This window comes from Symphalangus syndactylus, chromosome 6 (assembly GCF_028878055.3).
Source record: "Symphalangus syndactylus isolate Jambi chromosome 6, NHGRI_mSymSyn1-v2.1_pri, whole genome shotgun sequence".
NCBI classification, from domain to species: Eukaryota; Metazoa; Chordata; class Mammalia; order Primates; family Hylobatidae; genus Symphalangus; species Symphalangus syndactylus.
Genome location: NC_072428.2, coordinates 138,420,236 through 138,492,324, shown reverse-complemented (window position 1 = coordinate 138,492,324; position 72,089 = coordinate 138,420,236). Strand labels below are relative to the sequence as shown.

General features: G+C 43.2%; 1 protein-coding gene and 1 pseudogene across 1 annotated transcript; both read right to left on the bottom strand.

The window, feature by feature from the left end:
• Positions 1–22,775: 22,775 nt before the first annotated feature.
• Positions 22,776–23,221, bottom strand: LOC129485169 (huntingtin-interacting protein K-like; annotated as a pseudogene).
• A 21,492-nt stretch (positions 23,222–44,713) lies between these two features.
• Positions 44,714–68,078, bottom strand: C6H7orf33 (chromosome 6 C7orf33 homolog). The gene is given in 4 exon segments (XM_055284420.1): positions 44,714–44,788; positions 45,817–45,984; positions 45,987–46,073; positions 67,875–68,078. Coding segments are annotated over 4 exon segments (534 nt in total).
• Between the last annotated feature and the right edge of the window lie 4,011 nt (positions 68,079–72,089).

Below are 72,089 nucleotides of genomic sequence, written 5' to 3'. Positions count from 1 at the left end.
ATTAAATGATAATTGTCTCCATTTTCTTACCAGGAAAATGACCTTGCCTCTAAAGGTAAGCAAAATGGTTGCCAACAGTTTGAGTGCGACTTCCACATTCAACTTGGAAATTCACTTGGAATTAAGATCCAACCTTAGGCTCTGTCCTAAGAAACAGGTGATATGTCTTCCAACAGCCAACATAAGGCATTGGCACAGTCAGGCCATGTAATTTGAAGTTGTTCTTTTTATAATTCTGTGAATTTATCAAGTTTGGTCAGCTTTCCTACTGTGGATAATGGTACTTAGGGACTGAGGAAGACAAGTGTTACTGTAAAGTCTTATTTATAGTGAAATTTCATATATTGGCCCTGATTAATATAAAATTTGAGTTAATTCGGACAGGGCCTAACTTACATCTTACCATTATACTATGTTTGCAAAAAGTATTTAAAAATTAAATTTGCATTGTCAATAAGATTTCAGGCCGGGCGTGGTGGTTCACACCTGTATCCCAGCACTTTGGGAGGCTGAGGCGGGCAGATCACCTGAGGTCAGGAATTCGAGACCAGCCTGGCTAACATGGCAAAACCCCGTCTCTACTAAAAATACAAAAATTAGCTGGCGTGTAATCCCAGCTACTCAGGAGGCTGATGCAGGAGATTCGCTTGAGCCTGGGAGGTGGAGGTTGCAGTGAGCCGAGATTGAGCTGGTGCACTCCAGCCTGGGCAACAGAGTGAGAATCTGACTCAAAAAAAAAAAAAAAAGATTTCAAAATGATTAAGCCATTTTTAGGCACCCTCAAGGATTTGCAAATATCATTTAAATGTAACTTACTATCGCGCCATTGTCTTTTCATAAAATAAGTTCTGTTAGTAGGTAGTAATGTGTTACCCTACATCCAGTCTTTCATGTCAATACACTTTTTCATTGAATACATTCTATGTGCTTAATACTATGTTCAGTATTGTTGGAGATAAAAATAAATACCAAGGAGCCCATAATGCGTTTCGCAGGATAAAACTTTCACCCATAGATATTTTTAATAACAGTATACAGTAATCCCTTGGTATCTGCAGTGGATGGGTTACAAGATCCCCATAGATACGAAAATCCATGGATGCTCAAGTCTTTTATATAAAATGCTGTGATGTTTGCATTTAACCTGTGCATATCCTCCCATATACTTTAAATTACTTCTAGATTACTTATAATACCTAATACAATGTAAATGTCATGTAAATAGTTTTTATACTGTGCTTTTAAATTTGTTATTTTTTATTGTTTTATTATTATTACCATTTATTTTTTTCAAATATTTTTGACCTGAGGTTAGTTGAATCTGCTGGTACCAAACCCACAGATAACGGAGGGCTGACTGTATAACCATAGGGTAACACATGTCATGATTCAGTATTACAGAAATTCAAGGCCGGGCGTGGTGGCTCACACCTGTAATCCCAGCACTTTGGGAGGCCAAGGCAGGTGGATCACCTGAGGTCAGGAGTTCGAGTCCAGTCTGGCTAACATGGAGAGACTCCATCTCCACTAAAAATACAAAAAATTAGCCAGGCATGGTGGTGGGCTCCTGTAATCCCAGCTACTAGAGAGGCTGAGGCAGGAGAATCACTTGAACCCAGGAGGCAGAGGTTGCAGTGAGCCGAGATCGCACCACTGCACTCCAGCCTGGGTGACAGAGCCAGACTTCGTCTAAAAAAAAAAAAAAAAAAAATTTACAGAAATTCAGAGGGGTAGGGATAAGGAATTCTGGGTTATTGAAGACAGGTTTGACAGAGGATGTTTGTCCTATGGATAGAAAGGCAACTTTGGTTATTTCCAAAAAATGACAGTCCAGACTTCCATCAGTTTACCAAGAACTTTCTGCATTTAATGTAAATGATTAATATTGGCGTTTTTGGAGGCTGTGAGAGCAGTCTACTGAGAAGCTCTTTTTTCCAGCTGTCCCCCACGCTCACCCCCATCTCTGTAACTGTTCAGGGTCTCAGGTATGGTTGCTGGGGCTGTCCTGTACCAAACCACCAACCCTTAGGGCTGAGGTTGCAGAAGTACTTACTCAAGAGCTGTTCCCTCTTGATACTGTGAGGGATAAACACACACAAGGTCTTCGTGTCTCCCTAATTCTCAAAGATTTTCTCTTGAAAGACATTTTGGGCAAGACAAAATTTTCTTTTGCATATCCTCACACTACAATAGTATTAATTTTCAACTTTCACGAATCATACCTCTCACTTATAAGAGACATCCATTCTCTTTGCCTACTCAGCATCGATTTTCCCTTTTTCTAACAACAGAAACCTTCTCCTTTTGGAGCATTCGCCAGTAGTATGATAGATCTGCTCACACCAGCTCATAAAAGCCAATTGTTAAGATTTCAGGAATTTGACCCTACATAGTCATTATTTAACATTAAATTCTAAAAGCTTCTCCTTTTTTTTTTTTGAGACAAGGTCTCACTCTGTTGCTCAGACTGGAGTGCAGTGGTGTAATCATAGCTCGCTGCAGCTTCCGCCTCGTGGGCTCAAGTAATCCTCCTGCCTCAGCCTCCTGAGTAGCTAGGACCACCGCTGGGCACCATCACACCCAGCTAGGTTTTAAATTTTTTTGTAGAGACGGGGTGTTGTTTTGTTGCCCTGGCTGGTCTCCAACTCCTGGCCTCAAGTGATCATCCTGCCTAGGCCTCTCAAAGTGTTGGGATTACAGGCATTAGCCATCGCGCCTGGCTCATAAACCTGTGATTTAATAAATTATATTAAAAACAAAGGTAATACATACTGAAAAGTCATCACTTCCTGATTATTTTGCTACATTTTATTATTATGGACAATCTTGAGGCCATCCATTTAGCTATATGGCAGAAATGTTATCTAATGGCTACTCCTGCATGCCTCTTCCCAATCCCATGCTCAGGGAACCCCTTGGTGGTGTGAAATCTGCCATGGTGACAGTATTTACACCATGAAAATTAACATACATTACAGATGAGGACCTCACCCCCAACCCTGAAGCTGGTTGTTAAACATTTACCAGCATGCCACTGGGCATTCCCCACTGTACCCATTTCAGTTGGTGTTCAAGTATTCTCACCACATGCCCCGACTCCACAAATGGGAACATGAACCCTTTGAGGTTGCTAAGTGAGTAGGATGTAAGTTTGTAGCTGATGATAGACTTTTTTTTCTTTTTTCTTTTTTTTTCTGAGGCGCAGTCTCACTCTGTGGCCCAGGCTGGAGTGGAGTGCAGTGAGGCGTGATCTCGACTCATTGCAACCTCTGCCTCCCGGGTTCAAGCAATTCTCCTGCCTCAGCCTCTTGGGTAGCTGGGATTACAGGCGTGCGCCACCATGCCCGGCTAATTTCTTTCTTTTTTTTTTTTTTTTGAGACGGAGTTTTTGCTCTTTTTGCCCAGGCTGGAGTGCAATGGTGTGATCTTGGCTCACTGCAACCTCCACCTCCCAGGTTCAAGCGATTCTCCTGCCTCAGCTTCCGGAGTAACTGGGATTACAGGCATGCGCCACCACGTCCGGCTAATTTTCATATTTTTAGTAGAGACAGGGTTTCACTAAGCTGGCCAGGCTGGTTTCTAACTCCCGGCCTCAGGTGATGCGCCCGCCTGGGCCTCCCAAAGTGCTGGGATTACAGGCATGAAGCACCATGCCTGGCGGAGTGGTGATAGTCTTTTTGTCACCACAAGCAGAGAGACTCCTTGAGAAGGAAACTAACACAGAGGAAGTATGTGGAAAGATGGAAACATCTTCTTAATGGCATCATTTAACACCTGGACCTAACCTTGTCTGAAGCTATTGTATCCTTAGACCTTCCGGTTATATGAATCAATCATTTGCACCCTATTTTTGGTCTGGGCCAATTTGAACTAAGTTACTACCATTTGAAACTAAGCAATTTTTCACAATAAAAACTTTTTTTTTTTGAGTTGGAGTCTCGCTCTGTTGCTCAGCCTGGAGTGCAGTGGCATGATCTCGGCTGACTGCAACCCCTGCCTCCTGGGTTCAAGCAATTCTCTTGCCTCAGCCTCCCGAGTAGCTGGGACTACAAACGCACACCACCATGCCCAGCTAAGTTTTGTATTTTTAGTAGAGATGGGGTTTCGACATGTTGGCCAGGCTGGTCTCGAACTCCTGACCTCAGGTGATCCACCCGCTTTGGTCTCCCAAAGTGCTGGGATTACAGGCATGAGCCACCGCGCCTGACCAATAAAAACGATTTTTAAAGATCGCTTTAGGGTTATCACTGAGCACTCGATTACAGTAAGAGAATAGCAAAGCTATGTTTGATAATGGGTGGATGCCTGGGGTGATTGTAATCTAAGAGATTTTCCTGGCAAAGCCAAATTCATGTATTAGCAAAATTACTGAATTTTTAGGTCTTTCTGATTACCTTTGGATAGCACGACCTTTGAACATTTAATCTGTTTATTGATAACCATGCTTAGACTGTGGCTATCCTAACTCGCCCAACATGCTATGAGAGGAGGAAGTCCATGTTTTCTGGGAAACATTCCCTGTGGTTCCAAAACCCATTACACACCTAGTCAAACTCAGTGTCACATTTCCTCAAAAAGTGAAAAAGCTCGACACTAAAAGAATACGCCTTAGGCTGGGCGTGATGGCTCACGCTTGTAATCCCGGCACTTTGGGAGGCCGAGGCAGGCAGATCACCTGAGGTCAGGAGTCTGAGACCAGCCTGGCCAACATGGTGAAACCCCATCTCTACTAAAAATACAAAAAAATAGCCAGACGTAGTGGCGGGTGCCTGTAATCCTAGCTACTCGGGAGGCTGAGGCAGGAGAATCGCTTGAACCTGGGAGGTGGAGGTTGCAGTGAGCCGAGATGGTGCCATTGCACTCCAGCCTGGGCAACAACAGTGAAACTCTGTCTCAAAAAATAAAAAAAAAAGAATACACCTTGGCCAGGTGGGGTGGCTCATGCCTGTAATCCCAGCACTTTGGGAGGCTGAGGCAGGCAGATTACTTGAGATCAGGAGTTCAAGACCAGCCTGGCCAACATGGCAAAACCCTGTGTCTACTAAAAATACAAAAATTTGCCAGGTGTGGTGGCACGTGCCTGTAATCCCAGCTACTTGAGAGGCTGAGGCCGGAGAATCACTTGAGTCCGCGAAGTGGAGGTTGTGGTGAGCTGAGAGCACACCAGTGTACTCCAGCCTGGGTGACAGAGTGAGAAATATGCCCAATTCATGGAAAGAGTCCTGGATTATAAATAAAAAGTTTGTTTTCTAATCTAGATCTTTCTATAACTTTGGGCAAACCCCTCACCTTTCTGAGCCTCAGTTTTATTTTCCAGAGAGTGAGGAGCTGAGGCTAAATGATTTCAAGGGTATCTTCCACCATTCTAAATTCTATGATTCTACTCTAAACATTTATATGACTATTTATTCTCAAATCCTCTAACATTTTCTCATCAAGTAAAAGCAAAATATTTCATCAAATTGTCACATTTCCAGAAAGGCCCATATTTTCACCTTTTTAATGTAATAGAGATCAGGTGACAGGGGTGAGTGACACCTGACTTTGCACTGGAGGAAGACAGAGAAGAATGAGTCCCAGAGTGATGGTTGCTGTGGGGGAAGGCAGCCTTTGTGGGGTCCATGCTTTGGCTTCCTGCTCTTGCATCACCAGCCTGTGATCACAGGTGTTAATTAAATTAATAAAAAGGCATTTTGTTAAGACATGTGCCCCACACCTGCTGTGTCACCAGGCACAGGTTTCTTGCCTGTTGTTATGGAACAGTTTTTACCAATCAACAATGAAGGCAAAAAGACAATAACAGCAAGAAGGAAAAGTCAACCTATAGCCAACATGACCCTGATTCTTCCCTGACAAACGCCTATTAATTTGTCATGACACATTAGGAAAGCACACATTTTGAATTTGATATTCCCAATTACGTAGGGCATGACAACGTTGTTTAATAGTTATTATACTTAACAGAAATAACATGCTGTCCTCACCCAATTAAGGATGAGGATGATAAACTGAGAAATTATAGCATGTAGAAACAAAACTTTGGATGCAAATGAGGAGCACACTCATCTCTCTATAATGATACTTTTACTGAATGGTCTGGAGGTCACTTATTTGGAATTATTTTGAATAGCTTTGGTAATGTCTGTTTGACTTGAATGCAGATGCCATGTGTTTTTGTTTGAGGAAGATACATAAAAATATATTTTTAGCTTATGCTACATTTTAAAGAGTTTCACTCTTGTCTCCCAGGCTGGAGTGCAATAGCACAATCTCAGCTCACTGCAACTTTCGCCTTTCATGTTCAAGTGATTCTCCAGGCTCAGCCTCCTGAGTAGCTGGGATTACAGGCTCCTGCCACCATGCCCAGCTAATTTTTGTATTTTTAGTAGAGACAGGGTTTCACCACATTGGCCAGGCTGGTCCTGAACTCCTGACCTCAGGTTATCCGCCCGCCTCAGCTTCCCAAAGTGCTGGGATTACAGGCATGAGCCACTGTGCCTGGCCCACAATTTCCACTTGTAAGTCCTGTCTTCTAGGCAGCCATGCACCGTGCTTAAAGTTGTGTGTTCTATTATTATAGAACAAGAGCTGGCAATCGTTTTCCTGTAAAAGGCTAGTTAGTAAATATTTTAGGCTTTGTGAGGCACGTGGCCTCTGTCTCAACTATTTAACCCTGCTGTAACCATATGATGGCAGCCACAGACACTACACAGATGAATGCTAGTGGCTGTGTGACTGTATGAGTGCGTTTTCACGTGGCTGATAAAGACATACCCAAGACTGGGTAATTTATAAAGACAAAGAGGTTTAATGGACTCCCAGTTCCACATGGCTGGGGAGGCCGCACAATCATGGTGGAGTGTGAAAGGCATGTCTTACAAGATGGCAGATGAGAGAATGAGAGCCAAGTGAAAGGGGGTTCCCCTTATAAAACCATCAGCTCTCATGAGACTTATCCACTACTGTGAGAACAGTGTGGGGGAAAACGCCCCCATGATTCAATTATCTCCCACCGGGTCCCTCCCACAACACATGGGAATTATGGGAGTTACAATTCAAGACGAGATTTGGGTGGGGACAAAGCCAAACCGTATCGGTGTCCATAAAACTTTATTTACAAAAGCAGGTGGTGGGCTGGATTTGGCCCAGAGGCTGACCTCTGTTGTAGAAAATGGGTAATAATAGAAAACAGAAAATAGAGATCTCTAGTAGCTTCTGCTATGCTAGATAGTAGAAATATTAGTACTATTAACTCTGGTAAGTCCTTCCCTCCCCTCTTCCCTTTAGTACAGTTGGTGGCAAGCAAGATTGCCAACAATTTATAAAAATCAGCGAGAGGGCAGAGGAGGACAAATTCGTTTAAGGCTCTCTTTGAAAGACTAGCTAGTGAATTTCAGTTATGCCTTTTGTTTATCATTCTGACTCTTACTTTGCTTAGGCAAAAACTTCTGTCATATTTCTGACCTTAGTAAGATAATGGCTATTTTCTGGACAACCACTGAGAAGTGCAAATTTCCATGGAGTAAGCAAGCTGACTGAAGGAAATGCAGAGGAGATGCTGAGAAAATTCCCTGAGGGAATAATTATGGTTTTCCCCTCTTTTGGAAGAGTGGGATAGGGCTGTGATTCTTCTTAGTGGACAGGGGAGAAGAGGTGTAGGATTGTGATAACCTACCTTGTTTTAACCTGAGTGACTCTGTCCTAGCAGAGAGAGCCGGACAGATTCCATTTTAGTTTCTTTACTTGCAGCCCCCCGTATCCCCCTTAAGGGAATAACGAGTGCAAGCTGACTCCAAGCACATCCAGGAATGCACCTGCTGATAAGATATTGAGGCAGGCAGTACCAGCAGCTCCTGGGAATGTGCTCGGTGGAAGGTACCTAAAGCCCCTGCATTTATCTCTTAGTGATAATTTAAGCCCCTGCATCTGGAACTGTTTATTTTTTGTAACTGCTTCTATAACCAATTAATTTTTTTTAACTTTTTACCTATTCTGCTTCTGTAAAGTTGCTTCAGTTAAACCCCCCTCCCCTATTTAGACCATAGTATAAAAGAGAATCTAGCCCCTTCTTCAGGGCTGAGAGAATTTTGAGTGCTAGCTGTCTCTCGGTCACCGGCTAATAAAGGCCTCCATAATTTGTCTCCAAGTGTGGTGTTTCTCTATAACTTGCTTGGTTACAACAGGATCACACTAGAGAGCTCCTACTTGAGCAAAATAAACCCAAAAGAAGGTTGATAAACGTTCATTGTGGAAATTTTACCTTTCATCAATTTTATTTAACTTATTTTAATGAATCCAATGATAACATGTGACTTAAGTCACATATAGATATACAGGCCGGTCGCAGTAGCTTGCCCCTTGTAATCCCAGCACTCTGGGAGGCTGAGGTGGGCAGATCACCTGAGGTCAGGAGTTTGAGACCAGCCTGGCCAACACAGTGAAAACTGCCTCTACTAAAAATACAAAAATTAGCTGAGTATGGTGGCATGCACCTGTAGTCCCAGCTACTTGGGAGGCTGAGGCAGGAAAATCACTTGAACCTGGGAGGCGGAGGTTGCAGTGAGCCAAGATCACACAGTATTGCACTCCAGCCTGGGTGACAGAACGAGACTCTATCTCAAAAAAAAATTATATATATATATATACACACACACACACACGCACACAGAATTAAGAGTCTTCCATGATCCATCCCTCCCAGTTTCTCCCAGAATGTCCTAACAATGAAACTCTGTGCCAGGAAAAAGGGATTGTTAATAGTGACTTCTGTTGCTTCCAGAACTCTTAAAGTGAGATAAGCTGCTCTGCAAACTCCCTTCCTGGTTCCTTTTTCTTTTTCTTTTTTTTTTTTTTGAGACTGAGTCTCGCTGTGCTGCCCAGGCTGCAGTGCAGTGGTGTGATCTTGGCTCACTGCAACCTCTGCCTCCTGGGTTCAACCAGTTCCCTGCCTCAGCCTCCTGAGTAGCTGAGATTACAGGTGCCCGCCACCACACGTGGCTAATTTTTGTATTTTTAGTAGAGATGGGGTTTCACCATCTTGGTCAGGCTGGTCTTGAACTCCTGACCTGATGATGCACCCGCCTCGGCCTCCCAAAGTGCTGGGATTAGAAGCGTGAGCCACCGTGCCCAGCCTCCTTTTTCTTAAGATCCACTTAAGATCTAGTTAGTAGGATATTAACTTGCAAGATCTTCCCTTTCCATAGTACTGACTACTGGTAAATCTACTTTTAGATTCTCCCAAACTTCTACTTTTGTATTCAGTAGAAAAGATACTTTAATTAAACTGGTCAAACATTTTTACTACATGGATTCAAGACTGGAACAATGGTGGCTTTAGATTTCCACATTTATTAAAGGTGACTCAGAAAGTTAGCATGCAACAGTCAAGCTAAAGGAAGCTGAGAAATAATTTAGTCCAAATTCCTTAGTTGACAGAGAGGAATTGAGGTACAGGGAAGGAACGTGATGTGCTTTGGATTAATTAGCATGCCTAATTAATAATAAAATGTGGTAGAAACTCAGGTCTTCTAGTTAGCAGAAACACTTGAAAGCTCCACTCTCCCTCCTGAAGAGCTGGACTCAGCGGGAGAGCAGCCCTTACAGGGAACAGGGGGTGGAGGGATGGCCGCCTGCTGACAGTCGGGCATCAGCGAGTGGGAGGAGAAGATGTCTGGCTTCTCCATTCCTTCTTTTTTTCTCTTTCTGTTTTTGTTAATTTATTTAAAAATTACATTTGTTCAAGTCAAATTACCACTTGATACTCATTGTTGGATTTCCTTAGGTCATCCTGCTGCTCTCAGTTTCCCAGGGGTTTGTGTGTCTGCCTTGTGCTATTCACTTTCCCACGGCCTTGTTGGTTGCTTCCACAGAGGCAAATGTAAGTGCTTTTCCTTGCTTTAGAATATGTGCTGTGTGCTGGAATCACTGTATCTACTATTTTCGTAGGTGGCATGGACATTCTATCGACACCGAATCCAAGTACTCCCTGGAGCACTTTCTATGCTTAGCAGAGCTATTTTTTTTTTTTTTTTTTTTGAGACAGGGTCTCGCTCTGTTGCCCAGGCCGGAGTGCAGTGGCATGATCTTGGCACACTGCAGCCTCCACCTCCAGACTCAGGCGACCCTCCCACCTCAGTTTCCGGAGTAACTGGCACCACAGGTGAACACCACCACACATGGCCAATTTTTTAATTTTTTGTTGAGACAGCGTCTTGCCACGTTGCCCAGGTTGATCTTGAACTCAAGCAATCTGCCCACCTTGGCCCCTCAAATTGCTGGGATTACAAGTGTGAGCCACACTGTTGTTACATTATCTACTAAGGTGGCTGTCAAATCCCTGTGGAGAGTGCCTATTTTACTGATAGACTGTTCTGCTTTCATCTCACACGTCACTTTCCCAAGAATAGCAGAGACAAGAGACATCTTTTCCAAAACTGTCAAAATGACGAAGCCTTGGCCATGGCCTTCCCCACCTCCTGCAGATTCTGTGTCACACATGTCATGGTGGACAGTTTGCCAGCTTTCGGGCATGGCGAAAGAACGATCTTTGGAAGAGCAGGGAAGCCCAGAAGTTCACAGAACAGAAAGCTCTCAAATTCTTCTCGCAACAGTGGTAAGTAAGAAAGACCTTAGCTTCTTCTGAAAAGGCCGCATGTCCCCTGGGACAAGGATGAAGTGCAGCATTGCAGGGAGACCCGTCCAGCCTAGGTGGAGAGCACACAGTGACAGAGCAAGACTCCATCTCAAAAAAAAAAAAAAAAAAAGAAGTGCAAGATGCACCTCAGCAGGAATTCTGGGCTGTTTAAAGCATGCTGAGGTGTCTCCAGGTTTTTCAGGTGGTGTTAAGGAATTAGCCCCAAATCTAGAGGGCATTTAATTTACTTTGGCTTAATATGAGAGTTTTTGGGAAGAAAGGAAAAGTTATCACATTTAGGCCAAACAAAAAGGTTACTAACATTTCCTTTGGAGAAATGTTGGAGTTATTAAACATTAAAAATTCAAACAAATGTGTGTGGTGGTGTAGTTTTGTAAGGGGCATAAATGCTTAGTACATCTATTAATTTCCAGGGTCATCTTCATAAGTGGATAAAATTTTTGTAGATGCATATGAACATACGGGTTTATATACACACACATATTTGTATTATGTATGTATAATATACACAGGTAATACACACAAACATCTATATATAAATAATATGAATATATTAATATATGCATTGTGTTTGTATATGTATGTGTGTATATGTATACATACATACAGTACATATATAAATATGTATTTGTTATTTATAAATGTATATATAATGCATGTATACATACATATGTATACTCTATAATACACATATATAAAATATATATCATATACCAACATAAAATATATGTATATTATAAAATATATGTGTATAGTATACATATTATACATATGTAGATAATATATGTGTATTTTATGTATGTATGACACATAGTATACATATGTATATAAAATACATGTATTTTACATATATATTACATAGTATACATGTATATAAAATACATGTGTTTTACGTACATACATTACATAGTATACATATGTATATAAAATACATGTTTATTTCATATATGTATATTACATGGTATACATATGTATATATACATGCATTATATGCACATAATATGGAATATATGTGTATATATTTATACATTTATACATGTATATATGTGTATATATTTATACATTTATACATGTATGTATGTGTATATATTTATACATGTATACATGTATATATGTGTATATACACACATACATGTGTTCATATGCATCTATTAAAATTTTACTCATTTATGAAGATGACCCTGGAAATTGATAAGCATGTTGAAACTGAGTCTTTATATATACAGATATACCTATACATGCACACATATACCTATAAACATACATACACACACACATACACTAATAGATTACATTGACATTGCTGCAAATCCTTCTTTCCCCATATATGATTATATTGCAAGATCCCTCTCTCTACATTTGTATATCTGTGTATATTGTGTACTTTTCTCTTTTGAATTATTTTTTTTCTTTGCCATCAGGAAATGTGGCAGGCAGGAAAGTGAAAAAAGAGAAGAAGAGAGAACAGGATTGGGTGACCAAAATATGCCCAAACATTAATATGAAAAGAATAAATGCTTAATCATAATAATTAGGTACATATGCCCTTTTTGAATCTCATCTGTTTTAGCTCAAGGAAAGAAATTTTTAAAATAACATTTTTGAATGAAGGAAAGTCTTTTTCTTACTTTCTAGAACCAACAAAGGCAACCTTATGTTGCAAGTCATTATAGCAAAAGCATTAGGAAGGGAGGACCATTTAAAGTGAGATCTGTCATTAAGTTCCTAACTACTTGCTTGAATCTCATAAATAATTCTAAGTAGAAAGGGTTGTCAAATGTGATTAAGGTCATTATTTCATGTTAAAGTAGCCCGCGGGCTTTCTGATATAAAAATCTTTCTATAGAGAGATGAACTAAGGTTTCTTCAAGGTTAAGGGTCTCTGGAGCCCATTCCATGGAGATATATTACAGTAGAGATGATCAAGTGCAGAGAAGTCACCTGAGAAGATTGTACAAGGTTTCTCAAGGTGAGTGGTCTCTGAACAAGAACAGACTATATTATTTTAAGAAGATTTGCTGAGTGTTCAATTTCCAATATGAATTATAATATATATTTTTTCAACCTAAAAACCTCACATCTGTGTTGGGAAAATAATAGCCTAGGCATCATTTAGTTTATTTAACAAATATTAACTGAGAGGGTACTCAGTGTGCTAGGCACACTTCTAGGCTCTTGGGATGCAATGGGGACCAAATGAAGTCCCTGCTCCCAAATAGCTCAGACTCTAGTGTGAGACCGGCAATAAAAGCAATTATAAAAGATAGCAGAGCTCATTATCTGCAGTGAGAAACAGACAAATAGACAATGATAAAGCCCAATGGTAAATGTTATGGACCGGGAGAGGATGGGGCATTCTCCAAGTTGGGAGGCTAAATCTGTGTTAGTCAGGGTTCCCTAGAGGGACAGAACTAATAGGACATATGAATGTATGAAAGGGAGTTTCTTAAGGAGAATTGACTCACACGATCACAAGGTGAAGTCCCACAATAAGTCATTTGCAAGCTGAGGAGCAAGGAAGCCAGTGGTGGCTCAGTCTCAGTCCCAAAACCTCAAAACTAGGGAAGTGGACAGTGCAGCCTTCAATCTGTGGCCAAAAGCCTGAGAGCTCCTGGCAAACCACTGGTGTGAGCTCAAGAGTCCAAAAGCCGAATACTCTGGAGTCTGATGTTCAAGGGCAGGAAGCGTTCAGCACGGAAGAAAGATGAAGGCCGGAAGAGTCAGCAAGTCAGCTTCTTCCACCTCCTTTCCACCTGCTTTTTCTAACCGCACTGGCAGCTGATTGGATAGTGCCCACCCAGATTGAGGATGGGTCTGCCCCTCCCAGTGGGAGAGGCAACACCCAGAAACACCCAGAGACACTCAGAAACAATACTTTGCATCCTTCAATCCAGTCAAGTTGACACTTAATATTAACCTTCACAAAAGCCTATCTTCCTCAGACAAGTGATGTTTAGCTGAGACCTGAAGGATAAGCAGGGGCTGGCACAGCCCAGATAGGTGAGGGATTGAGGTGAGGTAAAGAAAGGGTGTTCGCAGCAGAGTGGCCAACATTACAAAAACTCAGAGGTGAGAAAGCCCAGGTGAGAAGGGGCAAGTTGTGTCTTAGGAAATTGTTGTGTGGTTGGAAAAGGAATTGAGAAGAAATGGCAGAAGATCGGCTTGAAAAGGCATGCAGAGGCCTGGTCATGCTGAATCTTGTAAGTCGTCATCAGAAATCTGAAATTTGTTTTAAGGGCAGTGGGCAGCCACTGTTAAGTTTCTTTTTTTTTTTTTTTTTTTTTTTTTTTAATTATACTTTAGGGTTTTAGGGTACATGTGCACAATGTGCAGGTTTGTTACATATGTATCCATGTGCCATGTTGATTTCCTGCACCCATTAACTCGTCATTTAGCATTAGGTGTATCTCCTAATGCTGTCCCTCCCCCCTCTCCCCACCCCACAACAGTCCCCGGAGCATGATGTTCCCCTTCCTGTGTCCATGAGTTCTCATTGTTCAATTCCCACCTATGAGTGAGAACATGCGGTGTTTGGTTTTTTGTCCTTGCGATAGTTTACTGAGAATGATGTTTTCCAGTTTCATCCATGTCCCTACAAAGGACACGAACTCATCATTTTTTTACGGCTGCATAGTATTCCATGGTGTATATGTGCCACATTTTCTTAATCCAGTCTATCGTTGTTGGACATTTGGGTTGGTTCCAACTCTTTGCTATTGTGAATAGTGCCGCAATAAACATACGTGTGCATGTGTCTTTATAGCAGCATGATTTATAGTCCTTTGGGTATATACCCAGTAATGGGATGGCTGGGTCAAATGGTATTTCTAGTTCTAGATCCCTGAGGAATCGCCACACTGACTTCCACAATGGTTGAACTAGTTTACAGTCCCACCAACAGTGTAAAAGTGTTCCTATTTCTCCACATCCTCTCCAGCACCTGTTGTTTCCTGATTTTTTAATGATGGCCATTCTAACTGGTGTGAGATGGTATCTCACTGTGGTTTTGATTTGCACAAAATCGACAAATGGGATCTCACTAAACTAAAGAGCTTCTGCACAGCAAAAGAAACTATCATCAGAGTGAACAGGCAACCTACACAATGGGAGAAAATTTTTGCAACCTACTCATCTGACAAAGGGCTAATATCCAGAATCTACAATGAACTCAAACAAATTTACAAGAAAAAAACAAACAACCCCATCAAAAAGTGGGCAGAGGACATGAACAGACACTTCTCAAAAGAAGACATTTATGCAGCCAAAAAACACATGAAGAAATGTTCCTCATCACTGTTAAGTTTCTAGTAGGGAAGTGACATGAACAAATTTTGCTTAATGAAATCCTTTTGAAGGTAGTGTGAACACCAGATTGGAAGGGCAGCAGGGTCGTGGACAGAAAGCCCATCAGCAGACTGCATCGGTCAGCCGGGAAACAGATGAGGGGGTGGCTGCTACTAGTGGGTGGCAGTGAGGACTATAAGGAGAGGTAACAGCGACCATGTGCCAAGTACTCTTCTAAGTGCTTTCTTTCTTTTTTCTTTTTCTTTTTTTTTTGAGACAGAGTTTTGCTCTTGTTGCCCAGGCTGGAGTGCAATGGCACGATCTCGGCTCACTGCAAACCCCTTCTCCTGGATTCAAGAGATTCTCCTGTCTCAGCTTCCTGAGTAGCTGGGATTACAGGTGCCCACCACCATGCCTGGCTAATTTTTGTATTTTTAGTGGAGACGGGGTTTCACCATGTTGGCCAGGTTGGTCTTGAACTCCTGACCTCAGGTGATCCACTGGCCTTGACCTCCCAAAGCGCTGGGATTACAGGCATGAGACACTATGCCTGACCTTCTTCTAAGTGCTTTCTATGCATGAGCTCAGTTAATCCTCATAGCATCCACACGAAGAAGGCTCTATTATCACAACGTACATCTTATAAATGGAGAAAATATAGAGAGGCTAAGTTGCTTGCATCTCCAAGTAAGTAGATCTGGGATTTGTTTGTTTATCTGTTTGTTTTTGAGCAGGGTCTCACTCTGTTGCCCAGGCTGGAGTGCAGTGGCACGAACCTGGCTCACTGCAGCCTCAACCTCTTGGGCTCAAATGATCCTCCTACCTCAGCCTCTTGAGTAGCTGGGACTACAGGTATGTGCTACCATGCCAAGCTCATTTAGGTCTCGCTATGTTTCCCAGGCTGGTCTTGACCTTCTGGGCTCAAGCGATCCTCCCACCTCGGCCTCCCAAAGTGTTGGGATTATAGGCGTGAGCCACTGTGCCTGGCCAGATCTGGGATTTGAAGCCCCGTTGTCTAACTGCAAGTTTAACCATTACCCCACAGTTTTCTCTCCAGGGGTAGGCTGATTTGAGGAACATTTAGAGTTGACTTGAGAGCATCCAGTGATCGACTACATCTGGGAGCCATGAGGGGAGAAGGCATTCAGGAGGATGACTGGGTGGGTGATGTTGCCTTTGGGAGGAAAAAAAGGAGGATTTTGGTTTTCTTTTTGGTGGGGGGACATGGAGATAAGGAGTCTAGTTTTAGGCATTGTTGAATTGGGGATGCCACGTGAAGATGTCCAGTAGAGTTACAGATGTAGAAGTCCCAGGTCAGGACTGGCAGGTATGGATTTGAGAGACCTCAATATGAGTGTAACTGAAGCCAAGAAGTGGATGAAATTGCCTAGGGACAGTATTTGGGGTGATCAGAGAAGATACCAACGCCAAGGGACACCATTAAGGAATGGATATAAGAAAATTAGCTTGAAAAAGAGGCTGACAGTGTGGCTGGAGAAGTTTGAGAAAATCAGAGGAATGTGTAGTCACAGAAATCAATAAGAGAACGTTTTCAAGAAGAGGACGCCTGCTACCAGCTCTTGGGAGGCTGAGGCAGGAGGATTGTTTCAGCTCAAGAGATAGAGACTGCAATGAGCTGTGTTCATGCCACTGTACTCCAGCCTGGGCAACAGAGTGAGACTCTGTCTCTAAATACATAAATAGAATAAGAAGGGGACTGTTGAACAGGGTCAAATGCTGTCAGCAAGGTGAGGACTGACACGCTCACCATAAACAACGATGTCCCAGGTGAGAGCAACTCTAGCTGACCAGAAGCACCCGCCAGACTGTGGTGGGAAATGCAGATGATGAGAGTGGATAACTCAAGACGGGAGAAGTGAGGCGGCTATGGGAAGAGAACAGCAGGGAACACAGGGCTGCGGAAGTGTGTTTGATTTTTAAAATAGGAACCATCTGTATGCATCGGCTCAAGTCTGAAGATAAGCAAGTGCTTCAGAAGCGAAAGGTGGAGCAGAGAGAGGGGCAATGCAAGGCAAGGGGTTTTGGGCAGGGACGGAATTCAGAGCGCGAGTGAAGTCCTGCCCTCAGACTGCGAGGGGAAGCGTGCTCCTTGTGAGTGTGGATGCAGATATACATGTAGCCTTGGTGGTGGGGATCTGAGCGTTTTCCCATCAGAGGACTTCATCTTAGTAGGATTGAGTGAAAAGGGGAGATGGAGTGGGACCAGGAGTTTGAGGAGAGTAGACAAACTTGTGAAATAACTAGAATGGAAACTCGGAGGGCGTGGACAGAGAAAGACTGATAGATTGCTGGCAGCATCGAGGGCCCAGTCAAGTCTGGCAGTTATGAATTTCTAGTGGAACCAACCTGTGAGGTTGTCTGATATTCTCAAGCAGAGCCCAGCAGCCCGGGTGTACAAAAAGATCAGAGACCTTGGTTCGATCTGAGTTGAGGTGTTGCCAGGTGGCTGGGGAGGATGGACAATGAAAACAATGAAGCGAGAATGAGCTGAGGGTCTGCAAGAGACTGGGTGAAGGGTAGGACATGGCCTCTCAGCCAGATGGGGTAAATGGGGAGTGAGGAGGATACTTGCCCCACCTCTCTCACTGATTCTGTTACTTTGGGTAAACTGTCATACCTCTGGGCTTCAGTTTTTTCCCCACTTGTAAGTGAAGGTGTTGGCTACATGATGGCTAATATCCTGCCCAGTTCTCAAATTCTGTGGTTCTGTTTTGCCAATGTGTAAGCACTCTCTCACCATGAGTGAGAGACATCGCCAATTCCTTCCAATCACTAGGGCCAAACAACCCCCGTTATGCTGGAGAAGCAAATTCCACTGATGTTTCCAGATCATGGATACAACTCATTTTCTCATAAAAATATGCAAAACGTCCAGCACTCTTCCCAGAAACCAAGAATAAACCTCCCATTGATATTGGTAATCTAACCCTGCTGTAAACTTCAAGTTTGAATCGTTACTTGATTCAATTCAACTCTACTTAAAGACATAGTCACTGAGTGTGTACTTTGCATAAATTACTGAGACAGCAGTTTACTGTAGACCGTCTTTGCTGTGTTGTTGTCTAACAGGAAGGGCAAGACTGGTATATAAATAAGTATGTTGGGAGAATAAATCTTAGTATTCAACCCAGGTAAGAAAGAACAATTTCTGTCTCTATTTATTTAACAACTTAATACCTGTTTTGAGCCCTACTTTTTTACCAGGTTGGAATAGGCTCAGTTGGGGTCCTCATCATTTTTTGGGTCATGACTAATTCTAGGGGCTTACGTAATCCGAAGCCATCAGGAGGGGGTGCTTTTTGGTCCTCAATGTCATCTGTCAGCACGATCTGCTGAGACATCACTGCCCCTGTGGTTCTGTATTATCTGTTCGTGCAGGCAGCCATGGGGACACACTCATTCCCTCTGCAAGGTCCCTTCAGGACCTACCTTTTGATTCTCTCTGCTACTTCTAGGCCTTTCTGGGTTACATGTAACCAGTGTGCCTCTTTGCAGTATGCATAAACACAGCACTCATCCATTTTCCTTATGGAGTCTTGCTACCTCCCTAAGGTTCTACCAGGGGCACAGGAGAAAATGCTGCTTCTCTCCAGGACCAGTGAGCATTTTAGCTCTCTGAATCTGCTTCCATCTTTCCTTCTTGCTTCTAACTCTGAGAATCCTCTGGTCCAGGAAGATTGGGCAGGTGAAATAGAGAATCTTACTATTACAAATGATGTTTGCTTCCAAATCTGTTGTCTGTGCTGTGGGGTATTTCTGTTACTAGGAAACTTCTTTTTCTCTCTTTTCTGCTCTCTCACACCCCTCTAAGGCAATGAGCACAAAGTGGACCAGCTGCTTGAGTGTAGAGAAAAGCAAGGGGGAAAGAAGTAACATGGGGGAAATCATGGAAGCTATTCCATACAAGGCAGAAATAGGGTGTGTTATGAGATGAAAAAACATTGTGCTCTGGGGCTTCAAAGTATATTAATAGTGCTCTTTGGTTGCACATGAAAGAAATGAATATTGGTTAACTCGAGTCAGAAAAAATAACGGGTTTATTGAAACCCTTCTGGGTAACTCACTGAGTAGAAAAAAGAGCTTAACAGATGCTTTGAGAATGACAGGAACCAGGCAGCACTGAGGGCTGCAGCAAGAAGAACGCAAGAGCCGTCGAGGGTGCCACAATCAAATGACTCAGTTCCAACCACCTTCTGTCTGGTGTGAGCAAATGCCCAGAAGATCGGCTATGACTGGCTGAGCTCGTTCACACTTGTGGCCAGGGGTTCTCTACCTAGACGCTCCATCGGACCTATAGTGGAGTGAAGTTGTACTCAGGGGAAGGCAAAGGAATGAGAGGATGCGGGATGAACAAAGCAACTGATGTCCTGCTCAAAAGGAATGGGAGAGAAAGTCCCATCCAGAAAGCAGGACAGCTTAGAGGACAGGGCATTTGTGAAGGACTTTGAAGGATGGGAAGGGTTCTGATGAACAGAGATATGAGATGGATAGGAAGGGAATGCATATTCCAAGCAGATAAATTTGGTAGGGTTGAAAATGTTAATTTGGAGTCATATTAAGAAATCTGAGGCTGGGTGTGGTGACTCACGCTTATAATCCCAACACTTTGGGAAGCCGAGGTGGGCAGATCATGAGGTCAGGAGTTCGAGACCAGCTTGGCTAACATGGTGAAACCCCGTCTCTATTAAAAATACAAAAATTAGCTGGGCATGGTGTTGGGTGCCTGTAATCCTAGCTACTCAGGAGGCTGAGGCAGGAGAATCATTTGAACCTGGGAGGCGGGGGTTGCAGTGAGCTGAGATCGTGCCATTGCACTCCAGCCTGGGCGACAGGGCGAGACCTCCCTAAGTTCTTAAAAAAAAAAAAAAAATCTGAGAAGGCTGGGCGTGGTGGCTCATGCCTATAATCCCAGCACTTTGGGAGGCCGAGGCGGGTAGATCACTTGAGGTCAGGAGTTCAAGACCAGCCTGGCCAACATGGTAAAACCCCGTCTCTACTAAAAATACAAAAATTATCTAGGCATGATGGTGGGTGCCTGTAATCCCAGCTACTCAGGAGGCTGGGGTCGAGAATTGCTTGAACCCAGGAGGCAGAGGTTGCAGTGAGCCGAGATTGTGCCACTGCACTCCAGCATGAGCAACAGAGTGAGACTTCATCTCAAAAAAAAAAAAAAAAAAAAAAAAAAAAAAAAAGAAAAAGAAAAAAAGAAATCTGAATGAGGAATTGTTATGGGCCAAATTGTGTCTCTCCACCATTGCCCCACCAAATTCACGTGCTAAAGCTGTAGCTCCCAATTCTGCAGAATGAGACTGCACTGGGAGATGGGGTCTTTAAGGAGATAACTAAGTTAAAATGAGGTCATTGGGGTAGGCTGTAATTCCAGGTGACTGGTGTCTTTCTAAGATGAGGAAATTGGGACACGGACAGATACAGAGGGAAGGCCATGAAAACACACAGGGAAAAGACAGCCATCTGCAAAGCCAAGGATGGAGGCCTCAGAAGAAACCAACCCTGAAGACCCCTTGGTCTCAGCCTCCAGAAATGTGAGAAAATCCATTTCTGTTGTTTAAGTCACCCAGTCTGTGGTACTTTGTTATGGCAGCCCCAGCAAATGAAGACAGGCATCTTTTCTTATTTTGGATGCAATGGATACCCATGGAGACTTTTTAAAAGGGGGGATTAGGTAACTAGACTTACGATTTAGGAAAATGGATCTAACAGTGGTCTCAGGGGTGGGTAGAGTCTGGAGGTGGGAGACCAGTTAGTAGACTACTGCAGAAGTCTTTAGAAAGGTATATGACGCCGTTAGCTTCGATAGTAGCAATGAGGTTGAGAAGAGACTGGGGTTGTGGCAATGATTATAGAAATGGAATTTCAAGACTTGGTTGCAAACTGAATATTGGAGGAAAGGAGAGGAGAGAGTTAAAGATGCTTCGATTTTTATGACCTGTTAACTAGGTGATATGGTTTGGCTGTGTCCTCACCCAAATCTCAACTTGAATTGTATCTCCCAGAATACCCGTGTGCTGTGGGAGGGACCCAGGGGGAGGTAAGTGAAACATGGGGGCCGGTCGTCTTTCCCATGCTATTCTTGTGATAGTGAATAAGTCTCATGAGATCTGATGGTTTTATCAGGGGTTTTTGCTTTTGCTTCTTCCTCATTTTCTCTTGCTGCTGCCATGTAAGAAGTGCGTTTTGTCTCCCACCATGATTCTGAGGCCTCCCCAGCCATGTGGAACTGTAAATCCAATTAAACCTCTTTTTCTTCCCAGTCTTGGGTATGTCTTTATCGGCAGCATGAAAATGGACTAATACACTGGGAGAATGGGGTAATAAAAGAAGGCTCTTTTTTTATTTGTTTTTAATTTTTGAGACAGAGCCCTGCTCTGTCACCTAGGCTGGAGTGCAATGGCACAATCATAGCTCACTGTATCTTCGACCTTCTAGGCTCAAGCAATCCTCCTGCCTCAGCTTCCTGAGTGGCTGGGACTACAGATACACACCACCACACCTGGCTAATTTTTAAATTTTTTGTAGAGACAAGGTCTCACTATGTTGCTCAGATTGGTCTCGAACTCCTGGGGTCAAGTGATCCTCCTGCCTCAGCCTCGCAAAATGCTGGGATTACCAGTGTGAACTACTATGCCTGGCCAAGAGGGCTCTTTTGATGACTGACAAAAATGCAATCAAACTAGCTTATGGACAAATGGAATTGGTTACTGCTCTTTTGATGACTGACAAAAATGCAATCAAACTAGCTTATGGACAAATGGAATTGGTTACTGCTCTAATAGTGAGACCTAGGGTCTTGTGTCGGGCTTTGGATGCTCCTGGTCCTAGGCACTCGAGGGCTCTGGTTTGCTTTTCTTTGGGTGCCGTGCCTTCCCTCTGAAGCTTCCATGTGGCCAGGGAAGACAGCTGCAGCATCTTCACAGTTCATGATCTAAGACGACTCCCTCTCATCTCCATATGCCAAATCCCACTTAGGGCAGGTGCTTACTCCTTAGCCCTATCACTGCGGACAGGAAGATGGGGTACCACTGATGGTGAAGCTTTGGTTCGCGTTCCCTCCATTTAGGCCAGGTAGGAAATTTTGATTGACAGTTTGGTAGATCTCCGGTGAAAATAGAAATGCAGAGCAGACAGAAACAGTTGATATCCACCCCACTGGGTTTGGATTTGGATATTTTATCAGGCTGGTGCAAAGGAAATTTTTTTTTTTTTTTTTTTTTTTTGTGGCCTCGGCTTACTGCAACCTCCACCTCCTGGGTTGAAACAATTCTCTTGGTAATTATTTTAATGACAAAAACTGCAATTACTTTTGCACCAGCCTAATAATTTTGGACATGGCAATATCGAGTAAAGGATGGGGTGCGGGGAAGAAATGGTGAGAGTTCACTGACAATGTGGTTTCGAGCTCAAGAGAGAGAAGTTACCCACAGAGAGGCTGTGACTAAAGCCATGGTAGTGAGTACATTTCCTGAAAAAGAGACTAGCCATGGGAAAGAGGTTTGAGGATGGACTGAACATTAGGGAATTTCTATATTTGGTAAAGAAAAAAGGAAGAAAATACAGGAGTAGTCGGAGAGGGGCAGGCCATCCAGAAAATAGAAACTGATGGAAGCCAGTGAAGGAGAAGGTTTCAAGAAGGATGGAATGTTGATAGCTTTCAGAGGTGAGAACTGAGAAAAGACAGGGGATCATTAGGTACATAGGAGATCACTGGTGACCTCCTCATGGCTTTGGGGGCAAGGGTCAGTGTCATTGAAAATGGTTACTTTTTTTTTTAAAGACAAAAAAATTTTATTGCCATAAATTAATCCAGTAGGTATATCTGAGAAAGCACGCATCAGTTGGTTAGAGCAATAAGCACCTCTACCATGGCGCCCATGTGTTCCCGCAAGCTGCCTTCGCTGCTGCTCCGGATATCTCCATCTCGGTCGTTATCAGCTTCAGATCTTCCTTCCGGATAGTGACTATTGCCAGTTCTTTCTTCCACTCCTGTTTGGCTTTCTGCTCCCGGGACCTTGGACCTTCTGTCTCCAATCACAGACATGGCCGTCTCCAGATTGGAACTCTGATCTCCTTCTCCTCTGCATAGTCGGTGACCCGCTCCAAGTCCGCCGCACCCCTGTCAGTCATGTTTCCGTGGCTTCTCGGGAGGCCGCTCTGGGCCACGGGTCTCAGTCTCTAACTCCAGCTCCACATCCGCCTCGGTCGCCACATCTATTTCACCACGCCGCCGCATAAGCCCCACTTCACGGCGACAAAAAAAAGGTTACATTTTTTTAAAAAACCTACATTTTTAGGGGCATCATCAGCCATAAAGTTTATGGGCAAGGTGAGACATTTGGGTGCAGACTCAGAAAGTTTGAATTTATTGGTACTTTAATAAATAAATGATTGTGAACTCTTTTGTGTATCTGCAGTTGGCTTATGAGGAAACTGAGTCCCAGAGAGGGGCAATGACTTATACAAGTTTTCCATGGGGCCTGGTGGAAGACTAGGACGGTCAACAGCAGCCTGGAGAGCCTGGAGTCTGCGTCAATATGCAACCCTAGCCCTGCACGCTGGGCGTTTGCCTGAGGTTTCCAGTGCACTGGAGGTGCGTACTCGGCTGCCTAAGCGGGTGAGGAGGGTGAAGGGAATTGATGAAGCAAGCAACCACGGCCCTGGAGAGGCCATCCTCATTGAATGGGACCACTGTTACTCAGCTCAGCTGATCACTGCCACATGGGAATGAGGGCCTAGGATTGTCCAGATGTGATTTTCTAAGGGAAGTTGGGAATCTGAAGTTGGGAATGTTTATGCAAACTTCTCCACTCTTTCCATATTGGCAGCTAATTTAAAAACATAAAACCACTGTGTCAGTAAACAGGTTTGTGGGTTGGGCTGCCAATTTATACCCTCAGCTCTATATCTGAGGAATGGGGGTGGGAAAAAAAAAAGGCCACGATGTGGAGAAAAGATAACATAAAGGGGCTCCACCTACAGTTCAATCTGGCCAGAGGCCTGGGTGTCAAAATGGTTCCTGAGGTCCTGAAAATCTGGACATCTCTAGTATGTCAGCACAGAGTGTGTGACTTTTAAAGCCATCAGTGGTCTGGATCTTAGTCTCCTCTTATCTTACACAAATCTGGAAAATTCTTTAGTGATTGCTATTTATTCCTTTTTGTTTTATTTCTTTTATAGTATTATTATTTTCTTTATTCTTTCCTTCTATTTTAAGAACTTTGGTACTTTCCTTTTTGAGTGGAAAATACTATGGATTCTGGATTAAAATAGCACAGGAGAAGTTGAACTGAGGTTTTGTCAGTTTTGCAGATATGGTTATTGCTATGACATCTCATTCATTCAAGTCTTTATTTTTGCCTATGTACAAGACAATGTGTTATAACTTGCAAGGTGTAGGAAATAAGTAAGAACAACCTGTACCCATATTCTTGAGGCATATAATTAGGAGCTGGAGAAAAAGGACCAACATAAATAGATATAATCATTCATTTCTGCAGCTTCCTGACCATGATGTCTACCATGTGCACATTCACGAAGTTACGGTTTAGTGAAGAGAAAGACATATATACAGATAATTTTGGTGTTATTCATGTGCTGTAATAAAATGACCAAGAAACTTGGAGGAGCAGAAGAGAAAGCACCTCATTCTGCTTGCATGAGCTGAACACTTTAGGGAGGCTTCACAGAGGAGGTGTTGTTTAAGATAAGTCTTTAGGATGACTAGGGATTTGCACAGAGATGAAGGGTGGCCAGCGTTTCTAGGAAGAAGGTGCAGCACCTACAAACTCAGAAGCATAAAGGAACATCACACATTCAGGGTGTGATGGATGAGAAACCAATGTGGGAAGTTCCTCAGGAGAGCTACAAGCCAAGCACTATGCGATTCTCATTTACATTCCAGTCCTGCTGTTCCATGTGAAATGAGTCAGGGCAGGTGGATGTCTTAGGCACACCAGACATTCAGGTGCCGGGGCATCTGCCTTATGTCCTTTACCCCTGAGTATTTTATTGGTCTTCTACTGGAAAGAAACCCTCCATGTCATCCAGGCTTGGGGAAAGTACAGGAGCATCTACAGATTCCTTCCAAGTGTGTATTTCACTTCCCATATTTAAAGCCAGGAGATGGCCGGGTGCAGTGGCTCGCGCCTGTAATTCCAGCATATTGGGAGGCCAAAGCAGTTGGATCGCTTGAGCCCAGAAGTTTGAGACCAGCCTGGGCAAGATGGTGACACCTCGTCTCTACAAAAAATACAAAAATGAACAGAGTGTGCTGATGTGTGCTTATAGTCCCAGCTACTTGGGAGGCTGAGGTGGGAGGATCACTTCAGCTCAGGAGGTCAAGGCTGCAGTGAGCTGTGATTGCACCACTACATTCCAGCCTGGATGACAGAGTGAGGCCCTGTCTTAAAAAAAAAAATTACAAATAAAGCCAGGAGACCAGATATTTTTACATGAGCACTACTTGCTACCATAATCCACAGAAAAAGTATCTCATATTAGTATGGAGTTAGTGATTCTTTTCCATTAGATGGTAGGTTATGTTTCAAATAGGAATTTCACCCAGGTGCTGTGGCTTATGCCTGTAATCCCAACACTTTGGGAGGCTGAGGCGGATGGATCACCTGAGGTCAGGGGTTTGAGATCAGCCTGGCCAACATGGTGAAACCCAGTCTTGTCTAAAAATACAAATATTTGCTGGGTGTGGTGGTGGGTGCCTGTAGTCCCAGCTACTCAGGAGGCTGAGGCAGGAAAATCACTGGAAACGGTGGCGGCGGCGGTGGGGGGTGGTGTGTGGAGGTTGCAGTGAGCCGAGGTCACACCACTGCACTCCAGCCTGGGCGAAAGAGGAATTTAATGGAGAGATCTATTATCAACTTACATTGAATTTTGTCATCCCTGTGACTATTTATTGAGTAGTTACAATACACATAACTAGCTATATGAGTTTGATTTTAAAGAAAAGATAATGCTTTTTACATTTGATTCCTAGAAATCAGTATTGCTGCCTTAATTCATAATGAAAAAGAAAAATACCAATCAAAGGAAAGGTATATTTGCTTTTTTAGCAGAGCTGTGAAGGACAGTAATAGCCCAAGGGTAGAGTCTGGGCTCATACCCTGAGGCATCTGAGGTGGGGCCTGGGGCCTCCCACGAGTGAATACCACACGCCTGAGGCCAGACCACACTCTTTTGCTTCATTTACACGTGTTAGTTCTCATGAACTATATCATAAATATATGTGGGTTTTCAGCCAATTTTTGGTAAGACAGTTTGTGTTTCAGGGCATTTTATCTACAGAATTTGATTTAAACATTATCAGATATTTGCACATTTAGAACAATTATATACAATACTAAGTAAATTGTAAAATACATTGAATTAACTCACTATCTTAGTTTAGAAATACACTTGAACTGTTATGAATGTGAGTAGTCAGCTGCCAATGATAGGATAACTAACTCCTTGTATTTGTTTTGTTTTTTTTTTTTGAGACGGAGTCTTTCTCTGTCCCCCAGGCTGGAGTGCGGTGGCGCGATCTCGGCTCACCGCAACCTCCACCTCCTGGGTTCACGCCATTCTCCTGCCTCAGCCTCCCGAGTAGCTGGGACCACAGGCGCCCGCCAACACGCCCGGCTAATTTTTTTGTATTTTTTAGTAGAGACGGGGTTTCACCGTGTTAGCCAGGATGGTCTCGATCTCCTGACCTTGTGATCCACCCGCCTCGGCCTCCCAAAGTGCTGGGATTACAGGCTTGAGCCACCGCGCCCGGCCTGTTTGTGTATTTGTAAAAGACAAACAGAGCAGCCTGAAATAAAATGGTGAGATGGAAGTGTCTGATCTTCTGATGTCCCACCCTTCGTTATCCTCATTATCTCTCTCCACACCTCTGTTAATTCCAGTTAAAAATCCTCATGCATGACATTCTAACCTTTTTTCCTTCTTATGTACTGTATTAGTCAGTTCTTGCATTGCTATAAAGAAATATCTGAGACTGGGTAATTTATAAGAAAAGAGGTTTCATTGGCTCATGGTTCTGCAGACTGTACAGGAAGCATAGTGGCTTCTGGGGAGGCCCCAGGAAACTTACGATCATGGCAGAAGGTGAAGGGGAAGCAGACACATCTTACGTGGCAGATGCAGGAGCAATAGAGAAAAAGGGGGCTAGGCACGGTGGCTCACGTCTGTAATCCCAGCACTTTGGGAGGCTGAGGGAGGCAGATCACTTGAAGTCAGGAGTTCGAGACCAGCCTGGCCAACATGGTGAAACCCCATCTATACTGAAAATACAAAAATTAATTAGCCAGGCATGGTGGTGCATGCCTGTAATCCCAGCTACTTGGGAGGCTGAGGCACAAGAATTGCTTGACCCCAGGAGGCAGAGGCTGCAGTGAGCCAAGATTGCGCCACTGCACTCCAGCCTGGGCAACAGAGTGAGACTCTGTCTCGAAAAAAAAAAAAAAAGAGAGAGAGAGAGAGAGAAAAGGGGGAGGTGCCACATGCTTTTAAACAACCAGATCTTGTGAGAACTTTATCACAAGAACAGCACTAAGGGAATGGTGCTAAGCCATTCATGAGAAACTGCCCCCATGATCCAATCACCTCCCACCAGGCCCCACCTTCAACATTGGGGATTACAATTCAACATGAGATTTGGGTGGGAACACAGATCCAAACCATATCATGTACTACGTTCTTTAGTAAGTTTTTCCTTAACATTTTAAAATAAAAAATTTTAAACATACAGAAAAGTGGACAGAATTTTATAAGGACTGCCCATATACCCGCCACTTGGACTATAGAACTAACATTTTAATATACATGCCTGATTTATCCCATATCTTCTATCTCTCCATCCATCAATCCATCTTATTTTTTGGATGCATTTCAAAGCAAGTAGCTTCAGCTCTAAACACTTGAACACGCATATCATTAACTAGAGTTTAGTTTTTTTGGTGGTTTTTTTTTTCTGAGATAAAATTTATACACAATGAAATACACGGATTTTAAGTATATTTTCCCATGAGTTTTTTTTTTTTTTTTTTTTTTTTTTTTTTTTTTTTGAGACGGAGTCTCGCTCTGTCGCCCAGGCTGGAGTGCAGTGGCGCAGTCTCGGCTCACTGCAAGCTCCGCCTCCCGGGTTCACGCCATTCTCCTGCCTCAGCCTCTCCGAGTAGCTGGGACTACAAGCGCCCGCCACCACGCCCGGCTAATTTTTTGTATTTTTAGTAGAGACGGGGTTTCACTGTGGTCTCGATCTCCTGACCTCGTGATCCGCCCGCCTCGGCCTCCCAAAGTGCTGGGATTACAAGCGTGAGCCACCGCGCCCGGCCTTTCCCATGAGTTTTGACAAATGTATTCATGTGTATAACCCAAACCCATATCAAGATACAGGACACTGTCATCACACCAGAAAGTTCTCCTCATGCCTCTTCCAAGTTAATCCCTATCAGCATCACCATCCTCCACCTACCCCAGACAATTACTGTTCTCTGATTGTTTTCCACTACAAATTACTTTCATCTGCTCTAGAACTTTGCATAATTAGAACCATAGAGTATGTACTCTTTGGGGTCTGATTTTCTTTGCTCAGCATAATGTCTGTGGGATTCAACCATGTTCATGGGTATATTGGTAGTATTTCTGGCCAGCATTCCATGGTATGGATGTGTTATAATTTGTTCATTTTCCTTTTAATGGACATTTGGTCAGTTTACAGTTTTTAAATATTATATATGAAGTTCCTATGGACCTAACTATACAAATATTTTGGTATATTGTTTTCATTTCTCTGGGGTAAATACCTAAGGAGTGGAATCCACAGCATTCTTTTAAATAGTTTAGCAGAGGCTTATTAGAAGGTGGCATCATGCCTCTACCTCTCCATCCATCTTGTTTTTCTCCTTTTCTCTTATTCTATTTTCTTCTTCCTATTACTCTTTTCTTTTTCTTTTTCTTTTTTTTTTTGAGACAGAGTCTTGCTCTGTCACCCAGGCTGGAGTGCAGTGGTCCAGTCTCAGCTCACTGTAACTTCTGCCTCCTGGGTTCAAGCAATTCTCTGCCTCAGCCTCCCGAGTAGCTGAGATTATAGGCTCCCGCCACCACGCCCGGCTAATTTTTTTTTTTTTTTGTATTTTTAGTAGAGATGGGCTTTCACCATATTGGCCAGGCTGGTCTTGAACTCCTGACCTCGTGATCCACCTGCCTTGGCCTCCCAAAGTGCTGGGATTACAGGCGTGAGCCACCACACCTGGCCCCCTCTTCTTTTTTCTATAAGCCACTCATGTTCTTCCCTCTTGTGTCTCCTGACAGGGTATAATGTTTCATTACTATTTTCTCACTGTCCTAAAAATTCTTCCAAAGTGAGGAGCGTCTCTGCCCGGCCACCCCGTCTAGGAAGTGAGGAGCGCCTCTGCCCGGCCGCCCCGTCTGGGAGGTCTACCACGGAGGCCAGAAGCAATGTGGGGGCTGGACGTGGTGGCTCATGCCTGTGGTCCCAGCACTCTGGGGGGCCGAGGCGGGTTGATCACTTTAGGCTAGGAGTTCGAGACCAGTCTGGCCAACATGGCGAAACATGAAAAATATAACAGACAAACCAACCAACCAACTGAGTGACAACAAAACAGGTCTACCCTGGAGTCATACTCTAATTTTTTCTATTTTCCTCCCTTTCTGATCCTTTATCCCACTTTCTTTTTCTTCCTCTTCCTTCTCCTTCTTCTTTGTCAGAGGATTGAGTTATTATCACTGATCCATATAAAGTCCCTCTCTCATTTATTTTAATTCCCACCCCCCATTTCTATTCCCCGACTTCCCATGTGCAACCTTCCTAATATGTTTGATACGCATCTTTTTGTTTGTATGTATTTTTAGAAAATGTTTATTGTTTTGTGTGCAAAAAAAAAATTAATAAAAAATAAAAATAAAAATTCTTCCAGAGAGAGGCAGTGCGATGTTGACGAAAACGCCTTGACTGTTGGGCTACTTTCAAGATAAGCCTCTGCCGCTTTGTAGCAGGGTGAGTTATGTTACTTCTCTGGGCTTCAGGCTCCTTAATGGTTTGTTCATTCAAGAGGTTGCAGGAGATAACTCTGGAGTTCCCCTTTCAGCTCCATCATTCTGTAAATCTATGACCTCTTTTTCTAAGACACAAATCTGGCAGAGAGAGACAGGATAGGAGGAAAGAAAGATGATGAAGATGTGAGGGTAGAGATGGAAAAGACAAAAAAGAAAAACAAACAACTTTCTTCCTGCGACTTGGCCAAACAGTGACATGGTCTCTGGGGCCAGGCCAGTCCCCTCCCAAGGTCATCTTTCTTTCCTCACTCCTGGCTTCATGGTTAGGCACCCCAACTGGCCTTGCCTTGTCCTCTGCTGCTGTGTACCCCCTATCTTCTCTGTTCCCCCAATTAATATATATTAGTTTCATGCTCTAGATATGCCTTTGAGCCTCCCAAGAGAGCACTATAAACCAATTTATGCCAATGAACCAATAAGGAAACCAAGAGAGGTCCCTTCTTGCCAAGGTAAATATATTCAATTTAATAAGGGCTTTGTAGATACAATGCACTCATTTTCATTGTATAACCTAGAGGAAGGACACTAATGTTAGGAAGTTTATGTCCAAGAAGTGAAGAAACACCATGGCAGGCTATATGAGGAGTCTCTTAAGTGCACGAGCTGGTGCGTTTGAGATCTTCTTCATATGATACAGGTACCGAGACTATGATACCTGAATTTTATTGCATTAAGTCTCAATTTAAAAATTTTATTCTGCTGCTCGCCAAAACCTCCTCATACTTATTGGAACGCATATGCCAATTTTGGCTCAGAAAACGTGGTCTCTGTGCATATTGATGGATATCATTTTCAGCACATGTGCTCTCTTGATACCTTGGGTATATCCTACCTTACAGTAATTAGCATAGATGTCATTTCAAAAAGGAAAAGTTTCATCCCGGACTTAGGGAAAGGTTAAATGAGGAGAGAAACTACTAAAGAAAGAGGAAGAGAAATATTAAAAAAAAGAGAGAAGTAGTGTAGAGTGAAAAGGAGTGGGAAAAGATGGGCCAATGATGAACTGAAGGTGAAGAAAAAATTGAGAAGTGTGCAATGAAAATATAAAACCCTTAAAAGACACGATTTTATGCTAAAAAAAATTCATTCAAAATTTTGTCCCAAGCCAGAAGTAAGAGTAAACTGTAAACTTTGAGACATAGCACCCCCTGGCATACCTAATTGCAACCTCATTATGTGTCTTCACATCTCTAGTGTATTTTGTTTTCTTTTTGTTTGTTTTTGTTTTTGAGATGGAGTCTCACTCTGTCGCCCAGGCTAGAGTGCAATGGCATGATCTCGCCTCACTGCAACCTCTGCCTCCCGGGTTCAAACAATTCTCCTGCCTCAGCCTCCTAAGTAGCTGGGATTATAGGCACGTGCCACCACGCCCGGCTAATTTTGGTATTTTTAGTAGAGATGGGGTTTTGCCATGTTGGCCAGGCTGGTCTCAAAATCCTGACCTCAAGTAATCCACCTGCCTCAGCCTCCCAAAGTGCTGGGATTGCAGGCGTGAGCCACCGCGCCCGGCCTCTAATGTATTTTGATATACTCAAAATATACTCATATTTAACAACAAACACGAATTAATTATAGTTCAGAAGGAACAGAGTTAGGCTTTCAATTCAAGTTGTAATAAATCATAATAGTGATTATTTTTCTGTTTCTAATATATCAATTAAGCTCATTGGATTCCAGCTAATTAAGTTACAAAGATAAGGGACTCATACCCTAAGGATGGAATGAGCTCTAGCTTTTAAATAATTATCCCTCTGAGGTCGAGGCTCTTCAGTTTCTTATGTTATGCCAGTAGATTGAGTTCACAGTCATTTGTAGGAAAAGCAAAAGGCATTTAGAGAGTTCTAAGACTGTCCTCATCAGACACTGGGTATGAGCACTGTGACTTTGAGACTCAGGGCTGTGCACCTGTGGGAGCTGGACCACACACACGCTTCGAAAAGAATTCCAGCCACAGCTGAGAGCTATGCTATCTCCCTTATCACTGTCATCTAAAACCCTCTTCCAGTGAGGGAGGAGGACAGTAAACTCCAGGTATATTTAGGAGCCAATTGATGTTTAACCCCTAAGAAGAAAGGCTTTGGAAGACAGAGCAAGCAAACAGAGATTCTAACTTTACAAACTGCAGAAGTTACCAAGTTTAAGATAAGGAGAAAGATCAAATAAATGAGGTCAGGGTCAAAATCCCTCAGAGCCAGGATTTGGGTATGGGGAGATGAAAGGGCAGACAGGGCAGAACATCTTGTTTTGAGGACCCAAACCAGCAAGGCTGGTGAACGAGGGTGGAGGGTGTGCACCTGCAGAGGTGGATTGACGGAATCTTCAAAAGCTGGATACATCTGCCCGTGTGGCCTTTCAAGTCAAACTTGGGTACAGAGATAACCACTTCCCCCACTCTACTCCACCACAACTAATTAACAACTAATTATCCCACTTCCTTGTTAACCCTGAGAATGTCTACCCAGAAATCTATTTGAAGCGTTGGTTTTTTTTTTTTTTTTTTGACGGAGTTTTGTTCTTGTTGCCCAGGCTGGAGTGCAATGGCGTGATCTTGGCTCACCACAACTTCTACCTCCTGGGTTCAAGCAATTCTTCTGCTTCAGCCTCCCGAGTAGGTGGGATTACAGGCGTGTGCCGCCAAGCCTGGCTAATTTTTTGTATTTTTAATAGAGATGGGGTTTCTCCATGTTGGTCAGGCTGGTCTCGAACTCCTGACCTCAGGTGATCCACCCGCCTTGGCCTCCCGAAGTGCTGGGATTACAGGCGTGAGCCACCGTGCCCAGCCAGGATACGCTCAGGCTGGGAATCTGTATTTTTAATGATTAATCTCAGGTGATTCTTAAGCGTACTCAAGCTTGAGAATTTGCTGTCAGAATGGCCCCTGAGGTTTTCCGAGGGTCTAATAGGCTGAGTCTGACTTGGCAGGTCCTATTTTGACGTGGACTTGGACTTTACTTTCACTCACTTCTAGTTTGTTCCTCAGACTGAGGACCTACCGTGAAACCAGATTATGAGAGTTAGGCGGTAGATTAGACTCTAAATTCCTTGGTGATCAAGATAAGCAGTTAGATTTTGGTACAGAATTCTCATTGTCCTGGAGGAAAAGACAAACTAACTATACCAGCGTCTTAGGAGAAGCAAAGCAGGTCCCCAACCCCTAACTCTAAAAGAGTTTTCTTCCTGACAGATGCGTCAAACACGTCCTCAAGAACATTCCCGTAGCAAGTGCAGTCCTGGATGGTTAGTGAGGTAAACGATAATTTGCAAAGGCTACAGTTTTAAAAATTAGTCAGACCTGGGCAGGTGCAGTGGCTCACGCCTGTAATCCCAGCACTTTGGGAGGCCGAGGTGGGCGGATCACGAGGTCAGGAGTTTGAGACCAGCCTGGCCAACATGGCGAAACCCCATCTCTACTACAAATACAAAAATTAGCCAGGTGTGGTGGCAGGAGCCTGTAATCCCAGCTACTTGAGAGGCTGAGGCAGAAGAATTGCTTCAACCTGGGAGGTGGAGATTGCAGTGAGCCGAGATCATGCCATTGCACTCCAGCCTGGGTGACAGAGCAAGACTACGTATCAGAAAAAAAAAAAAAAATTAGTCAGACCTGAGTCTGAATCCCAATGTAAATTGCTTTTACTACTTGGGTAATCTCCAGCAAGTTATCCTTCCGCAACCCATATCAATCATTATTGAAAAAATTATGTCAGTAATACATTGTCATCATAAATGGTTCTAGAAATATATGACTATAGGATGAAATATAAACCTCTCCTCCTTCCACTCTTACCTTCCCCTGCTTCCCCCATGCCTCCTCCCTTTGCCTGAGGTAACCACTGTTAACAGTTGAGCTACATCCTTTCCAGCTTTTAGAGCATGTTTTTGTTTGCATGTATACATTATCATGAAAGTTGCTTCTTTTGCTGAACAGTATATCTTGGAGGTAAGTATGGATGTATCTCATTCCTTTTTAATATGGCTTAATATCCCATAATGTGGATATATTTTAATTTATTTAACCATATCCTCTTATGATGACTCAGATTTGTCACCCTTTCATCCTTCCTTCTTTCCTATTCCTTTGCTAATACAGGGTTTTGCTTTCTTGCCCAAGCTGGAGTACAGTGGCGCCACCCTAGCTCACTGCAGCCTTGAATTCCTGGGCTCAAGCAATCCTTCGGCCTCAGCCTCCCAGGTAGGTGAGGGTAGCTCAGGTGTGAGCCACTGTACCCAGCAGTAAACATTTCTTTAGGATACATTCTAAAGAATGAATTGGGTCAGAGGATATGCATGTTTTAAATTTGGATTGATACTGCCTAGCTGCCCTTTCAAATAGCTTTTTAAATTTATATTTGGGCAAGTTATTTAATTTCTGTGACCCTTTGTTTCCTCAAGTATACAAATTCAATGTAGTCAAACCTACTGCATGGGATTGGTGAGATGATTAAATGAGAAAAAGAGTGTAACAACACTGCTTGGAATGTGGGTGGTTCTTTTTTTTTTTTTTTTGAGATGGAGTTTTGCTCTTGTTGCCCAGGCTGTAGTGCAGTGGCACGATCTCGGCTCACTGCAACCTCCACCTCCTGGGTTCAAGCGAGTCTCCTGCCTCAGTCCCCCAAGTAGTTGAGATTACAAGCTCCCGGCACCATGTCCAGCTAATTTTTTGTATTTTTAGTAAAGACAGGGTTTCGCCATGTTGGCCAGGTTGGTCTCGAACTCCCGACCTCATGGGATCCACCCGCCTCGGCCTCCCAAAGTGCTGGGGATAACAGGCGTGAGCCACCATGCCCAGCCAGAATGTGGGTGGTTCTTATCATCCTTACGCCTTAGAATCAGATAGAAGTAATCTGTTTTCCTATAACCTTTAGTCTGTTTGGGGAGATTGAGGAAGGTCACAACTCTCCTTGTGGGATGTCTTCATACTAGGTACATTTCAGAGGCTAAACATTTTTGGAGGTTACTAAACAAAATGATCCAACACATAGAAGGTAGCCAAAAAGATGGTGGTGTGAATTTTATTGTTAGGCTAGGGGCTCACTTCACAAGCCTGTGTAAGGGTCACCTGACTCTCTTGGCAAATACAATTTAACTTCCTATTGGCTAATGAATAGGGCCCGGGCATTTTTGCAACAAAAGTCAGATGTCAATATGTAATAAATTGATACAGTAAAAATTATTTTTGTCTAATAATAATGCCAATTATTTCTGTTCATTAGAGAAAAAACCCTAAAGATTATAGCTTATTGCTCTGTAGAACACTGATGAGTTTTAGTATTTAATAATTTTATTCTAGCTTTCTTCTCTTTAATGGGAAATATGTACATTCGTTTCTTGTATCTGCCTTTGAATCATTTTGTCATTCTGTTTGTTCCCTCATTAGCGAGCTAAAAATAACCTTGACATATGCTCTTATGTATATGTGTTGTTTTAACATTTTGAAAATTCTGCTTTTAACGGCACTCAAGATCAGAGCATGCTACTGCTTTCACTCCCTGCAGATGGTCATATTTTTGAGGCCTTCATTCATTTAACTGTCTTTTTTGTGTTATCTCTAAATTCTCCATGGCTCTGGACAGTAATTAAACATAAAGGAGAGAAGTTCTCCCGCCGGCTGTCCTGTGTCACTCCTTCAGTTCTCAGCTTAGATTTCCTCTCCTTTGGAAGCTTTAATTGTCCCTCTCTCTTAACACCCCATGATTTCCCCCTTGCAATGTACTTATTACACTGTATTGAAATCGCTTCTTTTCTCTTTCTCTGTGAATTTCTTGAGAGCACAGACTACGTTCTGCTTAACTTTTTATCCCCAGCTTTCAGCACAGTGCCTGGCTGTAAGTACTCAATAAATATATTTTGAATGAATACATTATGGTCTAACTGTAACATCAGTCTTATTTTGTGTGTTCAAGGGTGCTAAATAATAGTCACATATAATTTATTGTTCTAACAATAGCAATGGCAATCTTTAGCTTGTGTGCTCCTTGTAGACCTTCCTTTTGGGGATTGTAGTGGTGGTGCATTTTTGCACAACCAAGTCCTCATCTTATATTAGTTGTTCTGGTCCCTTCCATAATATTTTCAGAATACTGCTCCTTTAAGACCAGTGAAAGTCTGCTGGCGGAGGAAGAGGTCCTGCCACTGAACAAAGTGTGTAGATTTAGCTACACCCATTTGATGTGCTTCTTAGTCTCGTTTAACTTGCCTATTCATATATCCCCGTCTCATTTGTTCTTAGATTTGTCACAAAGGCTCTGGTTTTTGGCTTGTCCTGGTTTGAACTGGGTGTATCTGGCTCTTCACTCATTTGCTGACCTCAGACCATCCTTAAATCTGCTTTTCTACTTTGTACCAGGCTTTGGCATCTCCAAGTACCTGACCTCAGCTCAACCTGACTTGGGTTTTCTTCTCCTCCCTGACATTGACAACCCAGCCCTCCTAGGCACAGAGAGATGGAGCTGAGTGTGGTTTTCCTGAAATAAAGCTTGCATTATGAGAGGGAATAAACAGGTATAGTGTTTTAGAAGGCAGCGTTTTAACTTCATGTAGGCATTGTTTTCATGACAATTTTCTTTTGTTTCTCCTTTTGTTATGAAATACGCATTTCGCCAATATTAAATGGAATATTCCAGAAGAAAAAAATAGTAAGTAAAATCTTGCTTGCCTCTCAGTAAAATAAAGCTCCATTTTTAGGTTTTTTTTCCAACTTCCTGTACAAAAAAGGGAAAACTTTAGCTTTTGGGGGAAATTTGGAGCTAGCCTGTTGGTACTGTTGAGCTTGGTGTATCTATAACTATATATTATTTTCATATATTATTCCACAATATCTTAAATACTTTATGAAGATATTTTCATAAATTCCAGCAATCCTGGCTTTAGATAATTGATGGCCATTTTTAAACAATTAAAGCTAATTTCTAGCTTTTTATGAGTTTGGTATTAAGCACAGTAGTGTCTTAGAAAGTCTCCAGGGAATGCATTTTGCAAAATAAAAATCAGCTAATGACCCAGGAAAGCCTCTTCATGCTTGTTTACAACTTTTTAAAGTGGCTCTTTTCAAACGTCAGGGTTTTATTTTTCAGTCACTAGATGAAAAATTATAGAAACCGTCACATCCAGTCAATTGGTTGCTATAATTCCAAAAGATTTAGACAAAGTGAAGAAAGCTTACCTACTGGAGGGCATGTAATGTCACCGGCATGTGACGAGATGTGCATACTTGTGGTGGACCAGGTGCTTGATGTGAGAAGTGCTGGCAACGAGGAGTCAGCCTGGCCCAAATAACCACAAAAAAGAACAGATTTCAGACAGGCCGTTTTACAGTTTCTCACTTGTTCTTTTGCCAACTTCCAGCCACTTCTTTCTCTAACACTGATCAAACAAAACAAACGATCATTCTGGAAATGTTCTGAAAATATAGGTCATTTGTTTCTTTTTGTTATCTTTAATCTGCTGTGTATCGACTTACCTTTCCACACTGATCCACTCAATTTACGTTTAAATAAAGTTTTCAAATTAACGGCATACTAAAAAAAAAAGCTAATTAGGGGGATGAAGGCTGTTAAAAATGTGTTGTCTTTTCTTCATTGCGATAAAGATTGAGGTGACCAGCATTTTTTTTTTTTTGAAACGGAGACTCACTTTGTCATCCAGGCTGGACTGCAGTGGTGCGATCTCGGCTCACTGCAACCTCTGCCTCCCAGGTTCAAGTGATTCTCCTGCCTCAGCTTCCTGAGTAGCTGGGATTACAGGCTGCGTACCACCAAGCCCGGCTAATATTTGTATTTTTTTGGTAGAGACAGGGTTTCACTGTGTTGGCCAGGCTGGGGGGTGATCAGCTTTTACAAACAGCCTGTAAAGTGTTTTTCATTGTAGCCACAGCCAGTTCTGATATTTTCCTGAAACCACTCAATATGTAGCACACCTGCCATACATTTTCAACGTGATTTTTATTAGAAAATCCTGATTCACATTCACTAGCTAAAAAAGAATCTGGAGCAAGTGTTTCAGTCTTCTTTCTTATTGATTTATTTCTCTCTCACGTGGCTGTATTTTCACGGCGGCACCATCTGTCAATTAAGCAACAGCTCTGCATAAGCAGCAAAACCGGAGGGTGTGCTTTGCCACAGGGGCGAGCTTGTTTGTTGAGGGACACCGGCTTTTGGAGAATTAGCTTCTCATTCAGCCCTAAGGCTTTGGTGGGGAATGCATTTTAAAACTCTGCAGACCCAGATGGAGAGCCGGAGTTACAAAATGACAGTGTTTTGAGGATTCACTCTCAGAATCTTTCTCTTGGGTATTTCTAACAATTTATTTCCTTTATTATTTCAAAAATAGAGTTTTCTTCTAGTCAATAATAATGTGTAATGCACTTAAAATATTTGTTAAGAGGGTAGAGCTCATGTTAACTGTTCTTACCACAATAAAATATTTTAATAAAACGTTTTTTATTAAGTTATTTTAAAATTTACTTTATCAAATATTGAATATACTCAGAATATCCTCTAATAAACAATATTGGAATAGATAACCTTATCCCTGATCATTTCACACTTATGCGTGAATATTCATAAAATAAATTGCTAGTAGTGGGACTGCTGGAACAAATGTACATGCATTATAATTTTGATAGACACTACTAAATTGCCACAGGCGTTTGACCAATTTACACTTCCACCAACAATGTGTGAGAGGGTCTGTTTTTTGATGGCCTTAGAGACAGGATATGTTACCAAGCTCTTAGATTTTTGCCAATTTGATAGGTGAAAGTGATGTTTCAGTGTAGTTTAATTGGCATTCATATTTTATGAGTAAGGCTGAATATCTTTTTTTTTTTTTTGGAACGGAGTCTCACTCTGTCACCCAGGCTGGAGTGCAGTGATGTGACCTCGGCTCACTGCAGCCTCCGCCTCCCAGGTTCAAGCAATTCTCCTGCCTCAGCCTCCTGAGTAGCTGGGATTATAGTCACCCGCTGCCATGGCCGGCTAATTTTTGTATGTTTAGTAGAAACAGGGTTTCACCATGTTGGCTAGGATGGTCTTGATCTCCTAACCTCATGATCCACTTGCCTCAGCCTCCCAAAGTGCTGGGATTACAGGTGTGGGCCACTGCGTCCGGCCGAGGTTGAATATCTTTTATATGTTTTAGAGCTGTTTGTATTTTGTTTTTTGTAAACCATTCATTCCTACCTATACTTTGCCAACTTTTTTATTGGGTTGTTGATTTTTAAAAAATCATTTTGTATCTGCTCATTGTGTGTTAGTGAGCTTAACCCCTGGCCTGGGAAATAGAAAATGTACTCCATTCCTACGCCCCTGACAAGATAGAGGAGAAAATGAAAGAAGTTTCTCCTACTATGCTCTCACAACACAGATCACTTCTGACACCAGATGTGAAGACTGATTTGAGTAATAATAAAACTCAGGTCTTGCACACAGCTGGCTCTGTGTGAATTACTCCTTCTCTATTGTAATTCCCCTGTCTTGAGAAATTGGCTCTGTTTAGGCAGTGGGCAAGGTGAACCTGTTGGGTGGTTACACAGGAACCTCCATGTGTTTGGCCATCTGGAAGCTCTATCAACCTGTCCTTTTTTTAAAAAAAATTTTAAATTCTTTTTAAAAAAATATTTTACTTTTACTTTCTCTTCTTTTGGGATTTTACAGAAACTTCATTACATAGGCATGATTGATTAAGTCATTGGCCACTAGTGACCTCTTAGGAGGTGGGGGGCTGGGGCTGGAAAGTCTGAACAACGGGAGGAGGATAAAAATGCCAGGTGTCGTGGCACATGATGTCACAAAAGATGTACACAGAACCAGATGTGAGATAAAGGTCAGGGAGTTTCAGAACCAAATTTGTGAATGCCGGATTTGTTCTAATGCTGATGTTACAAACATACATGATAGCTTAAGTGAGCTCTGCAGGGCTGGACAATCTGTGAATGCCACATTTAACAAGACTGGAGAGAGACTGGGTGCACATAACTCAAGGAGGTGCTGAGGGTTGGTCAGACCCTAACAACTGGGTGAATGTCATGGTCAGTGCTTTAATATCAGGAATATGTGCATAGTTCAAGGAAGTGGTTGAAATCAAGCAGGCAGAAATCTGAAAGTTAATCAAGAGAGGCAGCAGGTTGAAGGTCAGATAACAGTCAGGAGCCAGGGACTTTCCAGGAACTAAATAAAGGGCAAGGCCAGATGAGGCAAGGCAGTAAGTCAGCAGGAAGGTGAGTGAACAGCTAGCAGACTGGACCACACAACAGAGGTGAGAAGCAGACAAGGAGACTGGGCAACGCCCAGCTGAACGCTAAATTGACTCTTAGTCATCCCAGCCAGGAAGCCTCTACTGACAGTTCTTACTAGAGCAGAAGCTAACTATTGTGGCAGTGGGGTTTCACGGGAGACAGCAAAAAGATGAAGTGCTTGTACTTGAGTCAAAGGGGCAGCTGGAAGGGCGGATGCTGATCACAGCCCATGCACCAAGGGGCCTTCTCTCTCCTGGCACGCGCAGTTTCTGCTTCTTTAAGGGGGATCCTAGGGCTGAGTTTGGTTTTGTTCCTGGGTGCCACTGATGGCTCCAAGGAATGTCTCCCTCTCCTTGAGAGGTGTCAAGAATCTTCATCTGGGGAAATAGTGCCCCAAGCTGATTTGGTTTGAAAAAGAATATGGACAGAGTCTTGGATTACTCATTTACTAAGTTTTTATTTTGAAAAATTTCAAACCTAGAGAAAAGCTTCAAGAATGGTAGAACAAACTTCTATAGAACCGTCAACAGATACTTAACCAAAAATATGTCCTATTTGTCCAAACCTCTTGCCAGATTTTAATATCAGAGGAACTGGAGAATCCCGAAATCTAGGACTCACGGAAATCATTAATGGCAGATTCTGAGAAACAGAAGCTTTTGCTGGATTCAGAGGATAGAATAGGAGCTGCTTCTTTTTTTTTTTTTTTTCTCCTCACTCTGTCGCCCAGGCTGGAGTGCAGTGGCGTGATCTAGGCTCACTGCAACCTCCGCCCTCCGAGTTCAAGCAATTCTCCTGCCTCAGCCTCCTGAGTAGCTGGGATTACGGGCTCCTGCCACCATGCCTGGCTAATTTTTTGTATTTTTAGTAGAGACGGGGTTTCACCATCTTGGCCAGGCTGGTCTTGAACTCCTGACCTTGTGATCCACCCGCCTCAGCCTCCCAAAGTGCTGGGATTACAGGCATGAGCCACTGTGCCCGGCCAGGAGCTGCTTCTTATATTGCAGGATGTAGGTTTCCAGGATGCTGGGGATCCAGGAAGGGCTTCAGGAAAACAGGTGCATGTGTTTCCTGAGGCTTTAGGAGATGGAATGGACAGGTGTTCTCAAGTTCATGATATAGAAGTAGACTTTACAGACATCCAGGGGCCAGGGGCCCCAGAAGGGATGAGTCTTTTTCTTTTTCTTTCTTTTTTCTGTCTCTTTGAATTTACTTATTCTGTGTATTTTATATAAATGGAATCATACAATGTGTGACCTTTTGTGACAGGCTTCCTTTACTCAGCATACTGTTTTTGAGTTTCATGTGCACTAGACCATGTACCACTACCTCATTCCTTTTCATGACCAAATAATATTCCATCCTATGGGTATGCCACATTTTGTTCATCATTCATCAGCTGATGGACATTTGGGTTGTTTCCACATCTGGCTGTAGTGAATAATGCTGCTATGAACATGCATGTACAAGTATTTGTTTAAATTCCTGCTTTCAATTCTTTTGAGTTTATACCCACAAGTGGAATTGCTAGGTCATGTGATAATTCTATGTATTTACTTCTTATTATTTTTTGACATGGAGTCCTGCTCTGTCACCCAGGCTGGAGTGCAGGGGCATGATCTCAGCTCACTGAAACCTCTGCCTCCCAGGTTCAAGTGATTCTCCTGCCCCAGCCTCCCGAGTAGCTGGGATTATAGGTATGCACCACCATGACTGGCTAATTTTTGTATTTTTAGTAGAGACAGGGTTTCACCATGTTGGTCAGGCCGGTGTCGAACTCCTGACCTCCAGTGATCTGCCTGCCTCAGCCTCCCAAAGTGCTGAGATTACAGGCATGAGCCACCGCACCTGGCCCTTCCATACATTTTCTGTGTGCATAAAATATCTATCACCCTTCCCTGTTGTACGGAACTTGGAGCAGTGGTGTTCCCTGCTGTGCAATCTACTTCTTTTGAGTACAGTTTAATCTGTGGGCGGTCTGCAGCTAGAAGGAGCGGGCCCCAAGCAGCAAGGATGGTGTATTGCTGGTGCTGTGTCAGTTTCTTCTCCCTTCTCTCTCTCACCTGTGTGTTGGTCTGGGCGTGATGGCGCTCGCCCTGCTGTCTGTACAGCCCTGTCCTCAACACCAGCTCAAGGGCCTCTCCATGTTGCCCTCTGGCTCTGAGGCAGCCAGTTCAGGAATACGTCTTTATGCTGTGGAATGCCAGGACCCCAAAAGCACTCTGTTCATCTATAAGTCCCCAAACACAGTGCCCTTTTGGACATACTTTGTAGTTGAAGAGCTACCAACTAAGTTAGAGAGGTCATTTATGGTTAGAAAAGCTATCTTTCCCCAAGAATCTCCAGGATTTCACCAACACATCTAGTGGCTTGTTCACTCTTTGAGGACAGGTCTGTGTTTTATTCACATCTCCTGGACAGTACTTTGAACGTAACGGATGATCAGCCCATGTCTGTTGAATGACGACAATGATTTTTTTTTTTCTTTTTTGAGACAGAGTCTTGCTCTGTCACCCAGGCTGGAGTGCAGTGGCACGATCTTGGCTCACTGCAACCTCCGCCTCCCAGGTTCAAGCAATTCTCCTGCCTCAGTCTCCTGAGTAGCTAGGATTACAGGCATGCACCACCACACCTGGCTAATTTTTGTATTTTTAATAGAGATGGGGTTTTACCATGTTGGCCAGGCTGGTCTTGAACTCCTGACCTTAGGTGATTTGCCCACCTTGGCTTCCCAAAGTGCTGGGATTACAGGTGTGAGCCACCGCGCCCGGCCAATGATCTCATTTTAACTCCCTTCTTCCAAATAAGGTCACATTCACAGGTACAGGGATTAGGACTTCAACATAGCTTTTTGGGGGACGCAAATCAACCTGTAACACCCTAAAGGCTCTTTAAGGTCTAGAGAGCTCTGTCTCCCCTGAGGGGGCTGACCAGTTATCCCTGGGACCAAGAGATGAAAGGCCACCGGGCCTCAGTTCCCTAGAACAGGGCTGGGCACTATGGTCACCTGGACCAAGCCCATGGGCCTGTCCTCTCTTAGTTGTTCTTTCACAGCGATGGTCCTGCTGGCCCTCACCTTTCTGGCTCACTCCTCTCTGGCCCTCCCTGGCAGCCCTCAGGAAACTCTCTAGGCCCAAGACTTGGGGTTGGCCTAGCCAGGGCAGACCAGCAAGCACACCAGAGTGGGTCATCGTTCCAGAACACACTTCAAGCACAATGGCTTTTTAATATCTAAAACCTCGAGTCTGAGTTCCTCTGCTGACCTCAAGGCACCTGCTCTTTCACCTTTCCCCACTGCTCCTCCCCGTGCCAGCCGCTTCTGGTCTCATCAGGGCCTCTCCCTCTGGGTTCGAAGAGATTAGGGTCCATCTTGCCTTATTTGTTAAATACTCGTCTCTCTGTCCTTCTGGCTTTGCAAATCGTACCTATCGTACAAAGCCCAGTTCTAGACCCCTCCTTTTAAAGCAGACTTTCTTTTTGAGCGGAGTTTGCAGGTTCACAGCAAAATTGAGCAGCAAGTACCTTCCTCATGTGCTCAAGCTTCGTTGTAAACACTGACCATCCTGTCAGACATGCCTCCTTACCCAACATATGATTTTCATTTGTTTAAACGGGACATTAAAAAAACATAAAAGGCTGGGCATTGTGGCTCACGCCTGTAATCCCAGCACTTTGAGGGGCTGAGGCGGGTGGATCACCTGAGGTCAGAAGTTCGAGACTAGCCTGGCCAACATGGTGAAACCCCGTCTCCACTAAAAATACAAAAATTAGCTGGATGTGGTGGCAGGCACCTGTAATCTCAGCTACTCGGGAGGCTGAGGCAGGAGAATCGCTTGAACCCGAGAGGCAGAGGTTGCAGGGAGCCGAGATCACACCATTGCACTCCAGATTGGGCGACAAGAGTGAAACTCCGTCTAGAAAAAAACCCAGAAAACATAAAAGAATTGAGAAGAATGAAATCCACACAATGAGATAAGTTTCATCGCAAGTTTTACTGAATGCATGTTTTACTTAGACATACCAGATATTACAAATAATATCATAAATGACAGTGTGTTTCAGTTGTAAACTCTGGAGTCTCATCATCGGGAGCACACAGCAGACAATAGTCAGGGAAACATCTCTATCCAGGTCCTCTGGGGATCTTCCTCTCCCTTTAGAATCTGGTGGTTTGTCACTCCATGGTCCTCTCCTGGGCCCCACACCAGTGCACAAATGCCACACAGAATCCTGCAGGTACACGTGGAACTTGGGCTCATGATCAAAGAGAATTCTCAGCCTGTCTGCTGGTGTTCAAAGTTCAGACTTCAGATTACCAAGTTTGCATCAACTGTTATTCCCATAACTTCAGCTATTTCTCTTTTTTTCTTGCAAGAAGAGAGTTCACAATCTACACAAATTTAGAGGTGTGACTCTTCAATTCTGCAAAATTCTTAACTGCTGCCAGTTCTGGAAATCTCTGTGGCCTCAACAGAATTCTGGAGCTTTCTTACTTCATGCCCACGTACCTACATGTGGATTACAAAGACTTCTGTTATCTCAGGCTGACTTACCTTTTCCCTAGAACAACAATAGCACAGTTTAAAACACTGTCTCAGCCTGGCATGGTGGCTCATGCCTGTAATCCCAGCACTTTGAGAGGCCAAGGGGGGTGGATCGCTTGAGCCCAGGAGTTTGAGACCAGCCTGGGCAACATGGAAAAACCCCTTCTCTACCAAAAATATAAAAATTAGCCAGTCTCATAACCTGGTCTCAAAATAAATAAATAGATAAAAATTTTAAAAAGTATTTTAAAAAATCACTGTCTCTATCAGCTCCCACCAGTTCCTAACAAAATCAATTTCACCTACTTCATCTTCCCATTTATTAATACTCAACCTATTTGCTTAGAACTTTAGCATTTTCCACACAAGTTTTCATTTATGTCAAACATTTAAAGTGATACAGGCAACAATAATTTTAGAGAAATCTCATTGCTTTATTACTACTAACAGTATTTAAAATTTTTAGGCTAAAGTTTAAAAATCCTTACTATTGATGGATTACTTTTTAAGCTAGGAGTTCCTTTATAGATACTGTGGTTTGAGGCACCGATTTCATGGAATTTTATGTGCTGAGTGGTTGTACGGGCTCACGTAGGACTGAAGCCATAGCTTCCTGTAGAGACTCCATCTGCAAGTACAATGCTAGCTCCGAAATGGCATTTGCACGAACAATTTCCATACAGGAAATTTAGTGAGCTCTTATTTTGTTACAGTTGCCTTATGTTCTCTTAATAACATTAGTTATCATTAATATAATGGAGAAGGTGCTTTCAGAGCATCTTGGTAAGGGGTGTTTTCTTTTATCCTAAAATATACCACGTTGGCAAAAAAGCATGGGATCAGATCAGTTTCATGCTGGATATTCAGAGAATATGAAACATCCAGGCATGCAAGAATGCAACAGTCCCTCCAAGTCTTCATTTTCATGGAAGTTTCAGAGCATCCTGTGGGTTTCCTTAAACTTGGAGGTGCTAAGACCCTTCGGAGTTTACGTTTAGGTATGAACTTCTCACTCTCCTCCCAGGCTTGTAAGAGAGAGTTAGCAGAGCTAGGTAATTGGAAGACAAGGTGCCGACAACTGGATCTGAGGACAAGCCCATCCTGGTGCCTGGCCTGATTCTGACTGCTCTCTGGGCATCCGTGGGACCTTGAGAAAGAAAAAATGCCACGGGGCACCAGATTTGGTGGGAGCTGATACAGGAACAATAAATTCCATCCCCCTGTTCATGTTTTGGTGTGGGTTTGGCTTCTGGAAAAAACAAACAAACAAAGTGGGTTAAAGGGTGGAAAGATGGTGATCAGTAAGCTACTAATTTGTTCTCACATTTATTGTGAGGCTACTAAGTAGCTGTCAGACACATGAAATAGCCTAAAGATTATAGACGAAGATATTTTGGAAATTTTGGCAACATTCGCTTTTAGAATTAGTTGGTTCCAAAATTTTAAAACACATCATTTTAATTTTTATTAGCTTTATCATTCACATGTAATACACTAATTCATGGTTTACAGTGGTCATCAGTATATTCAAGGAAATGTGCAACCGTCACCACCGTCAATTTTAGAACTTTTTCATCATCCCCCAAATAAATCCTGTACCCATTAGCAGTCACTCCCCATTTCTCCCTAAGTCCCCCCAGGCAACCACTAATCTACATTCTACCTCTATGGATTTTCCAGTCTGGACATTTCATATAAATAGAATCATACATGTAGTATTTTGTGACTGAATTCTTTCACTTAGCATGATGTTTTCAAGATCCGACTATGTTGTAGCATGAATCAGAACCTCACTCCTTTTAATTGCCCAGTAGTAGTTCATTATATGGGTAGACCACGAATTATTTATCCATTCATCATTTGGTGGACATTTGGGTTGTTTCCATTTTTTGAGTATTACGAATAATGCTGCTATGCATATATTTGTGTACAGAGCTTTTGTGTGGACACATATTTTCACTTTCTTGAGTATATACCTAGAAGTAGAATTGCTGGGTCATTATGTTAAATGAAATCGATCAGGTGCAGAAGGATAAATATCACATGTTCCTCTTATATGTGGAAGCTAAAAAGAAAACTTGAGCCCATGGAAATAGAGAGTAGAACAGTGGGCCGGGCGCGGTGGCTCACGCTTGTAATCCCAGCACTTTGGGAGGCCGAGGCAGGCGGATCCCGAGGTCAGGAGATCGAGACCACGGTGAAACCCCGTCTCTACTAAAAATACAAAAAATTAGCCGGGCGTGGTGGCGGGCGCCTGTAGTCCCAGCTACTCGGAGAGGCTGAGGCAGGAGAATGGCGTGAACCCGGGAGGCGGAGCTTGCAGTGAGCCGAGATTGCGCCACTGCACTCCAGGCTGGGTGACAGAGCGAGACTCCGTCTCAAAAAAAAAATAAAATAAAATAAAAGAGAGTAGAACAGTGAGCCTTAGGGTCTGGGAAGAGTGGTGAGGAAGAGACTATGGGATACGAAATGACAGCTAGATAGAAGAAATGAGTTCTGCTGTTCTGTAGCACAGTGGGGTGAAGACGGTTAACTGTAATTTACTGTATATTCTCAAAAAACTAGAAGAGAGGGTTTTGAATGTTTATGGCACAAGAAAATGATAAATATTTTAGGTGATGATATGCTGATTACCCTGATTTGATCATTACACCTTGTATACATGTATGGAAATATCATTCTGTATCACATAAATACTATGTGCCAACTAAAAATAAAAGGGAAAAGATCTAGTAAGTGTTGAATATTTTGAGGAAGTGTCAAAGTGGCTGGCACTATCCTGTTCCCATTGGCAATGCATGAGGGTGTCAATTTCTCCACATCCTCACCAGCCAGCACGTGTTATTACTTGCCTTTTTAGTTATAGCCATCCTAGTGGGGATGAAGTGGTTTTAATTCTGGCTTTGATTTGCATATCTCAAGTGGCTAATGATGTTGAGTATCTCTTCATGTACACATTGGCTATTTGCAATCTTTTCTGGAGACATATCTATTCATATTCTTTGCCCATTAAAAACACTGGGTTATTTATTGAGTTGTAAGAATTCTATATTTTGGATATAAGTCCCTTATCAGATATGATTTGCAAATATTTTCTCCCATTCTGCAGGTTGCTTTACACTTTCTCAGTGATACATTTTGTAGCATAAAAGATTTTAATTTTGATGAAGTCCAATTTATCTATTTTTTCTTTTGTCATCTGTATAGTTCCAACATTTTGAAAGAAATATCTAGCTCTTCAAGGTAGAGATGAATGAGTTTCAACTTACAGATCTGATGGGAAGTTCATTATTAATGCCACACTTAGAAGATGAGGAAGTAAGATACTTAGAACCAAGAAATAAGAAAACAGCAACGGAGATTAAAAAAAAAATCGCTGGCTAACTTCAGTTGACTACAAAGATCTCTGTCATGGTCCAGGCCGGAAGCAGGTGGAATATTCAGAAGGTCTGACTGGGGAGAATTTAATCAAGGGCCTTTTCTATGGAGGCATTGATAGTGCAAGGAAACCAGGCATTATAACGAAGCCCCCAGGACTGGCAATGCTGCAAGGTTGCTATTCCAGTGTGGTGGACAGGGAGGGAACAGGTACTGAAAGCTAATGAAATGGGAGAGTTTCCTGATTCCCCCTGCAGCACATGCAGCACAGGTGTGGCTCACCTGCTTGGTTGCCCTGCAGCTCAAACCCCTAGGGGGAGCATGCAGACTGGTAGGTGCAGAGGCTGGGATGGATGCTTTGGGCTCTCGGCCCCGCAGCAGTGTCTAGGGGTGGGTGTCTGCAACTCCCCAAGCCCAGGTGGGCACGTGTAACCCAAGCTCTTTCGGATTTGCCATCTGCAGATGGCTTGTGTGCTAATCAGCTCAATGGACCCTCTGCCTTATTGCAAGGGCAGAGGGCCAGCGTTGACAGCCTCTGTATCCTGAGCTCTGGTCCAGTGTCCCAGAAGAATCGGATCACACATGGGCTCGAAGGATAAGTGCAAGTTTTTATTGAGTGATGGAGGTGGCGCTCAGCGACATGGATGGGGAGCCGGAAGGTGGAGGGGTGGGGGAATAATCTTTCCCTGGAGTTGGGTGCCCAGCAGCCGGACCCTTCTCCAACCACCCCGGCCGACCTTCCCTTGGCATCAAGACGTCCCTCTTTTTTTCTCTGCTGCATCGTTCTGCTGTCACTGGTCTGCTGGTCTCGACATTCAGCTGCTTGTGTGTGTACCCACCAAGGTCTCGGGTTTATATGGGTACAGGATGGGGGGCTTAGTTGGCCAGGGTGGTCTTGGAAAACGCAACATTCAGGCATGAAAACAGGAGTGCATGTTCTCACTTAGATCTGCAGCACAGGCTTGAGGGTGGAGCCCTCCCCAGGCACCTGGCCCCTCTCTACCCAGCACTTCCCTGCCCAGCTCCCATGTCACTAGTTGTAGGGAAGGGCTGTTTGGGGAAAGCCATAGCTTTTGCTAGAGGAATATGGCTACTGCCCATCTATAGTCTGGCAAGGAGCACGCTGGAGGAATCATACCTCCAACTCTCTTTCCTCTCACTCTGTCATCTCCTGCCCATACCATCTTAGCCGAACCCAACTCACACCAGGAACAAGGTGGCCTAGTTGATACAGTCCATAAGGCCAGCCTCTGGGGCCACAGAACAAGGTGGAGAAGAATGAGGGGTGGATTGTGGAGCAGAAGGAGAACATTCAGTGAAGTCACTAGGTGGTGAGTCAGACACTTTGTCCTTTTGGTGGGGGAGCAATTTACACTGAAGATAATTCCCTCATCTTGTCTTTTAACTAGCCCTGCCCCATTGCTGTCCCTTTATCCAGGAATACTTATCCCCCATACTATGAAAAATTTGATCTCTCACAAGGCTCGGCTCAGAAGCCACCTTCTTCTTGCTGCCATTCCTCATAATTTGCTCAGAAGTGATCTCCCTCCTCGGAAGTTGTTTTAGGGCTCCCCAGAGCGACAGATATATATATATATATGATATATACATATATATATATATATATATATGATATATATATATCATATATATATATGATATATATATATCATATATATATATATGATATATATATGATATATATATATCATATATATATATGATATATATATATATATATAATATTATATGAAGGGGAGTTTATTAAGTAATAACTCACATGCTCACAAGGCTCCACAATAGGCCATCTGCAAGCTGAGGAGCAAGGACAGCCAGTCCGAGTCCCAAAACTGAAGAACTCGGAGTCTGATGTTCAAGGGCAGGAAGCATCGAGCACGGGAGAAAGATGTTGGCTGGGAGGCTAGGCCAGTCTAGTCTTTTCACATTTTTCTACCTGCTTTATGTTCTAGCCACACTGGCAGCTGATTAGATGGTGCCCACCCATGTTAAGGGTGGTCTGCCTTTCCCAGCCCACTGACTCAAAAGTTAATCTCCATTGGCAACACCCTCACAGACACACACAGGATCAATACTTTGCATCCTTCAATCCAATCAAGTTGACAGAACTAACCATCACAGAAGTCTTACTGGTGGATCGAACTTCCCACAAAGTGATTCTACCTTTTATTGTTATTTACAGATACCTCATATGACTCTCACCATGCAATAAAGTCCAGATGGAACCGTTTTTATTTATCTTTGTACCTCTTGCAGAACCTGCACAGTTTCCTGATGTTACACAGTGCCTCAGCTCAGATTGATGAAAGAATGGATTTGGGATCAGGCATCATTGAGTCTTCTTGGAATCTGCTAGTTGGAAGGGTCCTCAGATGTACTTCCATTTTTAACTTAGCCATTTCAACCTCCTGCTCAGCGAAGACTCTCCCTCCAGGTCGGGGACACTGTTGGTAGCCCACTCAGCATTTCTCCTTCTCCCTCTAACAGAGCCCTGAATTTTTTCCAGCCTCCACCCTCCACTAAGTGGCCAAGTATCAGAGGGAAAGCTTATCCTGGGCTGAAATAATTTAAGGATAATATGTTCCCTTTTGTCAAGAACAGGTTTAGAAATGGAAATGTGACCAAGTTGTGGCTGCAGAGCCTCGAGGAGAGATTTGCTTGTGATTTCCAAGAAAGTCCTTCCTCCCTCCTTAGAGAGAAAGTCCAGTTGTTATTGGCAGCCACTTTACACCTAGGAGGAGCGCCAACTTCAAGATGAAGATGTCAATATAGATTGTGGGCTGGGATTTGAAAATCTGGGCTGTTGCTAACCTCATTGAGGGTAACCTGAGGTCTGCTTTATCTCTGAAATTCTCTTTTTATGAATAAGCATATTTCCTTTTTGGAAAGACCTTTGAGTTGGGGTTTCTGTTACTCTGTATCTGAAAGGAGGCCCATATACCCTGCCATTGTTTTCCTCTTCAACTCTGCTGATGTAAGAGCCAAAATATAATTGAAGAGCTCTATGAATGTTTAGACTAGCTTTGTGTCCAGGAATGTAAGAATGGTTTGTAACAGAGACCCTATCAAGCCTGAAACATTATATCTCATTTTACTAGTAGCTGGTACTTAGGGGGATGGGAGTTAGTACTGTATTTATTCTAGAATCTTGTTGATGTGCTGCCTCTTGTCCATTACATTGGGCCTGATTTTTTTTTTTTCAAAATAGCATCTCTACAATGTGAAAGGTATTTTCTATTTCACACACATGAAAACCCCTTTGCTTCCACAAGGTAAGAATGAGCATTAAGCTCTGATCCCAGGTAGATCAGCAACAATATTTGCCAAAGCAAAGCCATGTTTCCAAAAGAGGCCTTTCCACCCAGCACTCTTAGCAGTACCTGATGCTTCACACTAGGGAGGCAACAGGGCTGTTTATACAGCAAATGGACAAGCCACATTCACAGTGAGATCTGTTTTGCCTTTACTTGCAATTTATTTATTTCCTGAGACAGAGTCTTGCTCTGTCGCCCAGGCTGGAGTGCAGAGGTATGATCGTGGCTCACTGCAACCTCCGCCTCCCAGGTTCAAGTGATTCTCCTGCCTCAGCCTCCCTGAGTAGCTGAGACTACAGGCATGCGCCACCATGCCTGGCTAATTATTGTATTTTTAGTAGAGGTGGGGTTTCTCCATGTTGGCCAGGCTGGTCTCGAACTCCTGACCTCAGGTATCTGCCTGCCTTGGCCTCCCAAAGTGCTGGGATTACAGGCGTGAGCCACTGAGCCACCGAGCCACTGCAATTTAGATGGGAAGTCAAACCAGCTCTTAAGTAAAGTCCATGTCGAGTGATTATTGGAGTCACTTTGGCAGGCAAAGGGAGGGGACTTATTATTATTATTATTATTATCTCGAGATGCAGTCTCACTCTGTCACCCAGGCTGGAGTGCAATGGCATGATCTCGGCTCACTGCAACCTCCACCTCCTGGGTTCAAGCGATTCTCCTGCCTCAGCCTCCCACGTAGCTGGAACTACAGGCGTGTACCACCATGCCCAGCTAATATTTTTGTATTTTTAGTGGAGACGGCGTTTCACCATGTTGGCCAGGATGGTCTTGACATCTTGACCTCGTGATCCGCCCGCCTCGGCCTCCCAAAAGTGCTGGGAATACAGGCGTGAGCCACCGCAGCCAGCCCGGGGCTCATTATTGACAGAATTTCTGGTTAGCTAATGAGCAATTTCCAAGCACTTGTCTTTCTGGGTAGAAAGATCTCATTTTCCTGCATCTATTTCTTTAAGCAGGAATGGACAAAGCCTTTAATTGGCGTTTGAGAGGGAGTGAGGTAATACGCTGGAAGTAAAGGCAGGGATTGAAGGCCATTTTATCGGGCGCCTGTGGCTGAAGAATTGAAAAAAAAATCATCAGTTACGAAAGGGAGAAAACTAGGGGTTTGGAGCCAGGAGAGAAGGAAGAAAAATGTATTAAGAGGAAGGAAGAATATACGAATACAAAAGAGAATAAGTGTCAGGCTCGCCTGGGTACGATTAAAGAAACATTTAAACTTGATATGCTTTCTTGTGGTAACAGACAAAAAATACATTTATTGGTGGTTCCTAAGTGAAAATATCCCGCAGGACTTTTTTTAAGGTTGGTCAAAAAACTCAAAGAAAAATATTTTTTGAGTCATATTTTCTAAAGGCTGTGGTCTTCTGATCAGTCAGATAAGAAGCATTTATTGCCTAAAATCAAGCAGGAAGGATCTGTTCTTTCTCTGAAGTCCTGTAGTGGCATAAAACTGACCTCCTAAGCAATTCTTCCTTGTCTCTTTTTAATCAATCTACATTCTAGAGAAATTGACCATTGCTTCAAGACATGTGCGGGAGTCCAGAACCTGCCACTCCAAAAGAAGGAGGATTGTTGAGCTGAAGACAATTAAGAAGAAACAGATGCAGGAAAGCTCTCTGTCCTCCATTTACTTAAATGCAGGACACAGATTTACAGAGATAAAAGGCATCCTGCCCCTGTCTTTTACCAGGGAGAACAAAGGTTAACCACTGAAGACAGTTTTAGACCATTATCTGCCAGGAGTTGGAGCCAGAGGAATCTACCTGAACATGCTTTACCAACTCGCCTTTATCTGCCAGTTACTTGCTTCCCTGCAGAGAAGCCCCCTCTAGAGACCCAAAGTCCATTTCCTTTGTCCTGTCACTTCTCTAAAAATCACTATTCTTTGTTGAAGATGCTATACAAGCTGGAATTCAAAGCTACTTCTTTGAGAACTACTCCTTCCCTGGGTGTCTGCCATGTAGGTGTGAAATATACATGTAAATAAACTTGTTTTTCTCTTTTTATGTATATACATATATTATATATATATATTTTTTAATGGGGTCTATTCCAACTAAGAACCTTATGAGGCGGCCAGATGCGGTGGCTCATGCCTGTCATCCCAGCACTTTGGGAGGCCAACATGGGTGGATCACCTGAGGTCAGGAGTTCGAGACCAGTCTGGCCAACGTGACGAAATCCCGTCTCTACTAAAAACACAAAAATTAGCTGGGCATGGTGGTGGGTGCCTGTAATCCCAGCTTCTTGGGAGGCTGAGGCAGGAGAATCACTTGAACCTGGGAGGTGGAGGTTGCAGTGATGCAGTGAGCTGAGATCACGCCACTATACTCCAGCCTGGGCAACAGAACAAGACTCCGTTTTTGTTTGTTTGTTTGTTTGTTTGTTTGTTTTTAAAAGACCTATGAGGATTGAGGAAACAATGATTTTTCTTCCCCTACACATGATTTTGTGCCTGCTGCATAATTTTTTTTGTTTGTAATATCAATGTTTCTCAAAGTGGTCTGTGGGCTACCAACTTCAGCATCACCTGGGATGCTTGTTAAAAAGTATATGTCGTAGGTTCCACACCAGCTGCAATGACCCAGCATCTCCAGAGGTGAGGTATTTTTAACAATATCCCAGATTTTAGTAAATTCTAATGTTGAGAAACAGTGGTCTAGATTTTAAGACAAGATCCATGTCATTTATTTTTGTTCCCTTCTGATGCCTAGCACATAGAAGGTACTTGATAAATAGTTTTTGGAGAGATGAATCTAAGAAAAGTGAAACTGTCTAAAAACTTGCCTCCGAATTTCTTTACTGTCCTGTCCCTACCTATCTGCAGAGCGAGCCTTATCTGTCTGTTCATAATCTTCTGCGTGTTGGGATTTGTGGTGGTGATGGTGGGTGCAGCAATGTGAAAGGCATTAGCAGCCTGTCTTGCCCAGATGATTCCTGCAGGATGAACATGGCTGGGCTTCCATCTGTTTAAGCCTCGTTCTCAGGCCATTCTGTTTATCCTATAAACTACCCAGGATCATTTCAAGAAATTACTTTTCTATTTAAGTTCACCAGTGTAGTCAGGGTCTGGCCAAGAGATAGTATACACACAAGTTAGTTGAAGAGTAAGAATTTAATATAAAAAGTGTTAGCTAGGTAAAAATGTGTTCATTATAAAGTTATAACAGGGTAAAAAGAGAACTCTAAGGTCTCATAGAGGTAGCAACTGCAGCTTCCACTCCCAGTGTTAAAGAAACAGTAAGAAAGGGGAACAAGTAGGAACTTAGAGGTGGGGCACCTGGAGCTAAAACTCAGACCTTCAAGGTGGGGGCTCTGCACTGGTTCTGGTGAATATGAGATGGGCCGTATGAGATCGGGTCTGCAAGTGCTGGAAAAATTGCAAACTGCAAACCACATTCAAATGCTTCTGCAGAAAGGAAGTGCTGCTGCTGGGGTGAAGAAGCATTGCTAGGATGATACTCACAGGAGCAGTGAGCAGACAGGAGGAAACTCATCCTTTCCTCCTCCTCTAGCCTTGCAGTCTCCCTTTTGCTCCCCTTCTTGCCAAAGGCCAACCTGGGTCCAGCTGGCAAAGCAAAATGCAGGATGTAGCTGCTCCGACATCACAAAGCTGAGCGTAGAAGGGAGGGGTTGGAGCTGTGACATCAATGGCTTAATGATGGGCACAGCCAGGTAGGTCACTATTGCTCACTGTCTTGGATGCTTTTATTCCACTATTCTCCTCTGAACACCTTGTAATTTGGTCTTAATTCCTGAGATGATTTTGTCCTTTCTTTCACTTTCTTTTCTAAGCTAAATAAATTGTTTTACATCTCCTTTTTGTCTTTTTCTATTAGGAGTTTCTTTTCTTTTCTTTTTTTTTTTTTGAGACAGGGTCTCACTTTGTCACCCAGGCTGGAGCACAGTGGTGCCATCTTGGCTCACTGCAGCCTTGACCTCCTGGGTTCAAGCAATTCTCCTGCCTCAGCTCCCCCCCAAGTAGCTGTGACTACAGATGTGTGCCACCATGCATGGCTAATTTTTGTATTTCTAGTAGAAATGGGGTTTCGCCATGTTGGCCAGGCTGGTCTTGAACTCCTGACCTCAGGTGATCCACCCAACTTGGCCTCCCAAAGAACTGAGAGTACAGGTGTGAGCCACCACACTCAGCCTCTATTAGGAGTTTTTTATGAATGGTAATTTTTTTTTGTATGTGTGTCTATGCATTGCTGCTAGTTTAATTATGTTTAATTCATGTTGAAGCATGTGCTATATGGTTTTTCTCTGCCTTTTTTTGGACATATTTTTATTGGTGGAAAAATTTGGATTCTTCCTGTTTTCTTCTTGTAGTAACTTCCTATGGAGGTTGCCTGGCTTCTTCTGTTTATTTTAAAGTGTCTTGGAATTATTTTTAAAATTTCAATAGGTTTTTGGGGAACAGGTGCCATTTGGTGACATGAATAAGTTCTTAAGTGGTGATTTCTGATATTTTGGTGGACCCATCACCTAAGCAGTGTACACTGTACCCAATGTGTAGTCTTTTATTCCTCACCCCCCTTCCACCCTTTCCCCTGAGTCCCCAAAGTCCATTGTATCACTATGCCTTTGCATCCTCATAGTTCAGCTCCCACTTATAAGTGAGAACATATGATGTTTGGTTTTCCATTCGTGAGTTACTTCACTTAAAATAATGATCCCTAGGACGGGCGTGGTGGCTCACGCCTGTGATCCCAGCACTGTGGGAGGTCGAGGCAGGCGGATCACTTGAGGTCAGGAGTTTGAGACCAGCCGGGCCAACATGGTGAAACTCTCTCTCTACTAAAAATACAAAAATTAGCCAGGTGGGGTGGCTCGCGCCTGTAGTCCCAGCTACTTGGGAGGCTGAGGCAGGAGAATCACTTGAACCCAAGAGGCGGAGGTTGCAGTGAGTGGAGAGCGAGCCACTGCACTCCAGTCTGGGCAACAGAGCAAGACTCAATCTCGAAACAAGGAAAAAAAAAAAGAATAATGGTCCCTAATTCCATCCAGGTTGCTGCGAATGTTGTTATTTCGTTCCTTTTTATGGCTGAGTAGTATTCCATGGGATACATATATCACAATTTCTTTATCAAATCACTGATGGGCATTTGGTTTGGTTCCATATTTTTGCAATTGGAAATTGTGCTGTTACAAATGTGTGTGTGCAAGTATCTTTTTCGTATAATGACTTCTTTTCCTCTGGGTAGATACCAATAACTACCATCAAATGGTAGTTCTATAAAGTGTCTTGAATTTTTCTTGATCAGCCATTAACACATGTGTCTATGGAGTGAGTGAGGGATTTGAAAGACTGATGAGGTTTCTTAGTTTAAGAATGCTCTCTCCTGTTGGTACGGTGAAGTATGAGTTCTTAACAAATGACTTATTTTCTGGTGCCTGGGAAGGTCAGTGTATTTCCAATTTTATGACTTATTTTTTTCTGTGGGATCCATAATTTCCACTGCTTGACTTTCTCTTTTCACTTCAATAGATGCCTCCTCTTCCAAATTCTTGCTCAGAAGTGGTGCTGTCCTAATGCTGCCTCCCAGATCCTGCACACTCTCCAGTACCTTTCTTCCTTTTGATTCTCTCTCTCTCTCTCTTTTTTTTCTTTTTGAGATAGACTCTCACTCTGTTGCCCAGGCTGCAGTGCAGTGGCATGATCTTGGCTCATTGCAGCCTCTGCCTCCCAGGTTCAAGCAATTTTCGGCCAATTTTTTTATTTTTAGTGGGGATGGGGTTTCACCATGTTGGCCAGGCTGGTCTCGAGCTCCTGGCCTCCCAAAGTGATGGGATTACAGGTGTGAGCCACCAAGTCTGGCCTCCTTTTGATTCTTTAGTAGCCAGATCAGCCTGATCTCAGAGCTCTTCTGAGATTTCCGCCATCCTGAGCAAGACCCTTTCATTCTGAGTGTGATGTTTTATTTGTGTTCTGCCACCACTAGGAACCTGGCTTTCCTTTCCTCATTTTGACTGCTTCAGTGTGGGCTCTGGGGCTGGGTCTGCTGGTTTTGTATCTTTATTTCCTCCCTTGCATGTAAATTGACATTTGTAGCGTTCTCTTTGTGATGATGTTGACGGGCTTTTTTTGGATGGTTTCATTTGCTTTTCTTGTTGATCTGTATGCCTTTTGGAGAATAAATGGAGAATTTCAGACTTAAGAAGTAGCCATTATCCTATAGGAATCTGGAAAGGATGACTCTTTTAAAAATATATTACTTTTCTAACTGTGGCTGGTAGATAGACATGTAATTGAGTTCACATACTTATTTTGTATCCGACAGCTTTGATAAATGTTAAAATTAATACAACAGTTTATCTTTAGATTATTTTTGGAATTTTTAGGCAGACAATTACATCATCAGTGGATAAAGGCAGTTTTGTTTTTTCTTTTCCAATTCCTATGACTCTTGTTTCTTTTTCTTGCCTTACTGCCCTGGCCAGGATTTTTGGTACAATCGTGAATTGTGTTGATAGCAGGAATCCTTGACTTTTATTTTTTATTTTTTGAGATGAAGTCTTACTCTGTTGCCTAGGCTGAAGTGCACTGGCACAATCTTGGCTCACTGTAACCTCCACCTCCTGGGTTCAAGCAATTCTCATGTCTCAGCCTCCTGAGTAGCTGGGATTACAGAGATGCACCACCACACCTGGCTAGTTTTTGTATTTTTAGTAGAGATGGGGTTTCACTATGTTGGCTAGGCTGGTCTCGAACTCCTGACATCAAGTGATCCACCTGCGTTGGCCTCCCGAAGTGGCTGGGTTTACAGGTCTGAGCCACCGTGACCCACCCTTAACTTATTATTATCAATCTTAGAGATAATGCCTTCAACATTTTGGTATTAAATATAATGGTTGCTGTAGATGCCCTTTATCTTATTTTCACATTTAAAAAAATAATTTAATGGTGAATTGATACTAATTTTATGAAGCTTTTTCTGTAAAAACTGAGAAAAATCATATAATTTTAATCTCAAGCAGATAAACTGACAAAGAGAGATTCATATAGATTTTCCAATGCTAAACCACTCCAGCATTCTAGAGATAAACTCAGTTTGGGCTGGGTGCTGTGGCTCACGCCTATAATCCCAGTTCTTTGGCAGGCTGAGGCAGGAGGATCACTTGAGGCCAGGAGTTTGAGACCAGTTTGGGTACCCTAGTGAGACCCTGTCTCTACAAAAAATTAAAAAAATCAGCTGGGCATGGGAGAGTGTGCCTGAAGTCGTAGCTACTCAGGAGGCTGAGGTGGGAGGATTACTTGAGCCCAGGAGTTCGAGACTCTAGTGAGTTATGATTGCAACACTGTACTCTAGCCTGGGCAACAGAGCAAGACCCTGTTTCTAAACCAAAACAAAACAAAAACCCGACAAAAACAAACAACAAAAAATATGTTCTCTAACCATATTGCAATAAAATTAAAAACTAATAACAAATAACAAGTGGGTTGCTTAAAAAGGCCCATCCGAGGTGGCTCATGCCTGTAATCCCAGCACTTTGGGAGACCACGGCAGGCAGATTGCTTGAGTCCAGGAGTTCAAGACCAGCATGAGCAACATGGTGAGACCCTGTTTCTACAAAAAATACAAAAATTTAGACAGGTGTGCTGGTACATGCCTGAAGTCCCAGCTACTTGGGAGGCTGAGGTGGAAGGATGGCTTGAGCCCAGGAGGTGGAGGCTGCAGTGAGCCGAGATTGTGCCACTGCACTTCAGCCTGGGAAACAGAGTGAGACTCCGTCTCAAAAAATAAAAAAATTTTTAAAAGCTCACCTATTTGGAAAATAAATAACATGCTACTAAAGAATCATAAATTTTAAAAGGATTTAAAAATCATAAAAATACAAAATACGTAGAACTAGGCAATAATGAAAACACTGACTTTTAAAATTGGTGGGAAGCTGCCAAAACAGTATTTAGAGAAAAATTCATCACTCAAAATAAATTAGGCAACAAGAAAGGTTAAACCAAATGAACTCAAAGAATGATCTTAAAGAAGTCAATAAGGCCGGGCGTTGTGGCTCACACCTGTACTCCCAGCACTTGGGGGGCCGAGGTGGGTGGATCACGAAGTCAGGAGTTCGAGACCACCCTGACCAACATGGTGAAATCCCATCTCTACTAAAAATACAAAAATTAGCAGGACGTGATGGTGCGCACCTGTAATTCCAGCTACTTGGGAGGCTGGAGGCAGGAGAATTGCTTGAACCTGGGAGGTGGAGGTTGCAGTGAGCCGAGACCATGCCATTGCACTCCAGCCTGGGCGATAGAGCAAGACTCCATCTCAAAAAAAAAAAAAAAAAAAAAATCTGAGAATTGTAAATTTGAACCTGGCCTTCCAGGTTGTTATAAAAGCATTTTTGTCAAGGTAGGAGGATAGAAGATATTTAACAGTTTATTCACATGACTTCAAATTTTTTAATATTTAGACATATTGTTTAGGGGTTTCATTTGTGTTCTTGTCTCAGGCCCTATAATGCTTGAGGTAGATCCGTTTCTTAAGATTTCAGATTTATAGGAATTAACACTATGATACTAGGTATTAAGCTGTGGGAGCAGTTTGCCGTAATTTAGAAAGTAGACCATTCTGAATCTGGCTCAATAATTTCATGCCTGGCCAGGGGCGGTGGCTCACACCTGTAATCCCAGAACTTTGGGAGGTGTAGGTGGGTGGATCACTTGAGGTCAGGAGTTCAAGACCAGCCTGGCCAACACGGTGAAACCCCGTCTCTACTAAAAATACAAAAATTAGCCAGGCGTGGTGCCGAGCGCTTGTAATCCCAGCTACTTGGGAGGCTGAAGCAGGAAAATCACTTGAACCTGGGAGGCAGAAGTTGCAGTGAGCCAAGACTGTGCCATTGCACTCCAGCTTCGGCAATGAGAGTGAGACTCTGTCTCAAAAAAAATAAATAAATAAAAATTAAAAAAAATAAATAATTTAATTGCTGGATATATTCTCATTCTCTCTCTCTCTATATATATATGTATACATATATATGTATACATATATACATGTATGTATATATGTATGTATATATATATCCAGGAGTGAAATTATTTATTTTTTATATATATACATATATATGTGTGTGTGTATATATATATATATATAGAGAGAGAGAGAGAGAGAGCAAGAGAGAGAGAGAGAGAGAATATAGGTTCACTTATTTGCAGAGTGCCAGTTCTGCTATAAGAAGGAAGAACTTGCACCAGAATGTTGTAAATTAACTTTATTATGCAACATAATGTGAAATTTAGCTGATGTTTGTTTCATAGTAAGATTTTCTTGATTAAGGAAGCAGGACATTGATTTACTAGAAACAAACAGTTCTCAGACCATATTTTGAGTAGCACAGTCCCAGAGAAAGTTTTGCTTAAGTGCCAGAGTTGTCATGTACCAGGATGTTTCTGTTAGTGTTGTTTGTAATCTAATTGTTGGCAATTGTGGCAACAATCTGGGAGTAACCTAAGTGTCCGTCAACGAAAGAGTAGAAAACCAGACTGTGGGATGTTTATAGAATGGCACACAAAACAGCAACGAAATTGAGGGAACTGAACATTTCAATATGGATGCGTTTCATAAGCCTCATATAAGGGGTGGGGGCAGGAGAGGAGGAAGGCAGATTGCAAAATAATCAGTGTCTAATACCACTGATATAAAGCTGAAAACACGCAAAAATACACTGTGTTGTTTAAGAATACATATATAAGTAGAGTATAAGAAATGCAAGGGAGGCCGGGCGCGGTGGCTCACGCCTGTAATCCCAATACTTTTGGAGGCCGAGGTGGGCGGATCACGAGGTCGGGAGATCGAGACCATCCTGGCTAACACGGTGAAACCCCATCTCTACTAAAAATACAAAAAATTAGCCGGGCGTGGTGGCGGGCGCCTGTAGTCCCAGCTACTTGGGAGGCTGAGGCAGGAGATGGCATGAACCTGGGAGGCAGAGCTTGCAGTGAGCAGAGATCGCGCCACTGCATTCCAGCCTGGGCGACAGTGCGAGACTCCGTCTCAAAAAAAAAAAAAAAAAAGAAAGAAAAAAGAAATGCAAAGGAAGGGAATGATCCACAATGAATTCAGAATAATGGTTACTTTTTGGGAAGGGAGATTGGGAAGGACGAGGCTAGTATGCTGGATAGTGGCGTGAAGATTCTTGTTATGTTATTTGATGACTTTTGTCTAAAAAATATTTTTGGGCAGGGTGCAGTGGCTCACACCTATAATCTCAGCACTTTGGGAGGCCAAGGTGGGTGGATCACCTGAGGTCAGGAGTTTGAGACCAGCCTGGCCAATATGGTAAAACCCCATCACTATTAAAAATACAAAAATTAGCCTGGCACGGTGGCAGGCGCCTGTAATCCCAGCTACTTGGGAGGCTGAAGCAGCAGAATTACTTGAACCCGGGAGGCATAGGTTGCAGTGAGCTGAGATTGTGCCATTGCACTGCAGCCTGGGTGACAGAGTGAAACTCCATCTCAAAAAAATAAATAAAAATAAATAAATAATATTTTAAATACATTTTGAAAATATTTTAATTATAATTTTTGGTTAAATATATATACATATATACATATGTATTATATATATGTGTATATATATATGCATCCAAATGAGTTAAAAACTTAGGTCCATACAAAATATCCACATAGATGTTGGTAGCAGCTGTGTTCATGATTGGCTCAAACTTGGAAGCATCCAAGATGTCCTCCAGTAGGTAAATGAAAAAATAAACTGTGGTACACCCAGACAATGGAATATTACTCAGCACTAAAAGGAAATGGGCTATCAAGTCATGGAAAGGCCTGAAGGAAGCTTAAATGCATATCACTAAGTGAAAGAAGACAATCTGAAAAGGCCATGGACTGTAGGATTCCAACTATATGACATTCTGGAAAGGACAAAACTGTGGAGACAAGTAAAAAGATCAGTGGTTGCCAAGGAGTAGAGTGGGGGAGGAAGGGAGTGGAGAAGGAGGAAGGGAGGAACAGATGGAGCACAGAGGATTTTTAGGGCAGTTGATATGGTTTGGTTGTGTCCCCACCCAAATCTCAAATTGAATTGTACTCCCATAATCCCCAAGTGTTGTGGGAGGAAGCCGGTGGGAGATAATTGAATCATGGGGGCAGTTTCCCCCATGTTGTTCTCATGGTAGTGAGTAAGTCTCATGAGATCTGAGGGTTTTATCAGGGGTTTCTGCTTTTGCATCTTTCTCATTCTTTCTTTCCCTGCTGCCATCCATGTAAGACATGACTTGCTCCTCCTTGGAAGGAGGAGCTCCTCCATGGAAGCACCATGATTATGAGGCTTCCCCAGCTATGTGGAACTGTAAGTACAATTAAACTTATTTCTTTTGTAAATTGCCCAGTCTCAGGTATCAGCAGCATGAGAACAGACTAATATAGCAGTGAATGAGACTATAACAGTAGATGCATGACCTTATGTATTTGTCCAAACCCACGGTAATCTAAACTACAGACTTCAGGTGATAATACATTGGTTCATCAGTTGTAAAAAATCTACCACTCTGGTAGGGGAAGTTGATAGGGAGGGAGGTTGTGCATGTGTGAGGGCAAGAGGTACCAGAAATCTCTATTTTCTGCTCAGTTTTACTGTGAACCTAAAATAGCTCTAAAAATATAAAGTTTATTATATAAAAATATATAAGTCCACGTTTCTGTGAAGGCAGTTCCTTTTTTAAAACTCAAACTCTGCATCAACTGCAATATAGAGATTATAACTGGAATGTTTAATGTTAACCTAAAATATATTTGAAAAAAAATTTTAGTTGCACACAACCTGTTGTAATTTTGTAGTTACTCATTTTCTTGCCAGTATTCTCAGTAATCTGTGATCATGGTTAAACATTGGTTAATGTGATAAATTTAATGGTTATGACCTGGGTAAGCCACAGCATCCTCTCATAAAATGAAGTCCAATCAGCTTTAAGGTCAAGATAAAAATAGGAATAGCATAGGTTAAAAGAAGCAAGCAGGCCAGGCACAGAGGCCTGCTTGAGATATAGATATATATATTATATCTATATAATATATATATCTATATTATATCTATATAATATATATATCTATATTATATCTATATAATATATATCTATATTATATATAATATACATATCTATATAATCTATATAATATACATATCTATATAATCTATATAATATATCATATATATAAAATAATACATATATAAATAAATAAATAAAATAAAATTAGCTGGGCTTGGTGGTGTGCACCTGTAGTCTCGGCTACTCAGGAGGCTGAAGCAGGAGGATCGATCGCTTGAACCCAGGAGGTCAAGGCTGCAGTGAGCCGTGAATGCACCACTGCACCCCAGCCTGTCTCAAAAAAATACAAAACAAACAAACAAAAGAAAACCTGACCTGGTGAATATTCAGAAACTATTAAGTGAAAAGCTGGTGCTCATTGTTAGGTGGTCAGGACTTTCTGCTTCTTAAGAGTCCCTAATGATTCCCAGGGCCAAGCATGTTCAGATGCGGATGCCGTCTTGTGGCTCACTGTTATCTCATGTAAGCAGGAGTGGCTGGGAGCGCAGGCTGCAGGCTGCACTTGCTGTTGGGTTCCTGAACCATAACATTAACACAGACATTGTCCTTCTTTTGAATAGAAGACAAATGATCCACAGTGGTACCATGCCAAACCTCACTCTGTAAGGATATATTGGACTGAAATATATTGAATATATTCCCAAATTCAAATATATTGAATTTCATCATATTTTCCCTAAACCATTTGGTTTCACATTTCCCTAAACAATTTGGTTGGATTATATCTCCCTGCAAACTGTCACCCTCCTTCTGCCAAGCAAATGAAATGATAACTGTTCCGCATTTTACTTGGGTGTCATCTTAGTACCCTTATTGGTAAGTTGGTATCATCTTTCCTCTTACTTTTGGTATTAGGCTGTTCTTTGCATTGCTGTAAAATACCTAAGGCTGGGTAATTTATAAAGAAAAGAGGTTGGCCGGGCGCGGTGGTTCACACCTGTAATCCCAGCACTTCGGGAGGCCGAGGTGGGCAGATCACAAGGTCAGGAGATCGAGACCATCCTGGCTAACATGGTGAAACCCCATCTCTACTAAAAAATACAAAAAATTAGCCAGGCATGGAGGCGGGTGCCTGTAGTCCCAGCTACTCGAGAGGCTGAGGCAGGAGAATGGCATGAACCCGGGAGGCGGAGCTTGCAGTGAGCCGAGATCGCCCCACTGCACTCCAGCCTGGGCGACAGAGCGAAGACTCTGTCTCAAAAAAAAAAAAAAAGAACAGAGGTTTAACTGGCTCATGGTTCTGCAGGCTGTACGGGAAGCATGGCATCTGCTCGGCTTCTGGGGAGGCCTCAAGGAGCTTTCACTCATGGCGGAAGGCAAAGTAGGAGCAGGCTCATCGAACAGCAAGAGTGAGAACAAGAAAGCAAGAGAAGGTGCCACACACTTAAACAACCCGACCTCGTGAGAACTCTCTCACTATCGCAAGGACAGCACCAAGAGGATGGCGCTAAACCATGACAAATCCACCCCCATGATCCAATCACCTGTCATCAGGCCCCACCTCCAACACTGGGGATCATATTCCAGCATGACACTTAGCAGGGCAAATATTCAACCATGTCACTTCTTTTCCAGCAGGCATCTCTCTGGGCTCTGACCCTTTCCCGGGAGCCTCCGTTTTTACAATCTCCTCCAAACAGGCTCTTTCCCCCAACCCTGGCTTCATGCTCAGCCTTTCCTAAATGCATTAAACACCGAGTCAGAGGAAAAGCATTTTGACTTCAAATTAACATTTAAAATAAAAACTAACGTTAAAACATGTTATTATGAAGGCAATATAGATTCTCTATTTAAAGAAATTGAGGCCAGTTGCAGTGGCTCACACCTGTAATCCCAGCACTTCAGGAGGCTGAGGCAAGCAGATCATTTGAGGTTAGGAGTTTGAGACCAGCCTGGCCAACATGGTGAAACACTGACTCTACTAAAAATACAAAAAAATTAGCTGGGAGTGGTGGCAGGCACCAGTAATTCCCGCTACTTGGGAGGCTAAGGCAGGAGAATCACTTGAATCTGGGAGGTGGAGGTTGCAGTGAGCCAACATTGAGCCATTGCACTCCAGCCTGGGTAACAAGAGCGAGACTCCATCTCAAAATAAATAAATAACAAAAATAAAGAAATTCAGAACGTTCTGAGCTTTGGAAAAATAATACACAACCCATAGTGCCATCGGTAGACAACCACTTTGAGACTTTGCTGTATCTTCCAGTGATCTAATTAGATTGAAATCATATCAGCCAGGCATGTTGGCTCATGCCTGTAATCCCAGGACTTTGGGAGGTGAGGTGGGCGGATCACTTGAGGTCAGGAGTTTGAGACCAGCCTGGTAAACATGACGAAACCCTGTCTCTACTAAAAATACAAAAATTAGCAGGACACGATGGTGGGTACCTGTAATGCCAGCTACCGGGGAGGGTGAGGCAGGAGAATCATTAGAACTCAGGAGGTGGAGGTTGTAGTGAGCTGATATCGTGCCATTGCACTTCAGCTTGGGTAACAAGAGTAAAACTCCATCTCAAAATAATAACAATAATAATAATAAAAAGATTTAAATCATATCTACCCGGCCAGACACAGTGGCTCCCACATGAAATCCTAGCACTTTGGGAGGTTGAGGAGGGTAGGTCACCTGAGATCAGGAGTTTGAGACCAGCCTGGCCTACATGGTGAAACCCTGTCTCTACTAAAAATACAAAAATTAGCTGGGCATGGTGTTGTGCACCTGTAATCCCAGCTGTTTGGAAGGCTGAGACAGGAGAATCGCTTGAACCCAGGAGGCGGAGGTTGTAGTGAGCCAAGATCATGCCACTGTACTCCAGCCTGGGCGACAGAGCTAGACTCCATCTCGAAAAAAAAAAAAAAATCCTATCTACCCTATATGCTCCACTCATCCACTTGTGGCATCCTTCAAAAGGAAGGTTTAGGCAGTGATAATCTTTTCTCACCTTCTTTTAAGCACATACACGTCATTGATTATCATTTATATTCATCACTCGGAGACTAATTGTATTGGTTCACATCAAAGTACCCCTGGCTGAGGCGGTATTTTCTTCTTTTTACTCTTCTAATGCTAAATGGGCTTTCCCTGACATGGGCTGTCTGCAGCTGACCTTAGCAGCAGGCAGATACAACCCTCTTGCCGACCCTGCAGTTCATGCTGCCGTTCTCAGGGAAAGGTCATGAAATCCTCTCTGCCCTCGAATGACCAGAGTCATTCTTCATATCAGAAGATACTCTGAGCCTGTGGCATGTGTCAGTTTGGGGCATTGTGCCACAATGAGGGTGTGGGCAAATGGGAAGAAGCCAGGAACTGCAACATGGGAGAGAACAAATTAGGGCTGGAGAACTAGGTGGGGGCACCTGTGGTTCCCATCAAACTGAACACTCAAAGCTGGAGATAAATACAGAGTGGGAGCTCATACTTTAACCAAAAATGCCTGCCTAGCGGGAGGCAGGGGCTTGGGGATCAGGAGGTGTCAAAGATCAAAGACAGGCAAACAGTTAAAGATTCAGGTCTTGCTGGGCATGGGTGGCACTTCGGGAGGTTGAAGTGGGAGGATCGTTTGAGGACAGAAGTTCAAGACCAGCCTGGGCAACATGGCAAGACCCCATTTCTACAAAAAATAAAAAAATTAGCCAAGCCTGATGGCACATGGCTGTAGTCCTAGCCACGCAGGAGGCTCCTCTGGGAGGATCACTTGAAGCCAGGAGGTTGATGCTGCAGCGAGCTGTGATGGTGACACTGCACTCCAGCCTGGGTGACAGAGCAAGATACTATCTCTAAAACAACAACAACAACAACACCTCCTGGTCTTTAAAGCGAGGGAATAGACAAGAATCTAGGCAAGGAGAAAGGAACAGGTGCAAAGCTTGTGCCAAAGGGTGACCAAGATAGAGGCTTCCTGTGGACCCATCTCCAGGGCAAAACAGAGTCTGAGAACAAGTGCATTCCTTCTACCACACTGTGTGAAAATATACAATTTTTACCTGGGAATTTTTCAAATCAACATGACTCAGGCTAAACACAAGAATACTCAGTGGAGTGTTTTGTGAGGATTCTTTTCCCTAAGAAGATTCCAGGCCTTCTTTGGGGCAGTGAATTAATCTCTGTCTCTCTCTTTACTTAAATGTCCTTAAGCCCAGTTCCATAATACATAGTAGAGAGTCAAAAACATTCGTGGATTGAGTGAATGAATTCTCAAGAGACATGGACTGACTAAAAGAGCAGTTGATTCATCTTAGAATCATTAACTTACCTTATGTCTTCCCGTGGCAGATGACAAGTTAAATTGACCTGGATCGCCCCTAACGTGGACCCAAACAGCGACTGCCCTCCCACTCAGGCGAAGGTCAATCCGGCGCCTTGCCCCACTGGGCAGGAGGGCTTCACGTTCACATTCGGGGCCTGGAAGTCTCCAGGGACACTCTTCAAGGCTGAGGCTTTGAACTTCCACTTGCATTTTGGCAAAGGTAAATTACCTTTCCTGGATGCTGTCAAGGAGAGCAGTGCTTCACCACCAGTATCTAAGACCAAGTCGCACGGATCCCCAGGGTCAGGAGGAGGGTTCGGACACAGGCTGAGTGCCTTGCTCCTGACCACTGGATTGGCATCAGCACAAGTAAGGTCACAGCTAAGTAGAAAATGCCTGAGGCAAAGTGGGGGTGAAGGAGGGGCCACCGGACAGTGTGATAGGCAGCCCCTTCCGCCAGCTCATTATCCCCACCTGCTCCTGTCGTCGCATATTAGAATCCTAATGTGAGTTTACAGAAAGTCAGCTGGAGCTTGTCCTCCATGTAATTCAGATCACGTTGCCTGCAGCTCTTAGGTACTCAAATAAACAGAAGGACTAATATTACTACTGAAAAAGTAATTAAGGGCATTCATTGTAAAGCAATAATGATTACCTCACCCTCACCATATGGCCAGAACTGATTAACACCTAGAAGAAATTATCTAAAACCTCTACAATCAGAATTAATGTCTCAGGTCATAATGAGAAACATTTTGTAGGGGGGGTTGGGGGGGAAGGATGAAAAAGTGGTTGCGAGTTTACTAAACCAACAGGCACAAACAAAATATTGAGGATAACATCGTTTTTCAGGATTTTTCATCTCATTCAGTTTAGACAAGTTGCGTTTTTAGTGTAGAACCCATATCACAAATGCAAAAAGTATTACAAGATTTACACATTGGAATTGTCACTTAATTGGATGAGTTTTTCCTCCATTGTTTCTTTTATAATGATGAGGAATTGATGGAAGAGTCTCCGTCGAGGCTGGCAGTTTCTTAAATCACCAGGGAAGGGCTTAGCCCACTGATTGAAAATCTTTTTATCGTAAATTACTGGTTAAAATACTGTTTGTTGTCAGGAGTATCATGGAGTGTGATTTAATGTCTTAAGATTAGTTAAAGTGGTAGAAATGTTAGCATTTCTGGGTAATACCAAACAGGTTAGCTTTACAAAAGATGCCTAGAAAGCTACGGACCCATTTGGAAGACAGGGTTGCTGTAAAAGCCAGTTTGCAGGTGCACTGTGGGGGGTGACAGGATGCCCCGGGCTGTTCTTGATTAGTGTGTGTGCCCTAGGGTGATGTGGTGAAGCATAAGGAAGCAGAATTTGGGATATTTTCCCACCAGAATCCCTAAGATGACTCTGTGTACTGCTGGGGAAAAGCTTAATGGGCTCAACACCACCCTTGAGGGAAGGCAACGGTGGAATCTCTTTTTTCTGCAAATACTTCCTTGGGTGGTGCATCATGATGCCCTGAAGCAGGATTTCCTGCGGCAGAGCTGGAGGGGCCCGAGGGGCTGGTGGGGCCGGACGGGCTGGTGGGGCTGGAGGGGCCGGAGGGGCTGGTGGGGTTGGAGGGGCTGGTAGGGTTGGAGGGGTTGGTGGGGCTGGAGGGGCTGGTGGGCTGGTGGGGTTGGAGGGGCTGGTGGGGCTGGTAGGGCTGGAGGGGCTGGTGGGGTTGCAGGGGCTGGTGGGGTTGGAGGGGCTGGTGGGGCTGGAGGGGCTGGAGGGGCTGGAGGGGCCGGAGGGGCTGGTGGGGTTGGAGGGGCTGGTGGGGCTGGAGGGGCTGGAGGGGCTGGTGGGGTTGGAGGGGCTGGTGGGGCTGGAGGGGCTGGTGGGGCTGGAGGGGCCGGAGGGGCTGGTGGGGTTGGAGGGGCTGGTGGGGCTGGAGGGGCTGGTGGGGCTGGTGAGTCTAGAGGTGCTGGAGTTCCAAGAACTTGGCCTGGAATCTTGAACCTGCAGCCATACATTCGGACTCTAGCTTTGCCTTTTCACTTATCTGTCTTTGACCACTAGAGAAATAGACAGACCTCATAATATTATTTCCTCGACTGCCTCTTAAAAGTCAAAACCTTAAGTTAGGGATGCCTCACATTTTGATCAAGACCAGTGGACCTAGGTAAGAGTAAATCAGAGAATTCCCAAGGTGGAAGAAGTTATTCCTAGACAATGAATGAATCCCCTGGATTTGGGGTGTGGAGTGAGGTGACCAGCTGGTCACCCTGGGGGTGAACAGAGCCAAATGCATAAGCCTCGTTGTTGTTTTAATAACCCAAGTTGGATTCAGGGAGTACCTGTGCAATTCTGTGATTAGCACATCGGGCAGTGAGATTTCTGCACGTTGCAGCTGAGAGGCCGGCCGCTGAGACGACCCCTTAGGGAAAAGTGGAAAACTACCTCTAGAAAGGAGATCTGGCTTTCTCTTCCCCCGCTCAATCTGAGCTCAGGGATTCTGTGCCCCTCGCTCTCCGGATAGTTTTTACACCAGATTATCTTCTAATTGCTGTGAATGCAGCCTCATCAGCAAGTCCCCATCTGGGGACATTATCAGTTTCAAACCTTGGTCAGTCATGAAGCCCCATTGGAGGACTTCATCCTGAAATCCATGAACAAAGAAAGAGATCCCGCAATGCGGTCATCTAAAATGCCTGAAAATGCCAGTGCTGCGACAGATGGCCCTGATCGGTGTAAGTGACAATGCCCCCAGCAGGCCATTGATTCTGTTTGTGAAATTTAAATATCTGAACAATGACTGATGGTGCTAGGGAGAAGTGTACCTTCAATCCTCCCGACTCCCACCCCCACCAGGGTTCAGCGTATCTCAGTAGTCCTAGTAAAAATAGGTCAGTAAACAGCCTTATTTATGGTGAATGCTTGGGGTCCCTAGGTCACTGAGCCATGAACACTCATGGAACTGAGGTGTGGCTGGGGATGGGGTTGGAAATAACTCATTAAGCAGAAAACAGCGTATTCCACGTGCACAGAATACAGAAGGAACTGGGTTGGCAGCGATCAAGACAGTGCACGGGAGGAACTCAGAGGAAAATCAATGCTTTCTCTCTGTGAGAAAGTTTTGAACACTTTTCCCTTTAAGAAAAGTGAAAACTGTCGTTTAATTTTAAGGAATGTGATCATTGTAAAAACCTGGACTCTTTCAAATTACAAAGTTTTGTTTATGAAAGCAAGAGTTTGAGATTTCCCTTTAAGATAGAATGGGGAAAACCAGGATTATATTAAGCCTTGTTTATCAACAGCTCATAGCAATGTGTGTTTCTGCATGCTTTTCCCTTACTCTGAAACAGGTTTTACTTTGCTTAAATTAGTAATTAGTAAATATTAATGCTTTATTGGTTTAATAATACATGTATTAAAAGCAGTTTATTTTCACAGAAAAAGCCTAATTATTTGGTATTGTATGCCACAAAAGAGAAATGCCATAATTCCCACTGGGGGCTGTGGATACTGCACCCCCATAACCAGGTGCCAGAGTTCACGTGATGTTCAAAGTCCAAATTATAAGCATAGTGCCAAGGACTCTCTGGACGACTTCTGTAAATCTAAGCCTTCAGAAAAGGGATGGAACAGCAGAATGAGTGCCGTCATGGCTTGGATGGTTGGAGGTGCTTTGGGCCTGAAGAGCCTCTAACTGTGAAGTTAGAGGCTTCCAATGTTAGCTCTGTTTTAAGTATATGCACAAAGTCACAGTCTCATAGCTGAGCTATTAAAAATAAATTCAACACTAAGATATACTTGAGAGTGACTCTTTTTTATCACTTGAAACACTTCCTTTTATCATCGATTACACATGCCTTTGATCTTTGTCTTGTGTGAAAGTCTACTATAAAAATGTTTATTGTCATTATGTCTATACTGATGAATTTAAAGGGTCTAGAAAATAGTTCAGAAACAAGGTTTTGGCAGCACCCCAAGCATTAATTAGCATCTGACTTAGAAACACCCATGTGCAAATGCAAAGCTCCAAAAGCAACTTTTGACCCTTTCCTTCTGTGTTGATTGCTGCATGGATGGCAGTGGCATGGGGGAAAGGCACATGGGCTCTGCAACATTAGGGTTAAAACCCTCCATGGGATTAGACTGCCCCAAGCAGCCCAGTGTCTATTCTGGGCTCTGGTCTGTAGGCCTCCTGGGGGCTGACAACAGCTGCCTTCAGGCTATCAG